At 37.3% G+C, this 60,948-nt stretch overlaps 6 protein-coding genes across 11 annotated transcripts in view; 1 reads left to right on the plus strand and 5 right to left on the minus strand.

Annotated features, from left to right (window-relative positions):
- Positions 1-2,113, minus strand: part of chd5 (chromodomain helicase DNA binding protein 5) — a 46,743-nt gene extending 44,630 nt beyond the window's left edge. For both annotated transcript variants that reach the window (XM_015033187.1, XM_015033186.1), the window contains exon 1: positions 1,549-2,113. In XM_015033187.1, the coding sequence (XP_014888673.1) occupies positions 1,549-1,615 (67 nt within the window). In that variant the 5' untranslated portion in view covers positions 1,616-2,113. The remainder of the gene's footprint in view (positions 1-1,548) is intronic.
- Positions 2,114-2,940: 827 nt separating this feature from the next.
- On the minus strand, positions 2,941-5,727 carry LOC106947888 (60S ribosomal protein L22-like). The gene is made up of 4 exons (XM_015033192.1): positions 5,623-5,727; positions 5,196-5,306; positions 4,812-4,936; positions 2,941-3,117 (listed from the first exon to the last, which is right to left on the minus strand). The coding sequence occupies exons 1-4, from the start codon at positions 5,632-5,634 to the stop codon at positions 2,976-2,978; spliced, it is 390 nt and encodes a 129-aa protein (XP_014888678.1). The 5' UTR covers positions 5,635-5,727; the 3' UTR covers positions 2,941-2,975.
- Positions 5,728-6,055: 328 nt separating this feature from the next.
- On the plus strand, positions 6,056-25,707 carry LOC106947885 (RING finger protein 207). Its single transcript, XM_015033188.1, has 18 exons — positions 6,056-6,398; positions 6,710-6,900; positions 11,260-11,392; positions 11,606-11,750; positions 12,052-12,133; positions 12,237-12,312; positions 12,534-12,659; positions 13,644-13,690; positions 14,758-14,830; positions 15,140-15,208; positions 15,635-15,703; positions 16,943-17,049; positions 19,404-19,581; positions 20,600-20,785; positions 21,320-21,371; positions 21,472-21,589; positions 21,892-21,984; positions 22,274-25,707. The coding sequence occupies exons 2-18, from the start codon at positions 6,710-6,712 to the stop codon at positions 22,422-22,424; spliced, it is 1,896 nt and encodes a 631-aa protein (XP_014888674.1). The 5' UTR covers positions 6,056-6,398; the 3' UTR covers positions 22,425-25,707.
- Positions 9,010-10,774, minus strand: zpr1 (ZPR1 zinc finger). The gene has a single exon (XM_015033189.1). It carries the CDS (start codon positions 10,596-10,598, stop codon positions 9,267-9,269), a length of 1,332 nt encoding a protein of 443 aa, XP_014888675.1. The 5' UTR covers positions 10,599-10,774; the 3' UTR covers positions 9,010-9,266.
- A 1,919-nt stretch (positions 25,708-27,626) lies between the features above and the next one.
- On the minus strand, positions 27,627-38,368 carry agtrap (angiotensin II receptor-associated protein). Of its 2 annotated transcripts, none has more exons than XM_015033190.1 (5): positions 37,888-38,364; positions 37,268-37,302; positions 36,974-37,079; positions 34,707-34,902; positions 27,627-30,216 (listed from the first exon to the last, which is right to left on the minus strand). In XM_015033190.1, the coding sequence occupies exons 1-5, from the start codon at positions 37,912-37,914 to the stop codon at positions 30,092-30,094; spliced, it is 489 nt and encodes a 162-aa protein (XP_014888676.1). In that variant the 5' UTR covers positions 37,915-38,364; the 3' UTR covers positions 27,627-30,091. The 2 variants fall into 2 exon arrangements, with proteins under 2 accessions (XP_014888676.1, XP_014888677.1); XM_015033191.1 differs by lacking the exon at positions 27,627-30,216 and adding an exon at positions 30,574-31,511 and having other exon boundaries at positions 37,888-38,368.
- A 3,736-nt stretch (positions 38,369-42,104) lies between these two features.
- Positions 42,105-60,710, minus strand: draxina (dorsal inhibitory axon guidance protein a). 4 transcript variants are annotated; one of them, XM_015033194.1, is made up of 7 exons: positions 60,482-60,710; positions 49,226-49,746; positions 48,154-48,380; positions 45,081-45,207; positions 44,171-44,263; positions 43,898-43,987; positions 42,105-43,179 (listed from the first exon to the last, which is right to left on the minus strand). In XM_015033194.1, the coding sequence occupies exons 2-7, from the start codon at positions 49,722-49,724 to the stop codon at positions 43,067-43,069; spliced, it is 1,149 nt and encodes a 382-aa protein (XP_014888680.1). In that variant the 5' UTR covers positions 49,725-49,746; positions 60,482-60,710; the 3' UTR covers positions 42,105-43,066. The 4 variants fall into 4 exon arrangements, with proteins under 4 accessions (XP_014888680.1, XP_014888682.1, XP_014888679.1 ...); XM_015033196.1 differs by having other exon boundaries at positions 45,081-45,192; positions 49,226-49,749; positions 60,482-60,708; XM_015033193.1 differs by having other exon boundaries at positions 49,226-49,749; positions 60,482-60,708.
- Positions 60,711-60,948: the final 238 nt, after the last annotated feature.

Raw genomic sequence — 60,948 nt, forward strand, 5'->3', positions numbered from 1 at the left:
TGGGCTAAATTAGGTAGTTTTATCAATTTAATCGAGAAGCAGAATTCAGCGTCTGTGCACGACAAATCTGGAACAAACTCAAAGAAAACAGCTAAACAGCTGAAACACAGTTTGTTTAAATCCACAATAACCAAAACATGGACCCACACATTTGATGTGTATTGATGATTCTAATGATGAAACTTGACAGAATAATGTCTGCTACTGTATGATGTGTTTATGATGCCTTTATGTTTTCATGATGTAAAGCACTTTGAACTGCCTTGTTGCTGAAATGTACAATACAAACAAACTTGACTGATTTTCATGGTACACAGAACATGTAAGCGTAATTGACTTGACTTAAAAATAGCAAACCAATTATTACTATTATTGCTGCTAAATAATGTTATTAAAACATAACTGTTATTCTAATTTCAATGACCCTCACTATAGCAGTCCATTTTTGCAATATCATAAAAAAATACAGAAATATCCTAAAGAAATAAAAATAAAACAAATATTTCCAAAGACCCCAATTAGATTTTGTAGTAGGTGAGGAAAAACTGTAGTGGCTTTTCAGCAAGCTGTCTGGTAGTGCACAGCAACAACAAAGAACAGTTTAAGCTTAGCACCCCCATGTACCACTACTTAGCTCTTGCCCTAAAAACTATTACAATATTTGTTTTTTAAACAAAAGACCACTGAGAAGTTGAGATTTGTTGCAAGAATAAACGCTATTATGAACCACAAAACTAAAAAAAAAAAAAAAAAAAAGTTGCATCATCATACTGCAAAGTATTAATATGGCAAAAACAGAAAATACAGCAGGAATCTGTCTTGAATGCAGCTTTGGTGCGATAGGCAGAGCTGCAGATGAAGAATTTAGGTTGGACGTAATTTAGGTTAATGCACGACCCAAAGCTAACTGTGCTGGTGACATTGTCATGAGTGCGCAACGCAACAGAACAGGCTGTTTATTGTAGCCCACACGTGGCTTTCACACCTCTGCGGCCATGCAGAGCCGAAAGAAATAAATAAAGAAATAAAGTTGGATCATAGTCGGCGGCGCATCTTCAACAAACCCGACCAGGATGGCGTCTCTGCAGCCAATGTCTATTCGAAGGCACTGATGACAAAATCAGCACAAATAAAACTGACACTGCAGCGACAATAAGCCGCTCCCAGGACACAACTTGTGTGTGTGTTTTCTAATTATTTTATAGAGCGGAAAGCTTTTTTTTTTTTTTTTTACTTCTGAACGCATGTAGCCTGTGAAAGCTTCAACAGCTCGGGAAAAACACAAAGCTGGATTTCCATGATACCCCCAAAGCAAGCTGGATGTTTAGGGACAGCCGGAGGCAAATCCAAAAACACCACCTTCAACACACCGGGTCGTAGAAGAGGAAGGAAAAAAAAGGAATGACTCTGCTTATTGCACCGCTCCACTCTTCCTCCTCCTCCTCCTCTTTGGTCTCAGGAACGCAGGACAAGCCCTTTTCCCCGCATTCAAGGCGTAGCGGCGCAAAAATAATGTGAAGGACACCCCGCCTCCCCTCGTTCCCTCACCTGGCATATCGTCTTCAAAATCCATGTCGTCCTGTCCCTCGTCTTCATTACTCAGCGACCCCGGCATCTTTATCTCATAGCCCCCAAACCCCTTTTAGGCTGGGAATACTGAAAGTTAACCCTCCAGACGCCGCAGCACAGTCTCTTTCTTCACCCAAAAAGAACTCGCTCAGTGGATTTTTTTTTTTTTTTTTTTTTTTTCCACTAAAAAAAGGTTTTTTTTTCCCCGGCTAAAAAAAGAAACAAAAATGAACATTTATATTCTTTTCCCTACAGATCTATATCCAGGTCTTGCAGTCTGAAAAATAAGAAAGACAAAAATGGAACACACATGCCCAGATTGTGACGTCTGGTCTGTTGCCATGACGATGCATCCCATAGTTTCTCCACAACTAGTTAGTCATACTCTCCTAGTTACTACTTTAACTAGTACTGTGGGGGGAAAAACACCACGGAGCATCTCCTTGTGCGGCTAATAGAAGAATGCATGCCAGCGCCTGTCTGCTGAACGCTTCTGCTTGCAAGTCCGGGAAATTCAGAGCCAAACTTCTGCAGCTTTCTGCCACAGCTGCTTCGCACATCACTCGCAGCCGTAGCTTTAAATGCACAAACAGAGGCAAGTAGAAAATTGTAGACGTTGATGAACGGTTGTCTTTTAGCACATCAAGACTGAAAAAAAAAAATATTCGACTCTAAAATGCTTTTGTAGCAAATAAAATCAAAGCTGTTTTATGTCCTGATTTCCGGTCGTTCGTTGTCAATCGCTACCGCAGGTGCACAGCGGTACATCCCACTATGGGAGCCTGTAAGTTTCAGGTTTACCAGGTTTATCAAACTACAATAAATAAATAAATAAAAAAACAATAAGTGGAGACATTTTTCAGTGATATTAGTTTCTATTATTAAGCCCTAATAGCACAGCTTTTGCAAAGCTTTGCTTCTGTTTTTTTTTTTTTTTTTTGGCCTTATGCAGCCAAATAAGTAATCAAAAAGATTTAACTCTGACAAGTACATTTATATGCAAACTGTAAAACAATGACAGATGTTTTAGTTATCAGATTCGTGAACTTTCCCAGTAGCTTTTTTTCTGAATATTTCCAAGGTTCAGACAGATTGGCAAGAGCATGTTCCTACTATTCATCACAGTCATGGAACAACCTATAAAAATTCTTAAACTAAAACCCCGTAAATTCATGAAGTTGAAATGCAGCTGCTTTTCTTGAGATCCCTTTGTTTGAATTTCTGTCATTTTTGTTGTAATGCTTATTACACATGTTTTACATAGTTTGGACTTCTGTGGTTGCTAACATCTTACAGAGATTTCTAATCTTGAAGGGACTTTGTGAAATAAAAAGAAACGATACAATATGAAAAATATTCTGGACACATTTCTTTAGTCTGGTGACATTTTATTAGAGACATCTGGTTTAATCTTCTTCCTCCTCTTCCTCGTCCTGGTTGATCTGGAAGTAGCGCAGCTCGTAACTCTCCTTGGTGTTCGCCACAACCCGCAACCAGTCCCTGAGGTTGTTCTTTTTTAGATACTTCTTGGTGAGATATTTCAAGTACCTAAAAGACAGAAACACATGACTGAGTTTGAGTTCAATTTAATGCATAACATAAACTCAATGCAGCATTATTCTATTTATTGCAATCATGTTTTAACAGTACAAGATCTGAATGAATCACAAAAGCAATTTATTGTCCCTCATAGTTGGATCAATAAGTTGTGTTATTCACTTCAGGTTCAGGTCATTTAGTTTACATCAAGGTTAGATGCAACATTTCTGATTGATTGCTTTCAGGAACAATGTAGAACGCTCCATTTAAGGATTGACGCCACAGTCGCCCTCTGGTGGCAATGTTGTGAAAGCTTTGTGCATCTCGTTCCTTTTGAAAAAAGAAACAATATATACCAAAAAAAGCAATTCAAACGTTTGTTTTAAGTAATTGTACATTAATACAAGTTTGACAAATGTAAAAACTTTCAGGTTCAACTGTAAAAACTATAAGTATTTAGATAGAAGAATAGCTGGCGATAGCAAAGGTGCTTTTAAAAACTTGATGCCTATATTTTGTGCCAATTTAAAAAGCGCTTCTCAATGCGTGTTAACTGTGGAGATGTATTAAGTGGTTTACCATAAGCCACCACCCTCCCATAACCTGCTTGTTCCTCAGCTTGTTCTGAACACCAATGAAAAGCTGATTTGTAGCAAACACAGTACAGCAACAAATCTCATGCTCATTTTTTTAAAACCATTTACAGGAGTGAAATATAACAAAAGACCAATCCTTAAGTTATTTCCTCTCCTGTGGAACCAACCCCAAGGTTCTGTCAATAAAGAAGACACCTCATTTAGTCAAAGAATAGGCTAAAACTTTCCTTCTTAATGAAGTTTATATTTAAAGTGTAGTAGGATCCGCTGAGCTATTTCTGTAGTTATGGTTGAGGCTGATTGAAGACACTTGTCACCTTTTCTAACTCTGCTACTTTCTCGTGCTACTTTCCACTGATGCTTCTCCTGTAGTTCTTGTCAGTAACTTAGTTCTCGCTCTGTTTTTCTCTTCAAAGAAATTACACTCAAGGTAGTTATTCTGTTTAGCTGTGACACTGTTCTTGAGTGAAATCGGCTGAATTATTGCAGTCAATAGCTTCATGTTGTTTTTCATGGATGATAAACCTCTCTGTTTAACCTTTAACTGTTAGGATATGCATGCTAAGTATAAAGTAAAGTTATAATCAATGTAGTCCAGCAACAACTACCTGCATTTCCTTTACAAACGTGAGAAAATTTTTAGTCTATATTTGATTAATTTAAAAAAAAAGAAAAAAAAAATCACAATCGCGGCGCTTCCATTAATTGAAAAACGCAATTAAAAACACACATGACTAAGTTTGTTCATGGAAAAAGTCATTAAAAAGCATTCCAAGCCTTCATCCTCCAAATACTTCCTGTCTTCTTCTTCGCAGTTTGCATGTTGACCATGTGACTCATGTTATGTGAAAAATGTGTTTCCATTCCACTAAGCAATTAATCAAAAATATTTGCAACCATATACTAACTGCAAAAGACAAAGGTTTAGGCAAAGCATTCAACATGGCATATCTTTGGTGTTATAGACAACTATTTATCTTCAGTTGTCAAATATTTCATATCCTTCCACCACCCAAGTACAACAACCGTCTCAACTGTGATGGTAAAGCACTGCTGTGTTTGTGTGTTCACTTCTGCAGCACGACAGTATTTTGATGCATTTTATACCTCTTTGAGAAGGGAACCTCTGAGTTCACTGCAATTTTACTCTTGCTCCTCTCAATGGAGACCACTCCTCCACCAAGATTTCCAGCTTTGCCGTTCACCTTAATACGCTCCTGCAAAAACTGCTCCTGCATGCAATGAGGACAAAGGGAAATAGAAAGGATCAGAAGTCAGTAAAATGAAAACCTTTATGGGATATAAATAATAATAAAAAAACAAAACTTTTTTTCCCCCATTGCCCCTGAGAGGAGGTGTGTTTTTCCCTTCAGTGAAAACACAAGGATATAGTTAATATCACATTGGCTTTGACCCAAATTAAGTGGGCATATACCATCCAGCACACCGGTGTTACAAACATGTTATTGGATTGTAAGTGAAGGTACTCACAAAGTTGGCAGCATCCATGATGCCGTCCTCCACGGGATGAGTGCAGTCCAGAGTGAACTTCAGGGTCTGCTTCTTCCTCTTTCCACCCGGTTTCCTGGCCACCAGCTTCTTCTACAATACAAACACAAACGCATATGTTTGTTTTAAACTCATATACCTTATACCGGCAAATGGTATAGTGAAAGTGTTTTGTTTTTTTTTCCTTTGGACACATTCTTATCGACTTGTTACGCTAACAACTGCTAACATTAGCTGTACCTCTCATTGCAACGTGCCCTCAAGTTTATACATTAATTAAAGCTAATACAAAGACTCAAACAGTCAAAAGGTCTGCAGCATGTTAGTCCGACTACAAAGACATATATGGATTACAAAGAGAGTAAAAGACATGTTCTCTCTGTCCACTTTTTACGGGACTATTACTCACTATTGGAGCCATGGCTGACACGCTCAGCTAAAAGGAAGGAGCTGCGGCTGCACAGGAAGTAAAGTACGTCCCTGCTAAATCGATCGAATCACGTTATCTGAAGTTGATTAAGTAAACTTCTCACACGATGAAATAATGTTTTCAAATGAAATTGCAAGTTTCGAATTTGCTGCTGGCTCACATTTTTATTTGTCAACAAGATACAGAAGTGTTTATTGTGTTTGAGTGCATTCTTTTGAATATAAGATAATATATGAGTAATAGAAGAAAGACAGCACGTTTTTATCTGATATTTTGTCGAACATTATTGATTTTGGAATACATGCAGATTAGTGTGGTTGTGCTGATGTATAGCATGCTGGCTTTGTATAACACATAAACCATTAAAATATGCTTCAGAAGAACAAAAGAGAAAAGTAAAACTAAAACAATTTGTAAATTACATAATTTATAGTTACTGGTAATGTAAAAAAAAATTGTTTAGTCTCATTTCACTTCTCTGCAGCACGAGGTGCAATGTCAGAATAGCTTTGTAATCTGGACAACTGCACTCACAGACAGCAGCAAGAATATTAAATGTCCCTGGTGAACTTTGGCAACATTGGGGGGCTGGCATGAGGTGTGAGGTGTCAGCTGCCTGGTGGACAGACCCCATCAGCCGACTATTGAAGAGTTTCTGCATTGCTGTCATTCCTGCTGGGGGTAGCTGATAGCACCACTGAAAGGTAGGACAGTGGCTCTCTGTTCTTTCTGCAGACAAGCCTGCTACATTTACAGTAAGTCTTGCCTTCATGTTGTCGACAGTGAATCTGGTGTTGTGTATATTTTATGTAGTTACCAAATCTCTGTTCACTTAACACATGGTTGAATGGTAAGACAAAAGAGTTCTGCATGTTTACTTTAACTGATTTCCAGCTTGTTGCACCTATGTGCTTGCTATGTCTGTCAGCTTAGCCTCTCTTAAAATGACTGAAATATTCGAACTGTTATGTAACACCACGGCACATATTGTTTTATTTCAAGTGATGAAGTGATTTAAGCCGACCTATCCTCTTTGTTTGTCATTATTCACCTGTTCTGTCTTCAGATGGCAGGAGGGATCTTCTCCAACGTGGGCAACCTGTTTGAGGTGGACTGTGCTATCGTCCACCCCCTGGTGTGTCACTTGTGCCATGAGCAGTACAAGTCCCCATGTTTACTGGACTGCTACCATATCTTCTGCGCCCGCTGCCTACGAGGTCGGACCAATGACTGCCGCCTCAGCTGCCCCCTCTGTGGGTAAGAGATGAAACTTTGCAGTTGGTCGTGCTCAGTTTAGATTATGAGGCTTGCACTGGATACCTGATCCGCAACGTGACATATGATGGCAAACCACAAATCCTTAAATAAAGTGAAAACATTGAGTCCAAGGTGAAGAAGAGATGCTTTTGGTAGTCTATAGACACATTTCTTTGGCATTACAACCTCTGACAAATTGCATTGGACCTTAAATCAATAGGCACATACCTATTGATTTAAGTTGTCTAGTTTTACCTTCAAGCATAAAGAGCCTCCCAACAAATTATTTTATTATTTAGAGACTATTGTGACCTAAATCATGTCCAGGTTTGCGTAGGTCAGAGTGGCTGAAGCAGCTGCAGGGTCACCCCACTCTCTTATTTAGGTTTTGGCTCCAACACTGAAAGGGGCTAAAAGTTCCATTAAGCCTGGTCACATAGCTAACAAAGCATACTGGTATTTGGCAGCAGTGCCATCAGCTTAGGATAATCAAAAGCAGTCACATGATACCACAGCAACTTGTTTCATTCCTTTTATAGGGACAAATTGTGGCACACAGTCACCTTCAGGTCAGTCGTATCAGTTTTCTCTGATAGAAGCTATTGTCAATATTAGATCAGACTGGCAAGATTGTTTTATATTGAAAAAAATGGAATCACAGTTCAAAATAGCAGATATAGATCTGAACAAAAACCAATTTTAGTCTAAAAAAAATTCAACCTGTGAAAGTTTGACATCAAACTCTTATTCAAATAGCCTTTCTGGGGAAACTGTAGATGGATAGTTCCACTTTTTTTCCCCCACCTATGTGATGTTATATTCCAGGACAACACATTTCATTGTGGTGGATTTGTTGTGAATTTTCACCTGTGTAGAATTAGTCAGCACAAGTCTAAGTAATATCAATAGAAGATACGTTGTCCACAGAACATAGAAGTATAAGTATGCTAGGAACAACAAGCCCACAGGCATCAAATCAGTGTGCACTGTTGTTTGTTCTTAGAATATGGAATGCCAGCGTCTATTTTCATCTTTTTCCTGCCACAACAGCTGCTCACTCAAGAGCCATGTAATCTAGCAATTCACTCCTCTATTAGTGGAAGCCCAGTAATGAAAATGAGATAAAACATGTTCAGCAGAGTGTTGGGAACAATTGCACTAGTGTAACTGAATCAAAACGAAGCAGATTTTGGACTATTTCAATGTAATAAGAGTGGTTAATGTGGCAAAAAATAGATACATTAGCTGGTAAATCCAATTTTAACATGATGTTAGCTCTTTTGGTGCTTACGGGTCTTGCTTTGAACAAGGCTTTTGATTCACCAGTTTTTCAGATATAAGTATGTAATTACATTTTCAGGTAGCGCTGCATTATCTAAGAAAAATATAACAAATACTATGATAATGACTGCAATTACGCTTAATTTTCTAAACTATTCTTTTCCGTTTTTGCCTCTATCACCTTCCTGAGTCACTCAGGTGGACATTGAACAGTAAAGTCCCTCTGCCTGGCCTAAGACCTTAGAAGGCGACCATTTTTAATAAAATGAGGCAACCAAATTTTACATCTAATCATGCTTTGGCAATAGCAAACATATGTATTGTGATGCATCTTGCACCGCTCTATTTTTATGCACAAATTCTTGCTCTAGAAAAAAATTAAAAACTTGCTCTGTAGCAGCAAAAGCTTCTTTTTTTCATACTTCCAATATTTTACATTTATGAATGGCAGCAAGAAATTATAAGGTTAAAAAAACACTGCCAGGTATTCCATAAACCTTCCCAAATAACCCACACTTAAAGTATTTAAACATAAAAAAGCGCATTCAGTTCATTGTACATGCTGGCTATCAGAAGCAAATATTTCAAGAAAATGGGCATTTCAATTTATTTCTAGGTGTAAACCTTTATATTAACCATAACTGTCTGCCAAACATGAACAGAGCCCGCATCACATCAATTTATGTAATGTTATTTAGATTAAGGCACACTCTGGGGCGCATAAAAAGATTAATTTGTCTCGCAGTGTGCGGTCTTCTGAAAGCTAAATCTTCTTTGAATTCACAGTAAAACAGCGCCATCTTCTGGAATGCCACAGGAATGCACAGCTTTGAGTTGACATTTATCTTTATTAAACACAAGCGTTTGTGTTTTTACAAATCAGGTTTTCTTTATATGAACTCTTTAATTACTACACATTTCAACAACTTAGAATTGTTTAAGTTTAAGATAAGGCTTTTTGAAAGCAATAATTCACCCAGGTTTTAAAATAAAACATGAAAATGAGAGAAAATATGGATGCAATGCAACACTGGGTCTCTGCAGACATTTCCAATTATCAGTTCATTCCAGCGTTTGAGTTCAGTTCAGTTTTCTTCTTGATAATTTTCAGTCTTCATGTCGTTTAGGCCCAACTCTTCATTCTGATCGAATGTGCGAGTGTACTTCTCCACGGTCATCTCAGGGTCCGCCTCCGGAGCGTACACATTCTGCATGTAGCTGTTCCCCGCTGCATCGTCCAGGACGACGTGCACTTTCATTTCTCCTGCCAAAATCTTATCTATCTTCTCCGCAAACTCCTTTAGCTTCTCCACCCGGTCAGTGGAGCTGCTGTCGCCACAGATGAAGGGGTTTTTGGAGACAGTCAGGTCCTTAATGTCTTGCAGCAGCCCCTCCAGCGTGGTGAACTTCCCACCCAGAGCTGCCATTCCCAGCTCAAACTCCAGCTCGGGGATGAGGACAGAGCAGGTCTCTGACTTGAGCACGTCTCTGGTCATGTCTGAAGCGTCAGTGACATGCAGCGTGATCCTGGTGCCAAGCGGCTCCGTAGCTCCACCGGATTTGACCTCGTTGGTCCGGTGGCCACAGCTGTCACAGTTGGTGGCCATGATGATGACCTCCTTGAAGTGGGGGATCTGGACCAGCTTCATATTGGTGGAGGCGGGCGCGTTGCACTCTGGGCAGTTTGTGGGGAACACCAGGACTTCTCCTCTCATAGCTTCCAGGTCGTTCCCTGCAAGCTCCTCCGCCTGGTCAACATCAGGCCGTATTCCCAGCTGCTCGTCCTGCTGGGCGGTCCTCTTGAACCGGGTCACTGTCAGAGCCTCGTCCTTTTGAGGCGCCAGAGGATTTTCCACAAAACTGTTCCCCGATGGATCCTCAATCACCAGCGTGAATTCGCGTTCAACATCTTTGAGCTTCTTCAGCTTCTGGATGAATTCCTCTATTTTCTCCGCCACCTGCGGTTCGGCAGCCCGCCTGGCAGGCTGGTCCTGCTCCAGCCCGGCTACCGCTCGGTCCAACAACCCCTCGATGGTAGAAAGCGAACCTTTCTGGGTAAAAGGAGGTATTTCGAAATCCAGCTCAGGGATCCTGGTGATCGCACAGTCCGCCTTCACAACCTCCCGGTTCAAGTCCTGCTTTGTTTTGACTCTAACCGTGTAACAGACCCCCTGGTCCTGGATTCGGCCCGCAGACTGGATCTCGGTGTTGGACCAGCTGCAGTGAGCGCAGCTGAAGGAGCTGACGATGATTTCTTTGAAGAAGGGGATTTTAGTGAGGAGCATGCGGGTCGTGCCGTTTTGGTAGCAGTTCATACACAAGCTCTCTATCTCGGTGGGCTGCCACTCTTCGTCGTCTGCACTAAGGTCCCTAAAAACGTTTCCACCGCGAACATTTTCCTCGGAAATAAGAGACATCTTAAACGCCGGATAAAATCCTATCACAGTGAAAACTTACACGCTGTTATTTACTGGTAGAAAATTTCACTTGCCAGAACTTTCTAGACGACACACCGTTGAGAACACGCTTGATTCGTTTGACACGAACCGACTTCCGGATTTTCTTATTCGGTGAACATCTCATTTCGGAAGTCTCTGCTGCCCCCACAAGTATTGTTTTGAAACTGCTTCACAATGAACAACATTTTTTATTTTTTGTAAAACTGACTCAGCTTTATACATTTTCATCTTTATTTGATTTTTATAGAGTATCCATTTTCTTTTCATTTATTTATTTTTCATATTAAAGAGGGTTTTCTTGCTTTTGACATACAACACACATTCCCTAAATTATTGTTTTTAATTTGACTTTTCAATTTTCAAATATATAAAAACTTACAAAAATAAATAGCAAAAGATTAATATAATTTCTGAATTGTCTCGATGAACATTCATCCAATGAGAATTATTAGATTTTTTTACTCCAATGGTTTTGCATTTAAATTAACTGTGCTGTCAGAAAAACATTCAAAATAAATTGTTATATACATAAAATGAATAATGGAAGTAAATAATAACTTTCCAATTATTTCTTTTTCTCCTAAGACTAATAAGATGTATGACTATTTGCTTTCTCTAGATACCACTCAATGATTAAAGGAAATAATGCCCTCCCACCAGAGGATCGTCTGCTGAAGTTCCTTGTGGACAACAACGCAGATGTTGAGGAGACGGTGCTTTGTGCCAACTGTGACCAAGAAAGTAACAAAAAGGTACAGCCCTTCGTTCGCATCTTAAGACAAAAACACAAAAAGTTAATTTGCATTTTTGCTGTAATTGAAAAAGTATGTTCTAAATTATTACAGCTAGTTCTTAGATATTTTATTTGTAACATTTAGTCATGTTCTCCTAATCAGATTTGAACTTTGCTCTCTTAATATTAATAATTATTTGTCTCCATTTTTTGCCTTCTCATGTGTATATAGGACACAGGGCTGATGTACTACTGTAACACTTGCAGCCAGCCACTTTGTACCACCTGCCGAGAGCTGACACACAAGGCCAGAATGTTTTCCCACCACGAGATTGTGTCGTTGGCCAAACGCACCAAAGCCAAACACAGAAAATGCTGTGAGTGCCACCTGTAATTTACTCCACAGTAATTATAGACTAACAAGCTAGAGAGCTGTGCACCCTCCTGGGCTCTGGATAGATTTCCTGCTCCATGTTAATCATATTCTCAGGCAAAATGGTTGGTTATTTTTTAAAGTGGCCCCAAACTTGTTGTTTAAATGTGTTACAACAAACGTCTGTGAGTTTAAGAGTAAATTAAGAGTTTTATTCACTTTAACATTTTTCTTGAGAGCCCTGCAGTTTCTTACAAATCTTGACCTTTGTCCATGCAGTAGTTAAAACAGATTTCTCTCTGCAGCTCTCCATGAGGAGCCCTACATCCTTTTCTCAACAGAGAATAAATCAATGCTTTGCATCAAATGTTTCAGAGACATGCAAGTGTGAGTAAATTCATATTATGTTAAGATTGTTATACTTTTGTTCCTCTATTGTGAATTGGTGCAGGCAGTTTTGCTGTGTTTTGAACTGACTACCTTTTTGCAGGGAGAGTCGAACTCACTGCATTGACATTGAAACAGCTTATGCACAGGGGTGTGAGATGTTGGACCAGGCTGTGCTGGTGAGCAGCTCATGTCTGTTCTTTTACAAATTTATGATGCAGACAGCAACATGTTGTATTGTGAAATATACAACTTCCAACAGTGTGGAGCTGGTGTGTTTTCTAATTTTCATTAAGTTTTTTTTTTTTGTTGTTTGTTTGTTTTTCCTATACAAGTGATTTTTATGAAGATCAGATTGCCTTCATTAGCTGTTCACAGTGACCTTGTATTTTAACTGCAGGTGGTGAAGGAGCTGCAGACCTCAACCGGAGAAGCAATCCATCTGCTGAGGGCAATGATCGGGGAAGTGCGTCTGAATGTGGAGGAAGAAGAAAGTGCAATCTGTAGTCTGTTCAACAGCTTGCAGGTCTATTTCTTTATATTGTTCTTCCCTTTATTGTTCTCCTCTTTGTTTCCTGAAACTATCAGTATAAACTCTATTTATGTATCTCCTGATCAGTTATATTAATGGTATCCTGGCATACATATTTGGGGGTGGGGAGGTTTATGTGTTTATAGAAATCACAAAATATTTGTTTTAATATTGCAAAACCTGAAATCAGCTGAGTTGAGAAAAAGACGTAAATAAAAAATTATGACACAAAACTGTTTTGAAGCAGCTGAACAACTTTTTTTGTAAATAAAACCACAAAAGATTAAATAACATGATAAACTGATGGAAGTTCTCAAGTAACTTTGGGAAAATTAATACCATGAATAATTCTATACTGTACATTTTCTCTTCTATATAAGTATTTTAAAGTATTATTTTTGAAGTAACCTGACTCGAGTACAGTTTCTAGCTTTGCTACCCTCTTGTTAAAAACAATGTTTCTTTAGCCATTTTATTTTTTAAAACTATGAAGTTGAGTGAACATCCTCTTAAAATACACGTCCTACTTGAACCTTCCCATCATGATAACTACCCATGGTCCAAAGGTAATAAGAGGTAAAACTGCTCCCTCTCTTCAGATGTAAATCCTATTCCAGTTTTTTTTTTTTTCTGTGGATATAATAACCTAATAAATATGAGAAATAACCTTATATTTCTCATTTTTCTTCAAAACACAAGATTCAAATATGCCATCATTTTAGTCATTTACAGTTGCCATGTCCTCCATCTGGCTCCATTAGCGCTACTTGGCCACTGGATGTCTCTATTAATCTAAATGTTAGAAAACACAGCTTTTTTTTTTTTTTTGAACAATCCAAGGGAGCAGGGAACTGCACTGTACAATTTAAGCCATTTCTTTTCACAATCTTGAGAATGTATTAAGTATTGCAGAGCTCAAGGCCATTTTCACATCATTGTGGGGATAATGGGGGATTTTTTTCTCTTCTCATTTGACAGGAAAGGCTAGCAGAGAGGAAAAAGACTCTGCTGAAAGCAGCTCAGAGGTAAAATAAATATCTGTAAAGATGAGCATTGTCTAGATATACGTCTATTTTTTGCCACAATTGTGCATCATGATGTTATTGTATTACTCTTTTGAGTTGAGTTGAATTTATGTTTTTTTTATTATAAACACTTTGTTGTAATGACTTCAAAGGTGATGAGTAGCACCTTGTTTTCCCCAGAATAATCTGCTCAGCATCAAACACATTTTCCTGGATAATTTCCATGTTTAATAAGAGGAACGCTGAGTTATAAACACTTCTGTAGAAATGTGCTGCAATTCTAAAAATAATATTTAAAACTTGTGCGATGATAATAACTGAAAGTGAAGCTACATTAAGAGCATTTTTACTTACAAAATGCAAAAGATTAAGAAACCAACAGTGGCAGGAAACCTGAAGCAGCCTGCAGGCATTATAGTCTGTTTGTGTTTCCTCATTTCGGGCAATTTGGTAAAAAATATTGCCTACGTTATGCCAGACAGTGTTAGGCATTACATTATGAAATGTGACTTCTAAACTGCAATAAAGACTCACTTAAAGTTTGAATAAATATTCTTTAAAGTTTAAATCTGACTAGTCCATTAGGTTAGATTACTTTTTAAGATATAATTGGATTTATTACTCAAACATACTGATATCAGGTGCTTTATGTATCCTGGCCAATCCTTAAAAAACCTGCAAATTGTCATCTCTAATGAGTGAATCCAAAGCATAATCTTAAAAGTAACACCACCAGGAATTTGCTGTTTATTGAATGCCTTGTGGGTAAGTGTGTGTGACTGAATGAAAACAATTTTGAGATCCGGCAAAGTGCATCTCTGTCTAAATCCATCTTGTGCTGCCTGGAAACCTTCCAGTGGTTTGTGTTCCCAGAAGGACGTTGAAGGCTATTTATGTCATGCTTTGTGTGTCTGCAACTGTGTGTTTGTTACAGGAGAAGACAGATAGATTAACTCCTGGAAATACTGAGTGTGTTGTTTGTGGTTGCACCTCCTGAGCTGTGTACTGTGGCATCCACAAGTTTAAAGGTGTTGTCTTACATACTCGTGTGTGTGGCGTGTTTGCAGTCAGCATGAGGAGAAGGAGAAAGCATTAAAGGAGCAACTGTCTCACCTCACTGCTCTACTTCCAACACTTCAGGTGAGGACAAGATCACAACTTCATACCAATGATGATGCCAAACATTTTACCACTATTGGAAAGACAACTCATCATTTACTTTGGATGGGGAATCAATACAGAAATATGACACAAATCAGAATTTAGTAAAAGTAAGCAAACACTTGTTAGACTGACTTTTAATAACTCAAACAGATAATGACTCTGGAAACCTGAGTTAGATGTCCAAGGCCCTGAGATATTATTTATGGAAATGTTCTCTTTTTTTGCAATGGTCCTTTAATTTCTGTAGACTTTAATACTTTTTCTTCCTTCTTCTGATGTTTGTAGGTCCATCTGGTCACCTGCTCAGCCTTTCTCAGCTCAGCCAACAAATATGAGTTTCTGGATATGGGATATGTAAGTATTGATTAACAACTGAAGTGGTCATTATTGCACTTCATCAGAATGGTGCAAAATGTAAAAATGTAGCAACACACCAATACAAGATATAATGACGTATAATTATGTAAAATTTAAAAATCATACAGAAAACAGAGAAGTTCAAAACAACGATGACTTGGAGAAACAGAGAACAGACTAATAAGAAAATGAGAAAAGACAAAAAGATAGATACAGTGCTTTGTTTTAATAAATGACCTTTGTTTTCTCAGCAAACAACTCTGAAAACAAAAAGTTAACAGTTTTTTGAAAGAAGTTTTATTGGCAAGAGAAAGGTTACTGTATTTGTTGGATTGGATTGGCTTTTAAATTGAGGCTGTCCACAACTCCTCAGTGAGGTGAAGCAGGTCACTGAATCAAACCCGAATGTTCTTGCTTGCACAGCAACTCATGGAGAGGCTGAAGAGGATTGCGAAACTCCCTCATCGACTGCGGCCAGTGCAAAGCAGCAAAGTGAGTACAAGGCACCCATCTAGAGCTAAAATGCATTGAAAATGCTGGCACACTGACTTTTTAAACAATTAGATATTTGTCTCCTTAACAATGCAGTTTGACCTTTTTTTCTATTTAGCTCAGCACCGCTGAAATGCCAACCAACTAGTATAAGGTGTAGATCTGTGTGTGCTAAATGTGTGTGCAAATTCAGGTTTGCAAACTTAAATTAGACATTTTTAATGACGGGTTTTGCTTAGTGCCAAAATGCAGACAGGATTAAGATGGTGGGGAGGACCAAAACACAAACAGCTGGAACTTATGCCAGCATTATGCATGCATTTAGAGGAAGTCCATACACACATATAGATAATAAATTACAGCCAGAAGGGATAGCTGCACATCCTCAAAGACGATTTTCAAAGATGAAAGCATTTTGTAAAGTGTAGATTGTGCGGGAAAATACTGACAGCTGAAATCCTGTGTCATGTGGCACGTGTGCACACAGCCAGAGCGCTAAAAAGAAATCAAAGAACATTTTGTATAAACTGAGCAAAATTAAAACAGCGTGATGGTCCAGAAGTGTTTCTTTTTTAGTTTCATACATTTTAAATGTAACCAATGTTTTTTTTTTTTTTATCTGTCAAAGGGTTGCATTATTCCACACATTCTCAAAATCTAAGGCATTAGTTACTGATTGAAAATCACCTTCTTGGTGGAATTCCACCTTTCAGACGTTGTTCTGAAAGTTTTGACCTCATCAGGTCGGAACCTGGAGTTATGAAAATGAAAAAGTTCAATTGTTTTCTCATTCGACTTCTATCTATGTTCGACTATGAAGCAAGGTCAACTGTGACTTTGTGCAAAAATAAAGCTTGTAATTGGTGCAAGTTGTGAATCCAGTGCAAAAAAACCAACAGAAAAACAAAGCTGAAAGAAAAAAAAAAAGAACACTTCCACAAACAAATTATGGAAAATATAGCAATTTTGTTTTGCCAAACTGAATTTCAAACTGTGAAAAACACAATGTTCCCTGTTACATTACACAAAAAATATGTGCCCCGAGCTGTGAGGTGTTGTTTTCTGTGAATAATAGACATTGTTTCTAAACAATAGCATTTTATAAAACCTTTCATGCTTCCCACATTGCTCTACAATTGAAATACTTCCATTTCTTGTTAAGTGTTAATTTTTGGTGTTTCCCTGTACTTTTGGAAGTATTTGTTGTGGCTAACTTATTTTGACTTTGTGCTCATTTAGATCAATACTGAGTATAGGAGTGAGTTTGCTCGATGTCTGGAGCCTCTGCTGCAGATAGTATCCCGTCGTCCTCCTTCTGTTGCTGGTTCCACAAGTGTCGTAACAAGGTAATATTGTCTCCCTTTAATCTCTTTGCAGTGTTTTCTTCTGCCAATTGTCTGCATAGCAGTTTGTGTCATTGGCATCCTCCGGATTCTTTCGAGAAAGACAATAATCTGGGCAGAAAATTCACACATGTAAAGCTTCCAAGTCTACAATCCCCAAATGGTTTGCAAGTGCAGATGCAGCGGAAAGGAGGCGCCATGCTGAATCCCGCTATGCCAGTTATTTTGTCTGCCTCTCTGTAAGCTTTGTACTCTGATATGTTTACGCAATTCACCTTGTTAAATGGGGGGCCTTGATTGGGAGAGCATTCCAAAATTAGAAAGCTGTGGACTTGTTGTGACCAGACAACGTTCAGGTGATGAATGGATGTATGGTTGCATGTATGGATCATGGATGGGGATTGTTTAAAAAAAAACATACTGATACTTTCCAGCTCAGATGTTCATTTAAAAAAAAATTCTTGAAATCAAAAGTAGGTATAACCTGTTCCTCGTTTTTGTGCCCATCACAGACAAACACAAATACTTTTTCCACATCAGTGTCTCTTAACTATTCACAGGTCCTTAAGCCTATCCTCTAATGCCAGCATACTGACAACGTTTCTTTCCAACATGTTTAACACCCCGCAAGTGCAAGACCCAAACTTGACAGGGATTGGTGTCCGGCCGCCTGAGACTATTTTTATCATAATTTCACAGAACTGTCTAGGATTCAGCTGCAGGTTGGCACTCAGGAGCGGTTGGACTTGGACTGTTGATGTCACAGCTTTAACACAGGAAAGGTTTTAAATTGGCGTCACCGCTGTGAGGACATAGTCTGGGTGTGTGGGGGATGACTTGTGTGACAGTGAGAGGAGGACATATGTTTTAAACAGGTCTGTCACTGCATTAGTTCCGGACAGGGAAACCGGAGGCACAGGAGCATAATGGACTGGAGGTAAATACTTGTTTATTTGATCACTTTTTGATTATTTGAACTAATGATGTGCATGACAAGCGACACATACAACGAGCTTTAAACATCTCCTCAATACGCATTTGGCAAGATGATAGTTAAAGAATGAAGCAGAGATTTGTTTGAGTTTGTTTTGAGCGCATAATCTCATCTTAGATCAAATCTTTCCTTTCCACTCACCACGTTTTTGATTAACTCGCAAATGCAATGAATTGACAGATGATAGGGGGAATGGATTTTCCTTAGTATGTGGCAGTTTAACTACTACACCGCAGCCTTCTGCCTTCTCATAAATACTTTTTTGAAGGGTTTTGCCTCTGTCCTTTATGCATTTAAAATTCACATCTTAAAGCATCTTCCCCACAGACGGCAATGCTCGATGCGAACCAGGCAGGGGCTGATGATGGAAAGCCTGCTTGCTGATTGTATTTTCGTCATAATTTCCCTCTAAAGATCAAGGAAGTGCTGCAAGCTGATTCATTTTACTAACTGATGTCGCTTTACTGCTGTTATAATTTTCATCTGTAATAAAACCCGGATCCTCTGTGGATATTAAATATAAAACAGAAGCACTTACGTCTAGCTACTGCAGATCCGCTTCTTTCAACGTTAATAGTCACTGTGACAGTGCTGAAGCCAGACCTGAATTTGTCATTCTTATAGCTGTAAGTTGTTTGGAATCTGGGTGATATTGACTTTTTATTACAAAATTGAAATATTGCAAACCTGTTTATGAAAATGAGATGCCAACTATTGCTTGCATTTTGATGGTCTGCTGCACATAAATGGCCAGCAAGTCAGCTGACATGGAGCCCAAGAAAAGTTTCCACTTCAGATCTTAGAATCTGTTTAGCCGCCTATTTACTCTGATCTCTGCGTTTCTGGTGAAATCAGTAGTGATACTGCATATTTAGCACCAGGTAGCTATTTCATTTGTTTTAGTTTTGCTGTACTTTAATATATTTTTTACCCTCCATTTGGACTGTATGATTATCTTTTTTAGAATTGTAGATTCACTGTTTTTGGAAGATATACTTGGATTCTCAAAATCTTATGTCAGATTGTGGTGTTATATTAACACCACAATCTTACAAATATTAGTATAACTAGTATTCATCGCAATGCCTGAGACAACCCACTGTTACCTTTCAGCCTAACTTTAAAGCTGCCTATCAAGACAAGACTGAAAATGTAAAAATGTAACAAAGCTTTGTGACTTATTGACTAAACAAGATGATATGATATTGCTTCGCTGATGTTGACAGAATGAGAGAGGTTTGGTATCATAGATCAAATTGCACTTATATTTAAATAAGAGGAGCTTGGTTGCACATTACAGGACCAAAGTAAATGTTTCAATAAGAAGCGAGGGCCTGTACTGGGTGTTATGTGCTCTCTGCAGGCTCCAGTCCCCTCTCTCGTTACCCTGCCACTCTCCGTCTCTCAGTGAGATGCCGGTGGGCTCTGTGTTTGGGCGAAAGCCGACATCTCACAGGAATATTTGCACTAAAGTCCTCCTGGCTGAGGGCAGGGAAACCCCCTTCACTGAGCACTGCCGCAACTACGAGAATGCCTACAGGGTGAGTGAAGAGTGTGAACGCAAATCTCAAAAGAAAATAAACTAAAGCTGGTTTTAAAAGAAAAAATGTCCTGCTTCAAGACTTGGTCAACTTACACCAAGACTGCACCATGAATTCTGCTCTAATCCCAAAAATCTTGCAAGAGAATATCCAGCTACCAGTTTACAGCTGTAAGCTGTAGTAAGTTTGGCTTGTGCAGCAGAACAGTGATCGGAAGCACACCGGCAAATCCACCTCTGAATGGACTGAAAACAACAAAAAGAAGATTTTAGGGCTCAAACATTCATTCGGAGGGAAATTTTGTTTCCAAAAGAAAGTTTTTAAGTCCCTTAAAATGAAGGGGAATTACTCACATTTAGAGAACGTGATCAAAAAACTAGCAAATTGCATTCTGGATATTAAAATGTGACATGGTTTGAATCAGATTCCCTTTAATAAAACAATATATTGTTTCCGTGTGTGTTTCTAAATAAGGAATTGTGTGTTTCTGATTTGTTATTTTTAGACTAAAGTAACATTCTGAAGATTAATTCTCAGTTTGTTTTCCCGAAGTCAATTCTGTATTGTGAGACAAGAAATTTAAGCATAATGTCTCTTAAGAATGTCCTGTTCTGCAAGTAAATTCAATATTTAGGCAATATTGTCAGTGGTGTTGTCAAAGACTTGTGTCGCAAGCAGAGAGAAAAATGTTTTGATTGTGACAGCTGTTATTGTGGTCTGAGAACTCTTATGTAATAAAAATTATTTGGAAAATCCAACACTGCACTTCATTTCCAAAATACTTTAGTTTTCTTAAAAGCTAAAAGCTAAATGAACACATTAATAAAAAAAATGCTGACTTTTAAAAACAATCTGGGATCAAATGAGAGTCAATATAAAATCAGCAACTTTAATTCCTTAAGATTGACCTTAAACGTTTGAAACAGTAACACAGTTTTCATATTCAGATGCACCAAAGCAGAAAGTTTTGCATTCATCGTGTTAAGGGAATGTTTTGTTCCTGTGTCTGTGTTTCTAGACTCTGCAGACAGAGATTCAGAATCTGAAGGACCAGGTCCAGGAGATGCACAGAGACCTGACCAAACACCATTCCATCATCAACACAGATAAAATGGGAGAGATCTTGGACAGATCCCTGAATATTGACAATCAGATTGCTGCTCAGTACTCCACCGTGGAAACCATGAGAGTTATGTTTGAAGAGGTGAGTATGGAAAGGCCGGCGCTTTAATGGAGTTTGAACTTTGTGCTTATGGCACTGACATTTCAAAAATGTTAAATACACACACTTTGCTGAATTCCTATTGGAGTCCCGGAAATAATATGGAGTATTTTTTTATTTTAATATTAAATTAAATTGTAAGGAAACCCACACAACAGAAACATGAAAAAGATTCCCATTTGCACAGGCTCTATCTACTTAATGAATAATGAAACTGAAAAAAAATATTATATTGTCAGAACTCATGTTTCTGTAAAAAAAAAAAAAAAAAAAAGGTTTGTTAAATAAATTGTTTAAATTGACAATAAAATCAATTATTAAAATAACAGATTCCAGGCATGGTCAAGGCATAAACTTTTAGATTATTACTGCAAAGTTGTGTAAATTATTTCTATTTAAAATATAAACGGTATAACTTTATTGTGTTTCTTTCCTTCACATTATATTTGCCAAGCATGCCAGTTGTTTCCAATACACAATGAATCCATTAATGTAAATTTGTCCTTTTCTTCACAGATCTGGGATGAAACTTTGCAGATGGTGAACAACGAGCAGGAGATCTATGAAGGTTTTTGTCCAGCAGTGACAACACAAATTCACATTTGTCCCTAATTACTTCTCTTTCTTTTGTTGTGTAAAACCTGCCGCAATTCTTCTCTGAACTGTAGCTCAGCTTCATGACCTGATGCAGCTGAAACAGGAGAACTCTTACTTAACCACGATCGCCAGACAGATCAGCCCTTACATCCTGTCAATCGCTAAAGTCAAAGAGAGGCTTGAGCCTAGGTGCGGTAAACGTTGTCACTATGCTCATTATGTCACCATGACTAGATGTTTTTACCAGCATTTATTTTGCTGGGGGAAAAAAAGTAGATAAATAAATAATGTAAGTTAGTTACTTTTTATATTTACTTTATCTCTAATATTTGCGTTGCACTTGCAGGTGTCTGCTTCTGGTTTATAGTAAAACCAACAAATTATGTTTGTTTCTGCATGTTGCATTGATTTAAGCTTTCAACGGTGTTAGATTATTTTGCAGTTTTGCTGTTGTTCTAATGGCTTGTACAAATGTATTGATTCATTTTTAGGTTTCAGGAGCCTAAGGAGCATCTTGATGATCGCACCGAAACGATGCTGAAAATCTATGAGGACAGCACAGTGCCAAAGGACAGTCAAGACAGGTTCTGACCCAAACTTGTTGGAGATGAAGTTTTTCAATTTGTAGATAAAATTCACAGAGGCAAAAATTTTTCTACTTTGTAAAGTGATTTCCTTCAAATAAGAAGATAAAGTAGATATATTGAAAGAAAAGTTCTTCGAACCAATTATTTGGACTGGACTTGTTTTATTTTTATATTTGGCATTTAGCTTTTAAATAATTATTTTAAAATATGGATTATTGAGAATATTCTACATGTTGGGATTTTAAGTAAATATTTATAATATGGTTTTTGTTGTTGTTGTTGTCAGCGACAATCAGAGTTATGTCTCAGATCAAGACAGAAACAAGAACAGCCGCAACCTGATGCTGGAGCCAGCGGAGATTTCTGTGAAGAGCAGTCGAGCCAGCAGGCAGCGGGGCCCTGTGGAGACGTCCAGCAAAAATGACATTCCTTCGTAAACACCATGTCATTTCTTTTCTGAACCGGGCCCCTTCTCCAGTGGAACAGCATGCCTTAACAAGCCCAGGATGGTATATGATGTCCTCACCTGCTGACATATAGTGCAGTACATGGCATTTCCTCTGCAGCGAGCTGTCAACGGCTCCAAGGTGAGCTCTCGGATTGACACTAACTGGATGTACGTGAAGGCCGGAAACTCACAGTTGTTTGAGTCCGATGTTGACAGTCTTCTTTCTTCATAGAGAGCAAAGATGACAGCGCTGCAGAAAATTACTTTATTTAGATTAATGAGCCACCTTATTGAAAGAGAGAGAGATAGAGACTAAAATCTGACCTCTCAGGATTATTTTTTCATGTTGTGTTTCTAAAATGTTAATGTGAAGTGTAGAGTTGTATGGGTTTGCTTTTTGCACAATGTATTCATTGCATAAGTCACTTTCATGATGGGTTGTGGTGAATCACGGATGACAGGTCAGTTTAATTTCCTCAAAGACTGTTGGAAAACCTGTGACTGCACATTATTGCAAATGAAGTTGTATGTTGATTGTGGCATATTAGACGTGTCATTTGAATCTTGCCCTGCGACCTATAAAATAAAGCAACATGTTGACACTTTTTGGCATGCAGTTGCTACATGGAAAAGGTTAATAGTGCGACTGAAAACGTTACACACAGAACAAGATTCTTTACCAGTTTTATTTCTCCCCCCCACTCCCCCCCGAACATATTTTTTATCTTCTATCATCCTGCTGATCAAGATATCACAATATTCTGTGTGAAATCTATTTGATCTCCCTCTCAAGTGTTTCACACATCTCGGTGTTCGGATGATTCATCAGCAGTCTTAAATAAAATGTAGCCCCACTTCACTGTGCATGTTTTAGATTTCTGCTTGCTCAACACAACTGGATTCAAATGATGCCTCTTTAAAAGCTACTGCAGAACTAGCACTGTTTTCAGACTCACACGTCAAACACTATATTTTGCAATATGCTATATAGTGAGCTCTCTTTTTGTTCCGGTGTCTAAAATCTCAATTTTGACATCTTACCAACTTTATAGTGTGCCAGACATTTGGTATATAGTCCAGCAATTGTTTCATTCAGTGGGTTTTGTTTCATTAATCAATTGTGTTCCACAGATAACCACAACAAATCTAAGAGCGAACCCCAGACATCTCTCTCCCCAATCACATCATCGCCCTGGGTGATCCGAGGGCGTTCCTAAACTACACACCCTCCAGCTTGACAGTGCTAATTTGGTTCCATGTCAAATGACTTCTATGCTAATTTGACCCTGATTTCAGCCCTGTATATTGCCAGATAGTCAAAAACAAACATGCTAAAATCATTTAAAGGTTTTTGAGAATTAAAGAGATAAATAATAAATTCATCAAATTATCTTATCTCCATTCTAATTTCTGGAAACAACATTTTCCCACCTTGCTCCACCGATTGCGGTGGCGGTATATCTGGCTAATAGATCTGCAACTTAGCACAAAACAGTAATTCAAGGTGAAATTTCTCCACAGCTGCCAGGGGCACAGAAAGCCAGGGTGGCCCCTATTCTCGGTGCAGGTATGTATGGATAATAATGAGGAAGTAGACTGATGGCCTCAGCAAACAGGAGGAGAATGCTATTTACATTGCACAGCCAGCGTAAAAGTGGGCTTGTTCACTTCCCTGGAAATATTGGGGTCACACTGGCCTTAAGGAACAGCAGTGCTCTGCAGAGGAGCCAGAGGTGCAGATTCATTAAAAATACATTTGTGACACCGGAGTAACAAATGGCTGTGCTTGTGCTCTGGTCCTTTACTCCCTCCCCATGGTCATTCATCATGTGCACTCATCGAACTACCAGCCTCATGTTGGCGGTTCATTATTCTCCCCTTCTCCAAGTCTCTGCTTCCTCACCCACTGTGTGCAGGGGCGGAAACAAAAACCATGAAAGCTGCTTCACTCCTCAGAAAGATTTATTTTGAAAGGCATTTGCAGTGCATGGCTCTCATTTCTGTAACAGCTGGACAAAAACTGCCCAATTCTCTCTGAAAAGCAGGTAGTGGAAGAGACGCTGCCCGGCCATCGTGATGAGAAAGAAAGAGGAAAAAAAGAAACAAAAGTAGTAGAGAATAATAAGAATATGATGGGAAAATAAAAGTTTAATGAGCTGCATGCAAAAAATGGGTCACTGAAAGCATAAAAGTAAAGCTCTGAAAGGAATACAATTAAAATAAATACAGCAAATTAAGAAAAAACTGCAACTGTTATATAACTATAATGGCAATATAAATATGCTGCATACAGAACTCTAATTATCCTTAAGCTTTTCTGGCTGGTGATAGATGTATTTTTAGATCTTTTTATATTTTTATCAGTTAAATGAATCTTTTATATACTATAAAATAATAAGATCCATTCCAGAAAGGGTTGTTCTGGGTCCTGAATCACATTTATTAAACCTGTGTTTCGTGTTTTGTGGGTCGTTAAAAAAGGCATCTCAGAGTACAAACAGTATGATGTCTTTAAAAATCAGTTTGCATAAATTGTTAAATTAGGAGAAAACGTCCAGTTCCCTACCGGTGTAATAAAACTGTTTTCTCAGCAGAAGCTCGTTTCCCTGCATGGGGCCAGGTAACTTCCTATTGGCTCTTTTTCTAAAATTAAAAAGCGAGGCCAATACATTCATGAGTTGTTGGTACATTTTCAAAGAGCAATTTCTTGTTTGCGTGTTAAAAATACCATCACTGGCCAATTCATTAGGCACACCTCAATAGCATCCGGCTGGACCCTCTTTTCCCAATTGCCGAAAAATCTTTGCAATTTAAATTCGACAAGATGTTGGAAACATTTCTCAGAGATTTTTGTCTATGATTGTGTCACAGTTCAAGCTGTTGTTTTTGCTACATGTCCATCATATCCAACATGGACTCTGAGATGAGCGTGGAAACCAATACAGTACAATAAGCTCAGTGTTGTGTTCAAGAAACTAGTTTGAGATGCTCCAATGGTTCATGTTATTCAAGTTTGTGCATTTTTTTTTAATAAGAATTAAAAGCTAACTTTTCTCAGAAGTAAAATAAATAGGACATTATGAAGCAGCTGGTTGAATTTACCAATACACAGTATCTGTTACAGGTTTCAAACAGCTAAATTCGGGATGACACAAGGGTCTTCAAATCCAAATTATACAAAGGCATGTTTTGTGTTGAGAAAATTTAACTATTCGGAATGACGGATAGCCCACTAATTTATATTTTAAAGCCATTTTCTCTCTGCCTCAACTGATAGACTAAAAGTCTGTTTCTTTTTATTTACTTAGTTTCTTCTTGTTTGCTGACAAATAAAACCAATCTGTTCCTTCCAAATAGTGGGAGAGCTGTTGACCTCCCTCTCCACTGGAAATTGAAAACTGAAGAGTTAGTTTGAATCAATATCGATGCCATTATTGCTGATGGCAGATGACCAAGGGTTTGGTGTGAAAAAGGTCAAGGTTGGATGTGTCCTGTTTGGGAAGTCAAGACGCTTGAGGCATAAAAATGTCATCAACAAATCAATTTCACATGTGAATAGTTTTTCACCCATCTTTGTGAGTTCTAAGCATGATTACTTCTTGTAATAAACCATGCAAACGAAGACACTTTGTCACATGCTGGATCAAAATCTTACAATCTGCCTGAAATATTCTTCTTTGTTTGACCTTGAAACAATTTCCAAACATTTAAAAAGAAAAATGACAGCCATGTTGTATAAACCTTGGAGCTGCTCTTAGTGTCACATTTTCACAATAACAATTTCTGGCTACACTTTCAAATATTCCTAAAAATCTTTTGTCATATTTGGATTCACGAGGCGCATGAATCTATTTATAATATTTAAATATGCAGCAGTATCTTGGGAGCTTCATGCTTTTCTTTTTTTTTTTTTTTACCAAGTTCTTGTTATTTTAGAATCAAAAACAGCTGCAGATAAAACTGCTGACGGGACAACGGGGGCCATAAATTGTGAATTAGACTGAGATCCTGATTGTTGTTCCGATCAGTTTGAAAAGAATGTGACAAGCAACTTGGGGAAAACTGTCTATAAGGTGAACAATTATTTACTATTATTTTAAAATGCCACAGTCAAGCCTCTTGGCTCATATGTGGTGGATTTTCTTTGCGGACACCGAAAATATAATGAAATTTAGGGATAAATAAAAATTACATTAGGAGACGCACTTATGAATATGTGCGTCCTAGATGTGTGTAGAAAGTTGGCACACCTGAAGCCAACTCCATCATTCGCTCAACCCTCTCCAGAGATCATCATCGCTAATGCAATAACAAAGCTGACAAATTGAGTTCCTATTGCTGCACTGAGTGAACGTGTCCTTGACTCAGAGGAATCACAGGTGCGAGCCTGAGGAGGTGTCAGAGTTGTGCACATATGCATGCATGCTCAGGAGAGGCAGCCCAGCAGCTCCTTATTAATCAACAGCTTGTTGAGCTGCCGCCTGTACCTCCCCTCCTCCCGTTCCCTCGCTGCTCCTGTCCACCTTCAACCTCCGTCTTCTCTCTTCAGCGCCGCTTCAGAGCCACGGCATCGATCTTTGCACAAATGAGTCATTAACATTGGCTGCCTATTAATTACACAATGGAAAAGAGAGGAACTCAAATGGCCTCCTGCATTTTAGTTTCAAGAGTAAGATGGTAATAATTGTTTTACAGGTAATTGTAATCGTGGAGCTTCTGATGGCATCAGAATAAACATCCAGTAAAAGCTGTGCCGTCAACTGTTATATTTATTGATGCTTGTGGAATATTCTGGCTATGATGGGAATATTAGTTACGTCTTGATAAAATAGATAATGAAAAAATGTCTGTTTTTCAACAATCTAGTTTCACCTCACCCGATTCAAACCACAAAATCTGTGGACTACAATGAAGAGGAACATAATAGATACCAGAGTCAATTTTAGATGAAGACTGAAGGCTGTTATTAAAGCAACTAAGCTAAACAAGACTAAACTCCTATTTTTCTTTCGCGCATTTTTGACATCTGAGGAAGTTTTGTAGGTTTACTCTTATGCAGGCGAGTTAGTAAGAGTAAAACAGAAGGAGAGCAAAGAGTGTGTTTGTTACTTATAGAGCTGTTGAGGACTGGCACCCAGTACTTTGTCCTCTATCCATGCTTCCCCAGGAGGCCCACAAGCAAGGAGCAATTTACAAACAGGCGACAAGATTCTTACCCATAAACCCAGAGAGTTTCCAAACCTAATACAGAAAATCAGGCAAACAAAAAAATCTTTAGGGTAACGTTACAGTCGACGGACACTGAATCTTGTAATCAATTGAGGAATTCTTACTTCTTTTTTAGAGGTGTAATGAATGTGAAGCTACATCATTGGTCAAATTTCCACATTCAAATTCTGTGAACAATAAATCCATGCTTCTTATAATTCCCTTCAGTATTGCCATTATTTCTATGCCAGCTGTGTGAGCTTCAGAATAGCTTTGAAAAGAAAATTACTTCAGAGTGAAGGTGTTCTAGTTCTCATAGGAGACAATAGAGTGTGAAAAGCATTTACCACAACAAAAACACACCGATAAATGTGCTTGCTGTCTGGCAGTATAAATAAAAAGGCAAACAACAAAAAGGTTTCTGAGAGCAGCAGGGTGAGGGGGAAACAGAAATGCGACAAAGGAAAAAAAAAAAATGAGTCAAGCATTTGCCAAGATGCAACTCGCTTCAGTCAGAAAATGCCAACTGTGACTAAACTCCAAACAGAGATCTAAATCACAGCAGCTGAAAATTCATTTGAGATGATATACATTGTACTTTGTTATTTACGTTTTAAATGAAAATGGCTAAATTGTTTTATTTTGAGAAATCAAAATAAACTAACAAAACCAATGTGATCAATTTTAGGCAAAATATTCAGTCAGAGCACAGATACAGAGAAAAATAATCATGGTGCAATAAATTAACAGTGTGTTACAAAACAAAATGTTAAGGAATCCAGCAGGTACATTTTGTTCTGTAAATTGCAGACTAAACATTGCCATGTTGTAAAAAGAACTAGGTCTTTAAAGATTTTCTCTGTTTTTCTCTCAATGTCACACTTAAATATTTTATAATTTCATTTAAAGAAAATGGTATCCAAATAAACTTGGTTCAAATTGTATAAAAACCTGAAGCAGACCAAAAGATTTCAAACAATATTACCAACATCCATCTGTCTGGTAATAAAACCATTTTTAAGGTTTCACAAAGCAAACCACATCAAAAGCAATGATCCACAAATTGAGAAAACAGGAACAAGTGCTGAGCTTTTCCCTCATGGCTGCTCTACTAAAGTTACTCCAAGGGTTCATCAGTTACTCACCCATGCAGCATAAAAATAACCAAGAATGTTTAAAGCGCTGCCGTCATCTGCCTCAGTTGAGGTCATCGTCTATCATTATAATACTTTATCTCACATGTTTCATGATTTAAAACATGTAGGTGTGACAGGTAAAACAGAAGAAGTTAACATTTTTTCACAGCACTGCATCGGGTAAAACTGGATATAGAAGTAAACAAGTGAGCTAAATATTTGTGTGTTTAGATATGGTTGAAATGTTGTGATGAAGTATGTTCACACAGATACGGCACTTACTGTATACAAACATGTTAAGAAGGTTTGACCCAGTTTAGCTGAGGACTGACAGTTTCACACACCAGAAACGTGATCAGCAGAGTTACAACGTCCCCATTCTGAGGCAGATGTAAGGTCTACAACAGGAAAACCTCTGACAGACATGAAAACTGAAAAAAATATATAAATAAATGCAATCCACAGTGCATAAAACATTTTCAATGAGGGGAAAAAAAAATAATTTCTTGAGCATGAGTCTATATGACTATATTTGTGGGGAAATTCACATAACCCTTCAGCATTTATGAGATACTTCACAGTAGGAGGTCTGCGAGTAATTGGTATTCTAAGATGAAGTGCCGTTTCATGACGGCATTTTTGAAAGCAGGTTAGAAACTCTTCACTTTTAAGGGAATAAGTGAAAGATCAATGAGACTATTATTAAGTCGGCTCGGTGTTTAAAATGAACGCGTTAGAACCATCATACAGACGATATTTGGTCATTTTCACAATAGACATAGTGGTGATTTTCTTGGTAACATACACAAACAAAACTGTACCAATCTGTGAAGAAATTAATATCCGACTCATCTATATGAAAACTTATTTCAATTCAGTATTGGTATCAAGTCTTGAATGTACATTAAAAAAAATATATAGACACTTTTTTTAAAAGTGTCTATATAATCCTATATATTTTTTGTTTTTGACATGTTTTCAAGCTTCAGAAAACTTGACTGCAAGTCAAAAAGTTACTTATTTATCCAACAGTGTTCTGCTAAAAGAATCAGAGACCAGCTTCAAAGGATTACTGTAAACCATGGCGTGTCGTCTGATTATTTTCTTCAGTGGCACTGAAGCAGAAATCTTTCAGAACCTCAGCTAAAATGTAATGGGCATATTTTACTATAAAACCCAAACAGATTATTTCAATTGGCTTAGCTCAGTGACCCCGCAATACTATTTTAAATTGATCTTAAAGGCCTTTATAACTCTGCATATAAAAAGTGAGAAACAAAAAACAGACTGCATTTTCAATCATGTACTTTTCTCAATAAGTGCGGACTCCTGGTTTGGTGTCTGGGGCCTGGTTGAAGGGATTTGTTGGACCTGAAGATTCATCCTGCTGGTCGATGGACTGATACGTGTCTCTATTTCGAGATACAGTTGGGAAACCTGCAGAGAAACATCAGAAACATTAAACACCAACTTGCATTGTGAAATGCAGCATTTTTAAACACTTTGAAGCCATACAGCTTTGTGAACGCCATGCACATTTATTTTACAGATTTTTTTTTTCCTCATCTGAGGCGTCTCGACTATTACCCTGAAAAACCAGCCTGTCGCAGGAATGTTAGTCAGGCGCAGATTCATCCCATATTCTCAAGTTATCCCTCCTTTCAGAACCGTTTGATAAAATGTGTGTACTGCGGTTATTTTGAGAAAGGCAACCACTTCAGTAAGCTGTGGCCTGAGATTTTGTATTGTAGTGGTGTGTCGCTAGCAAGTCAAATAATTTGGTTTTCAGCGGAAACAGCTTCACAGGTTCTTTATATCAGATGTTAACATGCTTTACAGTGACTTCTGGAAAGGCACACAATTTTATGCGACGCTTTGCAACCGAAAGCATTGGCTCCACCATGGCCAGAATACCAATGATGTTTCCATGGAAGTTCAAAATTCTGTATAACCGTATGCAAGCAAGACTAACCGTGACAAACTTGCACATTTAAATACTAATTCAATGAGAAGTTATTTTATTTCAGAGGGTTAGTATAAAATAAGAAGACTGGAAAAGCATCTCATGTAAATAAAATATTTTATGTATAAATTAGACCTTTGCTGTCTTTAATTCTGTCCCATTTTGGAAAGTGCAACATCATTGTGCACCGATTTAAATACACAAAGAGATAAATTAGGTATCTGGAGACTGCAGTTTCAGATAAAAGATGCATAACATGCAAACTTGAATACACAATGAACAACAACAATAAAAAAATAAATAAATAAAACATGCAGCATGCAAACCACAAGGCATCCAAGTATGGGATGTTAATGAGGAGCTACTGATGAAAATTTACCAAACTAGACTCACAGAAATACATGACTGCATAGTTAAGCATAAAGAGTCCAAGTAGCAGTACTAAAATTCAAAAGAAATGCAACCAAAAGGAAAACCCTGCACTTTTCTTTTGTGTCCTTGATCAGGTGAGAAAAAAAATTTACATGTATTGCAAAGAGTCTCACAAAATTGTTGTGAAAAAATATAAAACAATTTTTGGAAATATAAAGTCTCTTGTGTCCTGTCAGTCTATTAGTTATCTTACTTCTTGGGTGAAAGGGTAGGGAATAGGATGATTTGGAAAGAGAAATGGTAATAAAGGAAGAAGCCAGGTCTCAGTAGCGGCGGCCAAAAAAGGCACTGTCTGCACTGTCCGTAGTGCACCGACTGTCCACAGAGGTCTCAAAGTCTGAGAGAGAAGAAATCAGCGGTAAAAAGATGAGGAGAGAAGACATAAATGATAAAAACAAACTGGTGTAACAGAAACAAATAACATGCAACAAAACAGATTCAAGCTGACAAACTACAAAATACATCTGAAGGAATTACATTTACAAAGCTAGATGCAAGATTTTACTGATTTCCCCCCTTTTGTTAGCCACTGATGTTTGAAAGAGAATGCATGTTTCAACAAAAAGGTTATTTTCCTCTATGCTTGACTTTTTTCTAAAGATAAAAAAAAACAAAAAAAACAAACAAACAAAACAAAACACATTTGAGTGTGATAGCCAGTCAGAAATACTGGTAAAAATAAAAATCTGAGCTTCAATGTGCTGCAAAGACAATATGCATGAGAAGGACAGCATAGAAGATTAGGCTAATTTATAATAAATGGATCCTTGGAAGTAGATGCACATAAAGCTTCTCTGTATTTCAGTTGATTAAAAATAAATTGACTTAAAGTGGAGGTCTGTCTTGAAGTGCGAGTTAATAAATCTTCAAATTCCTTTCGGGAAAAAAAATAAATAAAGCAAGGACGATGTCCCCTCCCGCTTAATATAAGGATGCATTTATAATGTTGGTGTATGTGAGAAAATGCCACCAGTTTTACATTTTATTTCATAGCGAGTTTCTGACTAAAGAATCAAAGCAGGACACTAAATGCACTTTCAAAGCAAACAAGTCATTGGTTCTTAAACTCTTATAGACAGAAGTATCTCAGACAACATAACATCACAAAATGTTTTTCTAGAGAATTCAAAACCTAGAAAATCCATCCTAATCTGTCTGGAGCCGACCTGCTGTTTCTAGTGCCTTAAATGCCACACAACAAGTGCCTCTACTAAAACCATGATGGCTACAGAATGATCAAGGAACATCAGGCTCATTCTCACATCAAAACTCTATAACAGGAGACAACTTCAGTAAGAGAAAAAATATATATCAAAACATCCATCTCCAGTAGCTTCTCTAGACATTTAATCCTGGGAGGGTCGCAGGAGGTCTGGTGCCCATCTCCAGTGGTTATTGGTTCAGAGGTGGGGCATAAACACTGTACAGGTCACCAGTCCATCGGAGGGCAACGTAGAGCTATGCAGGGCAGACATCACACAGACACACATCTACCAACTAGAGACAGAGAATTAACATATTACTGGGAGAAAACCCAATGTACCTGCAGGGAGAACATACAAACTCCACAGAAAAAAAAAAAAATCCAGCTGAGATCTTAACTCAGGCCCTTCATTCTCCACAGGTAACAGAACCTGGCAGTGTCGGCACCTGATAGATCCCCACATTTCAAAGGGAAGACCTCTCACAGCAGTACAATCCAAAGACAAATTAAGACATGTAATACTACCGCAGCTCCCCAGTAAATATAAGGGTACTGAACTGAGTGATGTGAAGTCCAGACACATGCCTTGTGTAATAAAACACAGCCCTCAGTAGGCAAGTTCATGCTGAATGCTATTGTAGTGATGATACAACTCTATAGTCTTATATTGTTGATACATTTAGCAGCACATCATATTATTAATAATGGTCACAATAACAATAAGCAATTGTTATTGTGAGCTAAAATCCATGACTCAACAAAATGTGTTCTTGAGAATACCCTTTTAATCTTATTTATGCAAAAATAAAGAATAAAACAGAAACCTAAAAACTTCTAAAAGATTCTCACTTTCAAAAGTTTAACAATATTGTTTTGTTAAGGGGACTTTTTAAACCATTCGAAGCATTTTACCCCATGAGTCACTGTAATCCCATCTTGCAGCCCTTTTAGGCTGTAAATACAGAGATAATTTTCGCTCATAAAAACATTCACACACTAACGACACATTCATTATCGTGCTGAAATGCACTTTAGCACTGAACGGATAAAGCTGCTTTATACCTTCCTCATAAACTGCCACCCCGCTTGCCTACAGTCAGTCCTTACGACTGAGCAGAAAATGGACACTTTTATTGGTCCGTCAGTTTGAGACCAAATTACTGACAGTTCAGATTTTTTTTTTATTTATTAAGAAATAAAAAGATGAACTTAATGGGCAATCAAAATTCAGAGATCGTCAACAGCCCAATTCAGCAATCCATTTCCTGTCACCCCCATTGTCTGGTTTCCATCACGGTCAGTAGTGTAAAGCCCGCAATGCAATCAGACAGCAATTAAACTGCTCACAGTCAGAGAGTAACATTAGCTGCTTTCATCAGTCACAACAAAGTCTAATGAGTGCTCCCTGCTGTGCAAAGTAAAACCATAAAAAGACCAGATTCATCAATATTCAATTATCTCTCCCAGAGCAAAGAGATACGTTTCATCAACTGCCGTTTTGAGTTGCATTGAAAAACAATTAGTGCCACAACCCCGACCTCCTGGTTTGTTCTTTTATTACCATTTTTTCTCTTCTCATAACGGAAAGCATGAAAGCACTCCAGTCATGAAAGATTAGATATTTTTACCAATAAATAAATAAAAACTACTAGAGACATGTGAAAAGATAAGTATTTTTAAGGATTTCCATACCCATCATGACTTGCTGAGTTTTAAAATGAAACAGCTCATAGCTGAACGGTTTAGGCCAACAAATCAATGGCACCAACTAATGGATTAGAAAAATGTGTCTTCCATCTCACCAGCAGTTACTCATCTGTTTCTTTGTCAGAAAAAAAGAAATTAACTCGACACTCATAATGACACAAATCCTTTTTGGTGAATCAGGACTGAGCCATTTCTGTTCAGAATATAGATAGTTAATTTCACCCTCTGTGATGGCCTTATGTTTGTTCATGAAGTACAATCCCATTTTCAAAGTGACTCAGATTTATGAGCAACTCGAAGGGAAGGTGCTTTTGGCCGAGTAGAGCTGCAGCTCGGCCATCTCAGCGCAAAGAAAAAATGTCATGCGGTTGTAACTAATAAGCAAGATGTGGACTTTACTGGTTGTTTGAAGCAAAGTTTTCCCACAAAGAGCAGTTTTCAGTTGAACGGAGCAAAAGTAAAAAAAAAAAGAAAGAAAAAAAAGGTAAGAAGAGTTGGAGTTGTTTAAAATTTGAACCAATACAAAAACTGCAAATATGTTTAGAAGCATTTAAAATTTAGTTATTGTCAAATGGTTTCTCATTTTTCCATTCTATCAGCATATTTAACTTTGGTTCTTACCGAAGTTGACGTTGTAATCTCCTCCTCGTTCACGGTACATTTGGTAGACAAAGAAACAGGAAACGGGTTTAAGCAGCAGGCTGAGGATGGCCATGCCAGCAGAAAAGCCAGATACAGCCACAAGTAGCTGCGGTGGATAAAAGATCCCAAAATGGATAATGTCGGTCAGTATCGTGACAGCCAGTCCCATAAGAAACTGTAACAGGATAAAAAAAAAAACAGGTTAATGGAGTAGCTCTTCAAAAGTTGAAAACTGAAAACACAAAGCCAGGAGTGCCATGTTCTGATCAGTCAAGCCAAGATACAGGAGTGAGGGAACAACATGAGCAGTCCAGCTGATTATGAATAAAAATAGAGTTACATTTTGGACAACAGTAAGCTGCTCAATTGCTTTTTATGGCAAGCCTGGTGTTTAAAGCTGATGGAGCCATTTGGTTCTGAACTTGCAAATTTATCCCAACTTTTTTCCTCCCAGAATAACAGAGATTAGAATCAAAATTAGGCCACAAAACTAATTACAACAGGATCCTCAGAAATAATATTTACAGATTTGAATCAGTTTAGAAAACAAAAATTTTAAGAAATTGCTTTTCTAAAAATGTTTTGAAAAAAAAAGTGTTGCTTCTCTTCCAAGTGTAGTAGTTGAGTCACATTGGTATAATATATTTTCAAACTGTTATTTGTGTTCATTTGTTTGTGTTTTTTTATTAAAAACTAATATATATATATATCTTCAGTTAAGCACATCTCAGCAACAAATCAGTTCGAAATGCTTTAAACCATAATACAAACCAATTATGAAACAAGCAATAAACATTAAATTTCATACAAAAATACATCAAATTTGATGATCAATGTTCAAGTTATTATGAATCAAAAGCAGATCTAAACAGCTGGGGTTTGATTTAAAGGTACTTGTGTTTCGACTGGTTTTCAGTTTCCAGATTAGTGGAACTGAATGCGACTTCTCCATGTTTGGTTTTGTTCTGAGGATGCAGAGCAGAACCAGAAAACCCGAGTGGTCTGGAAGGTTGATACTACAACAGATCTTTAATGTGTTTTGGTGCCAGGCAGTTCAGTAATTTGTAAACTAACAGAAGCATCTTAACATCCATTCTCTGAGCTACAGAGTCAGTGTAAGAACTTTAAAACTGGGGTGGTGTGCTCTACTTTCCAAGTCAAAATAGTTTAATTCTTGATTAAATAAATAATGGCCTACCAGTTTTTGTTGACTCTGAATGAAATCAGCTAAAACGGGGGAACCATTTGATGAACTATTAGCCTTCAACCACTATAAAGAATGTTTTCACTTTTCTACAAACTCAGCAATCCTCACTTTAAATAAAGAAACCCCTTAAAGTAGCATTTTAAAAGACATAATTAATAACTGGCTGTCTGATTAAATAAATGACCTTGACTTTGCAGAATGAGGGCTTGGGTTAAAAGTTTCTTGCTCATCAGTTTTCCTTCTTAAAGATGCATTCAGGGTACAACTCTCCCATGGTTCCATCTCACTTAAAAAAAAAAAGTTTCAAAAGTTCTGCTAAGAGTTTACAGAAATGAAAACTTTGCCACATCCAGAGGTTAGAAAGTCTTTTCTTGGCTTTAGTAACCTAAACCCCAGAATGTTGCTTTGATCAATGAGATTGTCACATTTCAGTATTTATTTCTGATTCATTCACAGAGAAAGTCATTTTTGCCTTGAACAGCTTAGGTAAAATAATGGGAAAAATATTCCCTTTGTCAGAAAAGAAATATCTACTGCATGAATTTTTAATTAAACTAATGCAGCTAAGTTTGGGGAATAAATGTGGCATTTGTTCTAATTCTCCAGAGAGCAGAGGATAATTTTGTTTGGGACAAGGGAACATCTAATTAAGTCCTCATTGCTTTCAGTTAAAAATCTATGAATTCTTTGTTAAATAATTTTCAACAAAAAACATCAGAGAAAGCATGTACTTTGAAGAGGCAACATAAGGTATGAGGACAGAGATACGGCTCATTAGTCTAAAAAGAAAACCTAAATCAAAAGTTCAACATCAGAACATTAGAAGAAAAGTATTTCCTCCCCGTGATGTACTGAATTGGAAATGATCAGACATTCAATGAGAAGGGAAGGACATTCTTTCAAAGAGATATTCATAGAACCCCTCAGCATCCAAACTGGTTAGTTTGGATATGCAGGGTCTATTGTTAGACTTCTGCATGTGTCACATGATAGCAAGACAACTTTTAGAAGAAGAAGAGAAAAAAAAAAAGTAAGTCACCATGAGAACAGCATCAATGGAGTCCCTCTGCGCAATCGCCCACACTCCAACTGCTAAAACACTGAAGTTACTCCATGCATAAGATGAGAGAAGGCCCATGCTGCCCCTGAAACAATAGACTATTTTTAAAATATATAATTCACAAAATATTCTCATTTGACATACTCTCCAGGAGTTTATACACAAGTGTGGTATGTGTAAGAGTTAGGCTAAGACAAGAGAGAAAGTGTGTATGTGTGCTCAGATGAGAGAAATTCCTCAGATGTATGAAAAAAAACAAGAGCTCACACTCACCACACAGTAAGCAGCCAGTGTGCCAGCACTATCGCCTGGAACAGAGAAGAACATCCTAAAGATTTTCCCCTTTTATAGGCATTCAGGTAATTAAAAAAATATTTAATAAGGAAGAAAACACCTCAATAATTGAGAATAAAAGAAAAATTACATGCATGCTGTTTTCAGCTACAATAAGCAGGGAATTCCAGGACTAAATTTGAAATGTGTGATCAGTTGTATCTGACTGGGTTCAAAGATATCGTTTTCACATGTTTAATCATCTCGGACAGAATAAGAAAAAAAAAAAGATGAGATTAGAATTTCTGATCTTGAAAGCTTTAATTTTGTCATAGTCTTTTTCTGTTATGACTTGTGCTGATGCTAAACACAAGGAAGTGTCAAAATTGACTACATATTTGCCAGCTGTGAGAATCTACAATGCATTTATTCTCAACATGATTCTTTTCCGTCTTAACAAAATCCCTGGCTGTTTCTTAATCAGGGGAAGTTGGTTGCCACACAGTGGAATTACCTATGAGAACTGTGACACATGAAATTTAACGCTAGCCGTTGCTTAAAACTAGTCAAAACACAACATTTTTATAATATAAGCCATTGACAACAATTGAAAAACTCACCTTTAAGTTTATTGCAGGGATTTCCATAATAATGTTGAGTTTTTTGATCAAAAGCAGCACCTCCACACTTTATGGTTCAGTGTTTCAACTTGTTGAAAGGCCACATGAAAAATGCTGCAGTTGTTCCTCTTTCTCAAACTTCTGTGCAAACTCCTCCTCCGCTTTAACTGAACTTGCAAACACAAACCATGTGACAGCAGCCTGACTGCTTCCCATGTGATGCCCTCCCCTCCTCCTTTTCCTGCTGCTTCCACTACAGATCCCAGGAGAATCCGCTTCAGTCACAGCTTCACTTCTGTCTCTTAAAGAGGTTCGCCATGATTGATCAGGAATCTAGCATGTCTGCTTCCCAATTAAAATGGCAAATAGGAACATTTATGTTTCTTTGCTATGCAATTCTTAGGAATACAATTCTTGGCAGCTCCTATAATACCTCAGAACATGATAATATTCAAACTAAATATTGGTTAAATTTTTATAGATACATTTATTTTATATATATATATATATATATATATATATATATATATATATATATATATGTGTGTGTGTGTATTTAAATCTTTTTTTTCTTTAGAAAGTCTGGTATAACCTTGCTGTTTAACTGCAGACTTGAAGGACATTAAATGCAGAAAGCAAAACGCTAGAGGGGTGTTTATGCCAAGGACTATAATCGCTGATGTGGTTCAGGTTTGCTAATTAGGTGACGAAACCTGGCGTGAAAACAAAACAGGAACCAACTCAGCTGAATGTACCGCTGTTGACATCTGCAAAATGCAACAGGAAACAAAACTGCTTTAATGGCTTAAGCCAAACTGTCTTCTAAAATGCAGATAAATAATTTGAACCTATTTGTAATGCAAAAAAAAAAAAAAAAAAAAAAAAGTAAACCAACCAAATGCTTTTTATTGAAATTTAAAATTATACATCAACACCAAGTGGCACATACGTGGGAAAGGAAAGGAAAAGATGCATGGTTTTAAACATTCCCCAAGGTCTAACACATATTTCTAATATCTGTCTTCAAAATTTTGATATAACAAATTACATTTTGGAATGCCATAATTGCAAATTAATATATATTCCTAGTGTCATGAGTTGACACTTTGCATGCCATGTGTAGCTTGTTGGATCATGCCTCTTTGCAGCATACGCTGTCATCTGACAGAAATTAAAGCACAAAATATGCTAAAGGTCACAGAGAGTAATTGAAGAACAGATGAGAAAGACAGAAAGGAAACATGGATTTATTGCAACTGCTATTGCCATTTCAACATTTACAACATACCCTTGAATAATAATGTAACATTTGTAACCCTGGAAAGTACTTTAGTCTAAATCATTCCATTGTGACTCTGTCTATAAGTTTAGTGTCGTGTTCAGATGGAAATTGAACTTTCTCTCTGGTCTCAACTAAATTTCTGCCTCTTCAAGCTTTTCTGATAGCATTACCCGGTGCTAAACTGCATCCATCTTCCATCAAATCTGTCCCTGCTAAAGAAAAGCATCTTCAAAGAATCTCCAAAACATGATGGTCCCAGTTATAGGAGTGGTAAACAAATAGCTATCCTGTCAGCAAAATCTCCCACCTGATTGGTGGATCTCTTCAACTCATCCAGAGTTATGTAGAGTCTTGTGGCTGCTGGTTAATTGCTTAGATTAACAACTATGTGTTGGTAGGCTTCTAGGTTTTCCATATTCTTCCCATTTTTGTATGATAAAATGATCAATATTTGTGAGTTATATAAATCTTGGGAAATTGGTTTTCCAACATAACTATGCTTTAAGTTTCAACACACCTGACCTTTCTGGTGTCTTTTGATCTTCATGCTGTTTGTTCTTTCATAAACGTTAATACATTAACATGCCACACTTTTCAGATGTACTGTATATTTAAAGAAATAAAAAACATGCATTATCCCCTCCTTTGTTTTTTTTTTTTACAATTACCGAAGGGATGATTAATGATAGATGAACAGTCAAATAATCATCTCCGTCTCTCAAATTGACAAATGAGTGATCCAAAAGTCCATTGTTCAGTCTAGAAAAAACAAACAAACAAACAAACAAACAAAAAAAAACGGTTTCAAACAAAACGATAAAGTCAAAGTTTAAAATCCCAACATTAACCTAATAGCAATCCTTAGATGGTAGAGTATTCTAGTTTGAAGTTACTGGCAAAATATTGTTGGACAAAAAGTCACATGTATGAACATGAAGTCCTAAATTACATTAAAATAATTCAATGTTCAATTTTTTGTTTGTTTTGTTTCCTTAGGAGTAAAAGTCTGCAGTGACAATAGAAATAGTTTCTTCCATTATGAAAAAGTTAAGATTAAATTAAATTGGTTTTGTAAAGCCAAACACACCATAGTTGATTTTTGTTTCCAGATTTTTAATTTTCCTGTGAGGTAAAGACTAGCCATGAATATTCAAAGGGTTTTCATCTCTTGAAGGAAAGCTATAATACTTCATTCTGTGAGCTAAATCACATTGTGGCTGTTTTATCTCTGATGAAAGTCAGCAATGTATAGTGGTTTAAACTTTAACATTCTCTAAAACTGCACTACCAAAAAATGTACGCATCTGTGTAAACTGTCATATTTTAAAGTAATATGCAAACTGTAACATTTTCCATTTGCTAATTGATGGAAAGGATCAACCCTGAACCTCAACATGAATTATGTGGGCATCAGCAGCAGACCTTTAAAATGGTAATGTAATATGCACTTCTGCTGACCTTTTTCTGTAGTTTTAATCAGGCCCAGTCCTGTCGCCTCTGCCCTGTTTACCTAAATAGAGTTGATCTTTTGTGTGCAGCAGTCAAGGCAGATGGTCTATGCACCATCCTTTGTGACCCCGGGGCCCAGGTCACCTCTGAAACCATATGACAGCTCATGACTCTGTTGTTGCTGACCACATAAATATTCTTGTAAAATTAACTTGCATGTAAAATTACGTTTAATATTTAACTCGTTGTGCTGAATGAGTGACGCCTATTTTGAGTTTTAAAGCGTAATGTTGCAACAGAGGATATTTTACTCAGGTAAAACCTTTAATGTTAGTCATACTTATTACTTGATTTGTTGAAAAAAATGTAGGTTAAGATGAACAGTTTTATGTAAAATACTTTTTTACTACTTCACCTCAGTATGTTTTCACCTTGAGCTGGGAAACTACGGTTTAAAGTAAAGGCTGTTCAAATAAGTACATTTCAAATATGATTAAATGTTTTTCTACTGCAGAAATCTCTTTACATCTTGAATTTACTCCAATAATTTGATTGTTATGTTTGAGGTGACTATACCCTTCAAAGTCTATAGTTTTCTGACTCATAATTTTTCAACAGTATAGTGCCCAACAGAAGTATGACTCCTAAGTGAACAATTTTTACATTTTGTCAGAATATTAAAGTATTCTGCTGTGATTTTATTTTTCTTTTCATTGATCAATTCAAAGTAACATAATTCTGGAATGTGGAAATGAAATGATATAAGACCATCAAGAATTTTGAACATTCTTTTCTCTGATACCCCTAAATAAATACCTATGAAAACCAACTGGCTTCAAAAGGTAGATAAACTCGTTAACATATTTGCAATCCACAATTCTCCCCTGTATGAGGATTTTGCAAGACATAGGAATAGCCAATAAGTTCTTTTTGCTACAGGCCATGCATGAGGTTACACAAATGTGTTAAAGAAAGTGTCCTAGTTAAAGTCAAAAGTTAGTCAGTTGCATATTTTGAACCCAGAAGAGCAATAGTTCTTGCGTTAAATTGCTAATATTTGCAATAATCTCAAGTAACTCAGATTTCCATGGAAGACTTGTGGAAGGGAACACGATTAGTAGTTGAACCAAATGAACCAGATCACTTTTAAAGGGCCATTTTGTTGAACAAAGACATAAAAGATATAACAGTTATATTCTTCTAATAAAACAGTGACATTTTTAAATCCACTTTGTGACTGACATACATAATATTACAGTGAGGGAGCATCAGAAATAAAATGATAATTTTGTGAGCCTCAATTTGATGTACAGTCTTAGCAGTAGCACTTCAGTTCAGTTCAATTATGTAACAAGAACTTTTTAAATATGAAAATCCAGATTTGTTTTTTCCAATTTGCATATGCAGCTGATACTGAAGAAATTCTGTTCGTGAGCAATTTTTAAAAAAAATCCATTGTCACTACATAGGAAAAGATACATTACACACAGTTTCTTAGCAACTGTTTAATCATGAAAAGTGAAAAACAGAAATTATTGACAAATATATGCAAATACAGAATAAATACAAAAGAAATATTAGGACATGGATGACATTAGACTGAAAAGTAAAACAGTATCATTGTTTATTCAAGTACCATTAGGAAACTTTGAGCTGTGGCATAATTTTTAGAACGTCCTTGGCATTTAGATCAGCCTTATATTCATTTATCAGACCAATTGAAAAATAGTATTTATGACTAACATGGTAAACCTGCTCAACATGTTGGCCACAAACTAAAAAAAAAAAAAAAAAAAAACATTCCAGGTTTTTAAAACGTACTCCAGTGAGTGATTGTTTATTGGGTTTAAAGTAATCCAACTTGCAGACGTTGAACTCTAAAGAAATGAAACCAGTATTGTAAAGGTATTTCAAGAGGTAAGTCAATTGGATCCAGTATAGGATTGTTGCTAAAATTAAAAACAAACTCAAATTTTGCATGACAGACAACACCAAAGTCAATCAACATCTAAAAACTGTGACAATTACTAATTTAACTTGGTGAATCGGATTGAATTTGATCAATCAAATGACATGAAAACAGCAAGACATTTTCAAACAACCAGTGGGCTTGGTACATTTTGTAAAGAGTCTTGTTGTAGAAATCTTTTTAAAATAAATTTTTAGAGTAAAACCAGGTGCTTAAAGATGCTGACTTGCTGGGACAGGACACACAGATTATCCCATAATGAAACATTAAAGGATTTTTAATTAGCTGCTACTTTGATATAAAGGCCCAGATGTTTTTGTCCAATCAGCTAACATTTGCAGATTGATTTGATTTAAAAAAAAAAAAAAAAGACAGCAAGGGATCATCTTTAAGCACTTAGTTTTTTAGAAATGTCATGGTTGTACTGTTGTATTGACATAGTCACATGTTTCTTCTCCATGCTTATTCCTCTCTCATCTTCATATGGTGATGAAGCCTCCTTGGTCATTGCTGACTGACTCTGGGACGACACACCGGCCCCTTCTCCTGGTCACGCGTCTCTTCCGATGAAATTTAGCATAACATCGGAATCCTGAAAGATATATTCATAAAGCACCTTTGCTCAAATCTAAATGTAAGATTACAGAAACATTGTGAGGAAACTTTCAGTATTCATTCATGAGAGTTGAGGAACACTCCAGATAGGTTCTCTGTCTAGCCCAAGAAAACACAGAGAAACACAGGATGGTGGACAAGCAATGATGCATGCACACACTGCACTTTGCAATATAACGTAACTACTCAACCAAACATGCATGTTTTGTACTGTGAGAGGAAGCAGGGGTGTCGGCAAAGAACCAATGCATACATATGGAGAACAATCAAACTCCGTGCAGTAAGACCCCTGGCTGGGACTCAAACCCCAAGACCTTGGATGAAGTTGGATAAAATATCTAAAAACCCACATATTGTGCCCAAATCTACAGAAATTCAAGAACTGATAGAAGCTGTATTTTGACATCGCTCAATCAGGAAAGGGTTACACAGCAGGCTTTGAGAGTCTAGGAAATCACAGTGACAGGTCTCATTCACAAATGGAGAAAAGACGGAACAGTAATTGACTCATGTTTATTTTAAAAGTAAACCATTCTATTCAGCAGCTGTAATTCTGTTTCACAGAATAATTTAGCATGTTTGAGGTAACTTTAGTCTAATTCTTTTGGAATTATTCATAACGAAATTGAGATGGTGATTTAAGTCAACAATTAAAAACAATCAAAATCACATCTACTATGACTGGATCTACTTACCTTCCTCACACATGCAATCATCGTAACATTTGTTGTTCAGGCCCCTGTTGTGAGGTTTGCACTCATGTTGTCTCAGGTCACAACAGGAACCTGATGCACAAGAAACACAGAAATTACAACATGAAAATGAATACACAGACAGTTTGGATTGCTACAAGGGTGATCTAAAAGATGTTTATTTTGGAGTGATGAAATAATTTGTTGAGTTAAGTGATGTGTGAATTCTATAATCAAATTCTATCTAATTAAGGAGTTATTTATGTTCACACTGACCTGGAAGACAGTCCAGATGGTGGTCACATGGCTCAATTGCATCCACATCTGCTGTCAAATTTCCACTGCTGAGGTTTTTACTCCGTCTCTTGTCTGCAGCAGGAAAATCATTTCAACACAACAGATTTATTTTAAACAAAACTGATCAAAGAGGTTGTAACTATGGCAATTATCTTTTTCTTCACAGTTTTTAAAATTTATTTCCATGGTTTTAAGAAGACATAATTAATCTGTCTTCTAATCTCAGGGTACAACTTCAGTGACCCCAGACACTTACCAACCTAAAAAGTGCCTTTATTTTGTAATAAGATATCATAATTGTTTATCTAAAATCTGTAATAGAAGTTTTTCATAAGCTATTTCAGCTCTTTAACTGAATTAGCTTAAGAAGAATTTGTCTTTCTTCTTAAGAGGGCATGTTTCTTTAAAAGCCAGATAATTGTTTTCATGGCATGCTATTCATGCTGCATGTTCTGTTTTAAAACACTGGGTGGAATTCAATGGTTTAGATTTTAAAAACTTCTCTTTCGACTATTCTTAGAGTTCTGGCACCCCATAAATCTATCTCAAATTAGATTCTTCATTTTAAGTGACTTTTCCAAAATTGGACTGTAAAGCTTTGATTTCACAGGTGATAACAAAACTGCACTACAAACCATGACCAAAGATTTAAACTCTGTGCTTATATCAGAAACTAATGTGACAATTATGTTCAAATAATTGATTATTTGAGTTGTAAAATTAATGCCTATTGTAAAACCCATGTGTGTTTTAGCCCTACTATGATATCTAAAATTAAATAATTGTATTACAAATCTGTTAGAAAAATTGTCCAGGAGGTTGGCTTTTTAATCAGACAGACCATGTGCTTAACAAAATTTCCCCCGTCAATTAAAAATCTTTAATAAACCTTTCTTTCTGGAAGATGGCCAGGAATCCACAGGCTTCATATCTTCATAATCCGTCCAGTCAAAGAGTGTCATGTCCAACGTGGGCATCACCTCTCCTTGACCTTGTCCAGACTTCTGAAAGTCAAACTTAAATTGAAACTGCAAAGTCACAGTATTTCAGAGAAATCATTACCATTAAGTCTCACACGGATTTTGTGCAAAGAAACAAATAACATGCAGATGAACAAGTAACTGAATCTTCTTTTCGATTAAAAGCTGGAACCACAATATAAAGTTCATACAGTGAGTGGTGTAAGTAACACACTAGAGACAGTTTCTCCAGTCTTTACCCGGCAGCAATAAGTTAAAAGAGTTTGCAGGTAAATGCATTAATGCTGTTCTTATTGCAACATTTTTGTTGTGACCAGCAGCAGTGATGCATCAGTGATTCATAAACTACCCTGAAAGGACAACAGAGACAGCAGCTAAGCTTCAGAAAACAATCGATTGGTAGCAGAGAAAACGTCTGCCCACAGACCAGCATACAAATAAACTTTGCACTGCTTATGTGTTTTAAATGCACTGCTTAGAGACTGAACCTTATAGATCATTAACCACAACTGCATACTTCATCTGTTTTTATTATACAACAGCAGAGACTAAGTCTGGCATGAAGTGTTTCAGGAGCAGAGCTTGTGTGCTTTGTAACATTTACAAAGCACTAGATGATAGTGAAGGATTAAACAATACAATACAATATGCCCCCATTAGGTCTCCAGTTTTAAAAGCAATATCTCAGATTAAAAATTAACGATCTCTCTTTCACCTTGCTGTTTGAATTTTTTTTTAATCTTTGGCGTGAGTCATGTTTTTATTTAAGTGGAAGTGCTTTCAAATTTAAATGTTCTTCCTTTAGTGAAATAAAAATATTCAGATGAGAAATGTGTGTCATTTCAGCAAAACAAATCCCCACAGTCATTTCCTGAGCTGTTCTATTTTGCAATAAAAGCCATGAAAAAGATTTCCAGATTCAATTCCCTCGTGGAAAACAAATGCCTCACAGTGTAATTCAGTCAGCAGGACTTTGAGATGTTTCAGATGAAATACTTTAAACAGTAAACCCCCCTGGTGAAACAAGATCCATACTTTTCTTCAGCCTCTGTAAATATCAATTAGCAGGAGGTACCTGCTTCTGTACAGCTGCTCTTTAAACCTTGAATAAAAAGTGGATTAAGTGCTAATTAAAAATATCTTGCTTCTTGCTCACACCTGTGAACACTGGTCTTCCTAGGGTTTTTTAGTCTTTCATCGTACGAAAATATTTAATGACTCATTTTTTAAATTTTTTTTAGAAAAAGTTATCTTCTTGGATGTCAGTGCACAGCACCTGTTTCAAGACATTAAACCCTGTGAATTCTTTATGTGGTGTACTGGATTTTCAAAAGTTTAGAAATGTGCCTGTAATCTTTTCCAGCCTAATAGATTTTTTATTTTGTTATTTTGGTTCTTGTCTGCTCTTGGTTTTTCTATAACTTGAGAAATGATGGGTTTTTTGCCAATCTTGTACCCTTCTTGTAGCACTCTACAAATGGCCTTTCTGCAAGAAGACAGAAATTGTTGAAAGAATCTCACAGTTATAAATTCTCCAACAAACAGTGTAGGGGACACAGGAGACATTTGGTCAGATGAGATTATACTGCAAATTCAACTATGTGGCCATATAAAATAATCTATGTTGAGAGAAACTAACAAACACACCATTTCCATGATGAAACATGGTAGTGGCAGCATCATGAATGCAGCAGGGACTGGGAGATTGGTTGATATGAAAGCTGATAAAGTTGAATACAGAGCAATATTCAAAGAAATTACAAAATTCTCTAACGTTATCAATTCTCCTCCAGACATACAACTGGTGGGAACTGTTCACCTTCTCTGAACGTACCATCAGGGCTACAATGCAAAGCACAGCAAGACATTAAAATTGCCAAGGATGTAAATACAAATTAGAACTTCTACCAAAACTTGAAACGCACTACCTATTTAATCTCATTGAGCTTGAACTAATTAGTGAGGAAAAACTGACATACATTTTTGGATCCTGGATGTGCAAAGTTATGGAGACATATTGCAAAAGACTTGCAGCTGCGCTTTCAAGAAGCCACATTGTAGAACCACAATGTGGTTCTACAATGCGGAACCACATTGTGGTACTTACTTGTGGACACAAGTAAGGAAATGTGTCTTACTGCATTTCCTGCAGAAATGCAGTAAGACACTTTACATTTTTTTACACAACTCTACACATTACTGTGTGTGTGTGTGTGTGTGTGTGTGTGTGTGTGTGTGTATTCCTCACATAAAATTCAAATAAAGTAGGCTGAAGTTTGTGTTTGTACAGTTAAGGGTGAGAAAAATAATTTTGCAAAGCACTATGAAAAAAAAAATTGAATAGTTGGATTTCTACAGAGATCTGAAGGAGAAATGGGGCTTATCAAGTGGCTCTTTGTGTTATGTTGTCTGTCATCGCTTCCAAGACTTATACTGCATAGTTGATGCAGTATAAGTCTTAGTTTTATAATTTAATTGGTTCTAAGAAATCAATTTTCTCTTTTACACTTCAGCCAAAGATGGGCGCATAATTAGCTTCATGCCCAGAAATGGACAGATCTTATTGAAAAGATGTACGTCTCATTCTGGGTGGATGTGACAGGTGGTCAATGTCGGCCTCTGCACCCTGCAGTTTCTCCAGAGCACAAGCCCATAATAGAAGTAAAAAGCCGGAATGGTGGTGACACAAGGACATGCTCTTGAACTCAGAGACCCAGCAGTCCGGTACTATTACAATGAATATGGTCATACCTCTCAAACACACTACAACTAAGAGCCGAGAGAGGTTGGATTGCTGGAGGACATTTTTCACCAGCAGCGTTCAGCTTCACAATTTCTTTTCTAAGATGAGCTAAGAGGTTTGGAGCAGCATAACTGCAGCAATGGGGCCCCATTTTCATTCCATTTCCCTGGCACACTGGAGTCACACTGAGGTACAGGAGACACAGCCTTTAATAAGCACTCCAGTTCTGTTGAGGTTACCTGGGGTTTGACAGAGCCAGGGGGAAGCGTTGGGGGATGCTCGTTCGTCGCCGTGGTAACCATGGAAGAGTCAGAGTCAAAGAGGCTGTCAATGGGGGAGGGGGGTTCACTGGGTGGGGTCACGCCAAGGAAGGGGGAGGTAGATGGTGAGGATGAAGAAGGGGGAGGATCCTCGAATTGATCTCTGTCCTTGAACGCAGAGCTGGCCTCAGGCCCTGAGGGAAACCCTGACAAGATGGAAAAACCGTTGCTTTGTTTTGAATCTGAACAAAATCTACAAGAGCATACTCGGATCGCTTTTGTATTTTTTCATAACAATTCCTATTTTACTTTGCAATGCTTTTTTCATACAGATGTTGTTTTCAAAAATGTTTCCTCGTGAACATTATTATTGCCGATCATCCCAAAGTCATGCACACATTTAATCCCCAAATTATTCATACGCTAGGCAGATTTAGGTTTAATGAAAACCTCTCCTGTTTCTTTAGGTTGGAAATAATCTTAATGTTTTATAAAAGCCACTCCTGACTTGAATTTGATAGCGAATCTGTGGTGGAAGATATATACATGCTGCACGACAAACAAATTAAAGTTTCAGAATTCTGAGTTAACTAAACAATTTTCTTTAAAATTAAAAATCCAAAATTTCACTAAATGAAATGTTTTTCTGTCTCTTTAATCTGTCATGACATCACAAACTTATATTATGCACATTTGATAATAAACTCCATGGACTTATTGGTTTCCTTTAGAGCTTAAGCTCCACACAGCTCTTTTGTTTGAGTAAACGTGAATTAAATGATAATGAGGGCAAATACCTTTTGTGCGGTAGATTATTAGACCTTTAATTATAATAGAGTTTACCTTTTCTGTGACATTTTAGGCTATAAAGAACCTGCAGCTTGTAATGCAGGTTCTTTATAGCCTGTTTTATGTAACATTAAACATATTTTATTTGAGAATTACAGCAACATTTAACATCAATGTTAAGTTTTGCTGTTGGTCCAGAACTGAAAATGGTTCAACTCAAAGTTCTGTTTAAACACTTGACCTGAACTTGTGCAAATCTCACCTTTTTTGTGTCGCACCTTGTCTCGTCGACTCCCTTGCTTCTTGTTCTCAAAAAGGTGCCTGTGTCCACTCCCATGGCCTCTTCCCTTGCGTGTTCCTACGAGCTGGTTTTCCTGGTTCTTGCTTTCCTGGTTTTGGGATGAGCTCTTTGCACCCTGTCGAGCTCTGTCCCTGCTTGGGCCCATTTCAACTCTCACTGGGTTCAGGCCCTCCAGGCCCGTCTCCTCATCATCAAGCCTGGGCAGAGGATGCAGGCCCCTGTGAGAGAGGATTCCAGCTTCGCCTTTAGCGTAGCGGCTCCTCTGGCTGCCGTGCCCCCTGCGATCTCTGCCATAGCTTTGGCTCTGCAGAACTTGACCAGGGTACTGTAGGGCATTACTGCTACCTGCTGAGATTTGTGCCTTTCTCCTCTTGCCATGTGGAGCAGCAGGATCAGCACCTTGTGACACAGCCAGGATGGTAAACAGGAACACCAGCAGCAGACTCCAGTAGAATGCCATTTTCTCTCCAACACGGCGCCACCTGCTGAGAGATGAAAACACATCTAAGTACTGCTCATTTTCTATTTTTTTTATGAAATGTAAATTACCTAGAAGTTCTTAAGCACAAGCAGACTCCATCATGTTAACATTTTTACTGAGGTTTCAACGGTACCTTTGCTTTTAGTAATTTGTTTTCACCTTTACATAGAGTCTGGTCATTCTTAGCCTTAAAAACATACTTAGATATGGTTAGACAACCATAATTTTATTTTTCACTTCAAGAACATAGATGAATCAAAATTTTTCGTTAAGCTTTTGTGCTTCATGTTCAGCATCTTGTCCTTTTTTCGGAACACATGGAGCATCTACAGCCGGGTATTTTGTACTGCCAGTTCATCGGTTTGCACTGGTTATTAAGAGGTTTTGCATTTGCTTTGACAACCAACAATTTTGGCTTTTTTTTTTTTTTTTTACAGAAAAGAAAATTTGTTTTATGACATCAATATGAGTTGGAGGTGGTCTAAAGTTGACTTGGTTTGCTCAAAGGTGCTAATGTGTCAAACTGAATAAGAAACAACTAGACCAAACAGCAATCAGGTTTAAAATAAATGGAAATAGGGTGTAATTCAAAGCCTAAGAATATTATATAATTAAATATGTGGAAAAAACAAACAGACATAATTAAAAAAAATAGAATAAAGAAAATAGACTTATATGCAATGCTTTGAGTGCTCACTATTTGTTTAAGGATACAAAACTGAGAAAGGAACAGCATTGGTAGTATTAGTAGCTTGCAAGGATTAACTTTTATTTACATTTTAAGTGTTTCACAGAAAGACTGAAAATCAACTGAATTTATTTCATTGAGCTCATTCAGTCCAGACTAACAGTTATAGAGATTATGTTTTTTAATTGTGACCATTTTAAAAAACATATTTGTTTGGCATTTTAATCGTGTAGCCCAATTTTAATTCTTGTGTAACTTTCGCTCTCTCTTGGTCAGGACTCCCCTGAATTAATCTCAACGGGACTTTACTGGTTGAACAATAAAAAAGCTCTTCCTCTTTTTCACAATGCTTCTTACATTTTCACTCCTGTGCCTTCATACATAACTCAAAATAAGACACTGCACTGCGCACATCTTTCATCACTGTCTATTCAGTGGTCTCAGGAGCCCTCCAGCTGCACCTTTCATTATGAAAGTCAACATATCTGCGAGATGTGACTGAATTGAAAGATGAGGCTCAGTATATCTACATTATTGGTGTGTCACTGCAACCAAATGTGAATAAAATGTGTGAAGAACAAAGCAGTGGAGCGGAACATTTATTCTTTTTTATCACTGCCTTGAGACCCACTACCTTATAGGACAATACGGTTAAACATTTTTTAGCTTACATTCTGATTTAACGTCAGAAGGCAGTTACTTGCATCTTGAGTGGCATATTTAAATTTAATCTAGCTTATTGAACTGTGATCGTGTTAATGCAAAGCATAACTACGTTAAATAGAATACAATACAAAAGGTACAATATAAAAATGAAATATAATGTGTACCTAACTCTTTGCCTTCATGATTTAATGTGCTAAAAATTACATGTTTAAGATGGAGGAAGAACCGTGCATAGTAGGAAAGTTACAAAGAATTCAAATGCGACCCTGTAAGATTTAGAGTAATACACGAAAAAAAATAATAAAGCATGTTTAACTCTAGTATGTATTTTGCACTGACCGACTGTATAGCGTTCCGTTTATAGAGATAGTTTGTAACAGTTTATACAATCATCTCTATAACCTATTTTTAAAACAATAGGTTTTAAGGTTTAAAGCACGATCTCAATTGCTTTAAACTGATCCCTGCGTGCATTCAAAGCTCCACAATAACACTCACTCCACAGATAACAAGTGAACCATAAGTTATTATTATTTCCTGATTACAGTGAATGAAAACATTTCAGATTACAATATTAAATCAGACCAACACAAAATATTTTTAATACATTAATGTGGGCTTAATGAAATAATGTTTAATAACTGCTTAAAGACTATTAAAATAAAAATTTAAAAGAAATAATCTGAAACGCGAGCCTCAACTGAATGCATTTTATAATTTGTTTAACATGACTGTAAATAAGAAATAACTGCATAGCTTCCTAATGGGACTTCTTTTAATATGGCATATAGATTATTGCCTCCTCAGATTATTGTATTTGTCAGTGGCGCTGCCGTGTGTTCTCGTTATTATTCCCAGCACCGCACAACAGGCGCAGAGGTGGTTTTCCTCCTTAGTAAAACTCAAGATGACATAGTTAAAAATTGTTTGTTTTGTCCTCTTCTTAAACTGATTCAATCCATCGCTGCAGACAGTGCACACAGCTGTTATGGTGTTGCAGCAGGCGGGTCTCTTGTGTTAAAAGACAAACTGCGGTGCAGGCTATACAGAAAATCAATGAGCAAGAAATATTGAGCTGTTAGTGATGGTGAGTGTGTGCTCTCTCTGAGCCTGTAAGGCTGACTTGTGAGGGGGGCTGGGGCCTGATGAGGTCTTTGGTCTTTCATCACACTAAGTTGAGAAAGGCATACCATTGGTACACACAGGACATTTAAGGGTTTCTAGAAATAACAAAAAAGAATAGTCTGCTTTGTGTGAGGTGTGTGTGCGTGTGTGTTCGTAAATTGGGCAGAGGATAGTGCTGATGTCAGGGGAAATTTGCAGTGCGAGTGCAAGTATCACTCATGGGATTTAGAGCTGGAATATGTCAATGGACCTCTGGGAGTTCAACCAGCTGGGCTCTTTGAAAACTAGTGCATGTGGCTCTTCACTGGGGTGAGATCTTTATCTCTAAGTAGGCCTTTGGGGTGTCAAAGGTGAGGGTTATCAGCTGTGTGACATAGTCGGAGCTTAGCCAGAACGGGAATCTGTTTGTTTGACATACGAAGTGTTGCTGATGTTGAGTGCTTAACCCTGTAAGACCAAAAGAGGGATACAGTGGACAAGTAAACTAACAAATGGACAGAAAATGGCTTAAACATGTATATTATCATGCATCTGTTTGACTTTTTAAGCACATTTAAGTGAGACTGGTCTAGAACTGGATGATTATTTTCATGGCTGTTTGAAAAAATGTTGACCAATTTTAAAATAATTTAAAATTTCTTTTTCATCAACTTCTCTAGTAAAAATATCACCTTTTATACTTTTTTCTAAATTTTGGTCCCACAATAGTATTAGATGACTAATGTTGAAGACGAAATCCATTGGCAATTTCTTTAAAATTTTTATTACAGTGTCTTTTTTTCTGTCCAGCATCTTTATGTAGATATATTTACTCCAAAGTTATGTCCTAATAATTTTATTTCAGATGCTAGTAACAAACCAGCTGAATTGTAAAATAATCCAAAAAATTAGCCAAGTGAGAGCATGTTTGATCGCAGCAGTTCTGGATAGGAGGGATGTGGCGCCACTATCCGTGGACGGGGAACCAACAAAATTAATAAAAAAAAACAAATATGACTAGAAAACTTGAAGTGAGTATTTACAAACAGCGTATTATTTTTTTGAATGTTAGTATTCTGGAACAATTAGCAGTAAAGGAAAATAATGCAGCAGCAAAGTCAATACAGTTGGAAGCAAAACACGAGCAAGTAAAGTACATTTTTACACAAATTAATGAGATTTTTGGATCTAAATGATTCAGTGAAATTATGAAATGTTTCTGTTTTGTTGCAAAAATGTTCAATTTATTCTAAATTAAGGCAAAACTGCCATTTACCTGTAACACGTATTGTAAAGAATCATCCTAACAAGGCAGAGACAGTCACTGTGGAAAAGCTGAGAGGTTCAAATGCCGTTCTCTGCATGCATACATGATTTCTTTACAATATGATCTCTGATTCTTTGTCTGCGTCTCCACAGGAGGCAGAAACAGCTGCAGGAGAAAGTCTGAATCCAAGTATAATTTTTACCTCGAGAACCTAATCTTCTTTTCTTGTTTGTCTGTTTTAGTCTCTTTTGATTGCTTCATCACAACTCACAGTTTAATTGTTTTTAGATAGCAAACAAATTTTAAGTGGTTATGGTTGAAAAATGAAAGCGCAAATCTAGCCTTGCACTGTCTTGCATGCTAATGACCAAATGCCAAAGTGATTAGTTAGGGCTGACGCATATCCAATAGCTAAAACAGATCGATACTTTATCCTGAACTGTGTGTCTGCTGCCTGTACATTATCATTGACAGCTCAGTGGTAAACCCAGCTGTAATTATATTCATAGAGGGAACAAAATCAGGCCAGTGTCACACGAATACAGGAAGGCTGATGATCACCGTTAGCAAAACCTCGCAATGTATGTGACAATGTTTAGTACATTTTTAAAGAGTGTCCTGCTGGTGTCATACTGTAGTAATTTGGGCTACAAACATTATTTTGACAAGTCACAAAAACTTCAAAATGCATTTCCTAAAACTTTTCTGGGAACAGCAAAAAATGCAAGCTGTTTTAAAATAATTCAAGGTTCAGAACAACCATAAATGTTAGAAAACAACATTCCAATTTATATTAAATATTAAATTGGAATAATAGAGGTGTTTGAATATAAATGAAATAAGCACATAATGGCAGATATTACAGCAGTATTAGTTGTCATGTGACTCCTTTTTTGTATGGCATCGTAATATCAAAATCCCACTTTTTACTGGTACTAAAAAGGCAGATGTGCATGCAGACAAACGTTAAGGAAATTAAATATTCAACACCAATGAAATTCATGTATTGAATCCTTATTTTCACTCAAGGAAAAGTACTGTGGAAAAACCGCCAGTGTTTTGCCTATTTTTCAAAAGAAAAATCCTCGATAGGATGTCTGAAAATCTATTAAAAGCAAGATTTCATGACTTGAAACACAGCCTTGCAAAGAAATTGGGGCTTTCAGCCCACAGTTAACATGTTTTACACCAACTGTTCCTTTAGATAAGAAAAATAAATAAATAAATAAAAATCTTATAGTGGAACCAGATAGTGGGAGCATTTCTTATTTTTTTTCTGCTATGCAAGACTCACTGGCTCCATTTTCACAAAGAGCAAAAATCGTCTTTTCAGAAGTATTTATTCTCAACCTGACAAAGATTGTTCTTCTTTTTTCCCCTTCTTTTGAGTGGAAGAGTCAAAGGATAAATGCTCTGTTTGCAGAAACAAGCGCAAATCATAATCACCTGCACAGCAGATAAAAGCAGAAGCTTCACAACAACATGACCCTTCAAAGAAACCAGTTTTCTCAACAAAAAAAGAGGAGAGAAAAATGTGACGCTTACGTAGGAACAGAAGGCCTCCCCATCAAATCTGAGGCCTGAATAGAGCTGTCAACTGAAAGGGAAAGCGACTGACTATCTCAGCGCAGCAGCGCCCCGTTTCCCTCTCGCAGACTTTCATGTGCTACTAAACAGGTGGCCCTTTGACGAGGCGCGGGGTGAGGGTGATAATGGAGCACTCTGGGTGGCATTCTGGGTTTCAAGCGCGGCATCTAGTGTGTAATAAACAACCACAGCCGCCTGCTGGTGCTGTGTATTAAAACAAGCCTGTGTGCTGTTAGTGAAGCACAGCAGGACGAGCATCTGCACCGAGGTGATGGGACGCCACAAACTGGTGGCCTGACAGGTTTCTTTATCAACTTTCCTACAGGGGATAATCTACCACTCGAATGGCAACCTTTAAATACCAAAAGGAGCTGTCAATAAAGTGTTTAAAGAATCACCTCGGACTTAAGGATATTAGGAGATCTTATCAAAAGAACTTAATATTCTGTCTAAATCATACTCTATATAGAGGGATTCAAAATGATGTTTGCCAGATTTTATTTAATGCAGGTACCCTTTCAATGAATGTTAGCTGTTTAAATCAAATACTTCTCAAAGTGCTGCAAAAAGGTAAATTTAATCTCTGTATGACACAATATAATCTTTATTTTTTCTTTGAAAAAGACAAACGATGATGCACTGCTGGATTTCATTACAAACAACGGGAAGTTTCTACAAGATGCACCAATATGTTTTATTGGTGACTTTAACTAAATTGCAGTCATGCTTTGTTTCCATGCATAGAAATATTAGTGATAAAACTGAGCTATGTTTCAATACATTTGCATTAGGGGAGCACCGATTGTAGTTTTCTGACCGATCTCAGATTATCGATCTTTAAAAAGGCAATTCCGATTTTGTCTGATACCAATTTTTCGGAAATGTCACGCAAGAAAGTTGCTAAGTTGACTGAGTGGGCTTAGTGTTATTATCTGCAAACGTGCAGACATGACCTGGTGGGCTATCAGTCAAACCTCACTCACTGGAGAGCAGAAGAGGACATTCGTTGATTTTTAGATGTTTGCTGCAGGTAGATAAGGTCAGGGGATAAGATTGGCTCCACATGCAAGCATCGACCAATTGCCAAGCTCCCAAAATTAAAGAAATCGGCACCGATAAATCGTCTGGGTGACAAATCGGTGCACCCCTAATTTGCATGCAAGTCTCCCTTGACAACAATCACATCTACATCGAAGAGTTACACAATTTTAACCTTCACTAAAGGTTTCAAAAACATTCAATATCAGACTTTCAAAGAATGCACTCACTCAAGAACATGTCTATCTAAGCTGGTCTTTAATTTCTTACTTACTTAAATCTATTTGCCATATCTTCCTTTCATGCATACATGTCATCATTTTAAAAAAAATACAGTTAAACATCAAGACATCGCAGGCAGAGCTATATTACTTATAAAAAATAGATTAAAAGCCCAATTTAAAAAAAGCACACAACAAATTTTTAAATTGAACAATGAAGATGGTATCTTAGATTTTTATAAAATATTTATGTCTAACATTCACTCCAAAATGTGCCGATTTAATCATTTGACAAACTGTTTCATGGCTCTTGTTTGACACATTTTACATTAGATGGCAAAACCTGGCTCGATTTTTCTTCCGGCTCAATGAAACAACAAAATCCTCACAAAGTAACAGCAAGTCTGCCCTCCTGCTGCTGCTTTTAAACAATGTAAATTGAATATATGGAAATACAAAAGGTGCTGTTTGGTGGACAATATGCACCCCGCATGAAATGTACCTTAAGGCATCATGCAATATAAGGCCAGCTCTGGATTTTGTGTATTTAACAAAAAAAAAAATCATAGCTGCGGTTAATAATCAAATAATTCTTTTTGGGAGGTTTTCACAAATACATGGATTATTTCCTGTACCAATAAGCAGTACAAATGGATACTTTTATAAAATTAAACATAATTTAATTTTACTTTAAAAGATTACTTTTTCCACCCATCATTTTGTCATGAAAACATTACATTTTTTAAAATGAAAAACAAAAAACATGAGTGTAGAAACGTTTTTGTGATGCTCATATGATCCAAAATTTATATTAAAATTTCAACATCAATTAGCTTGCTCTGAACAATTCAGTTGTTGTTGAATCAGTGTATCTTCTGTGAAGGTGAGATTATACCTGTGATTTTTTACAGCGTGGGAGTGATAACTATTTACATTTTGACAGATGAAAAAAAAATAAAATTCCTAAAATAAACATGACACAATTCACACAGATTTGATCTCTCTTAGACTCAGACTGAATTCTTGATCTGAATCTCTGCTTCTAACCGTCTGATACTGAATGTTTAAACTCGGCACTAGACTGAAGGGAAAAATGCAATATAAAATGCAATAAAATAAATAAAAATAAAAAATGCAATATAAAATGCAATAAAATCTTAAAATCAATTCTATATTTTTCGGAAGCCAGGGCAGGGAGGCCGAAATTGAGCTGTAATAGTTTACATTTGTACAAAACACAATTTATATGTATGAGCGTGTGTGGTGGGAGCTTTCATAAGCATGGCGCGAGATGGCCACCCGGGAGACATGAATCAAAGTAGAGTGTGTAAGTGTAAAATGATTGGTAATCTTGCAACAAATTGCAAAGCGGGCCCTATTGGAGTGCTGGATGATTAAGCTCTGATGAGATCAGAGACCTCTCTCCAGTCTGTGATCAACTGGTCAGTCCCTTAAGCAACGCTGTGCTCCAGTGACAGACTCGTTATAAAAATATACTTAACAGAGCCTGAACCCGGATCCGTGGCAGAGACAGAGAAGGTTGGAAAAAGAGAAGCGACGGGGCGGAACGGGAGGCGACCCTGGTATTAAACTGCTGCATGTGTGCATCTTTCAGCTTCACCTGCTGTGACACCAAACCTCGAGGAGCCATCTGCTCCCGTTGTTTTATCTCTCGGAGGAACCAGCAGGGCCATAAGGATCCAGCAAACAAAGACTCCAGAAACAGGCTGTTCAAGGAGAGCCGTCATGTTGCACAGAGACACCTTTACACCGTTTTGTTTCTGTATATGTGCAAGAAACAAAATTTGTGAATTTAAGATTAAGTATACTTTCAAGATAAAATATGATCAACTCAAAAGCCAGCTCTTTTCCAGTCTTTTGAGCTATGCATAACGTGCTAATTTAAAGCAGTCTGTCAAAAAGAAACCACAGGTCACAACGTGGGTGTGTGGCTTCAAGCTAACAAAAAAAATCCCCTTCGAGCTGCGTGGATCACTGAACTGTACACTTAAAACAGACTTAACATATAATGAGAGGGAAAATCTAAAATTAACTGCAGTAATCACAAGGAAAAATTTATGCTGAAAACACAAACAGACTTTGCTCTGCATAATGCAATATGCAATTAAGTAATAATGAAGCATGTTTGATTCATAAACACTTACCTCTATATGTCTTTGCTTGGCTATAATATGTCTATTTGGTGCAGCATGGGTGATCAGAAATATCACCTCAATAAAACTGGAGCAAAATACTGAGATAGTTAATGGCACTGCTCAGTAAACACATCTGCCAAGCTGCAGCTAACGCCATAAAACTTCATTTCCTCAGGGACCAATTCCACTGACTTCAGCACAATAAAACTGCTTTGTCTGTCAAATCCTCCACAGTCTTTGGTGGGATTCACACATTGACTGGAGGGGATTTCTGTAGCTCATAGGTGTGGAAAGCGAAGGCCGTTGGAAGCAGTGATTTAAAAAAAAAAAAAGAGCCATAAGGAAGGTCCATCTGTCAGCAACAGAAGATGAGCAGAGAGCAGGGAAGACACAAAACAATTAGGTGGTAATTTGGTTGCAGGTAGAACAGATGCAGGATGAGACCAGAACATTGTCTCCGAAGCGGCGCAACAGCAACAACATCTTGTGAAAACTCGTGCCAGTGCAGCAACACTTTAACTCTGCTTAAATCACTGCATGCACACAACTCACAGCAGGGAGTCCTCCTCTGACACCCACACAGAGGCATGTTCCAGAAATGTTGCAAGACACAAGCAGCACCAAGAAGCGAAACAAGAGACGACCCACCGAGAGAAGTGAGAACGAGAGAGACAAATGGAAGGGGGAGGAGGAAGAGAGGGTGAGAAACTGGGAGGAAAATGAGAAAATGAGATGCAACACAGAAAGAGTAGAAGTGGCAAAGAAATAGAAATTGAGGGTTTATCTCATTTAAGTAAAGTGTCTAAGACACCAATTTATTTATAGCAGCAAGGAACACCAACTGAGTCTACTCAAACACAACAAAGCTGTGGCTGCTTCAACCACCAACAAAACTTGTTTCTTCTGCTGACCCCTGAAATGTGGACACCTGTGTCTGTATGTGGACATAACACGTGGGAACAGTTTGACCCACCAGCAGGGGGGAAACGCTCCTGTTTGGACATTATGAAGTGAAGCATGCAAACTAATTATATGAACCCCAAATTTTCTCTCCCCCTCGGCTTCACCTCCTCCTCCTTTTCACGGAGCGAGCAGCACTCGCTGGCCTGCCAGTGTTGAGTGATCAGACGGATGCAGCCACATTTGGCAGCACTCAGCACAAGTTGTGAAGCATTGGTGCACGAGAAGAATGGACAATCAACAATATCGCTCAGGATGAAACGTAGCAGGGGTACAGCTTGTGCTGAGACCAAATGCAAAATTTCATAACAATTTGTGAGATGGAGACAGTTTGAAATCACTGAAGTACGAAGGATAGAAACAATATTTTTTTAAATCCTTGATAATACTTTGCAGAAACATTTTTTTTATTGAGCCTAAAAAAAAGATTTTAGTGACAAACTTCTTAATTTTCAGAAAAATAACACAGAAAAAGGACACAGCTTGAAACATAATGTGAGAGTGTCCTTGGGTGATTTTACATTTTCATCTTTCTAAACTGATAATCAGAGTTTCTGTTCACTCAGCATTTAAACAGGATTTTTTTGTTTGTTTTTGCTTTTTTCTGCTGACTGAATTCCTACAAACTCAGTCAATTTTTGCAATGAACTGGTCACAATTGTTCCATCTCTCACTCACACTGTGAAGAAGAGATAAGCTTTTCAATTTTTCATTATTTTTCATTAAATTCCTGCCACAATTCTTTGTTTTTTGGAAAAGCTACTACTTGAGCCACTTAAGCTTCGTAGTGTGAATCTAAATCGGATGCGTTTGCAAATTTTGATTAAGTTACTCTCTTCAAGTCAAACAGTTTTGCGATGTAATCGGGGGGAACTCAGTGGACAAATTTCCGTGAATAAAGTTACATGCCAATGTAAACTCGCTCGAGCGTCTAAAAAACGCTTCAAAGCGTGAAAAAAGCGGCTCATTTACATTATAACATGGAGGGTAAAAAAAAAAAACATTAACATAGCATCTAAACGCAACAACTGTGTTGAGATTGTTCTTACTTTACGTTGGTTTGTCGTTTTCCTTTGATTTCGTCTCGGATTTAAGCGGCAGTTGGGTCATAAGGCGTCAGGTGGGACAGAAACGCAGCGCAGCAGCAGCAGCAGAAACAGAAGCAACACCCCGGTGGTCCGCTCTCCAAGATGATGTGCCGAGCATCCGGACACTCTCCTCCCACTTATGGAAGAGAAAAGACGCCAGATCGGGGTGCGCGCTCACGTTTGCGCGTCCGCGGAAGAACTGAATGTGTCTCTGAGATTGCAGTGACCACAATGGCGTTATTATAGAAATAAGAAGGGAAAGGTTAAATTACAAAGTCACAAAAATATGGACACATAAAAAAAATATATATATATATATATATATATATATATATATATATATATATATATATATATATCAAATTTCAACTACTGCAGCTCTATTTCCAGCTCTATTTCATATTATGTTAAGTTTTTTATTATTATTT

This window comes from Poecilia latipinna, unplaced genomic scaffold (genome assembly GCF_001443285.1).
Source record: "Poecilia latipinna isolate Pla-1442-1.1 unplaced genomic scaffold, P_latipinna-1.0 Scaffold260, whole genome shotgun sequence".
Classification (NCBI taxonomy): domain Eukaryota; kingdom Metazoa; phylum Chordata; class Actinopteri; order Cyprinodontiformes; family Poeciliidae; genus Poecilia; species Poecilia latipinna.

Coding starts and splice junctions, on each gene's coding strand:
- LOC106947888 (XM_015033192.1), bottom strand. Junction 4,937..5,195: donor TCATGGATGCTGCCAACTTT/GTGAGTACCTTC, acceptor CATTGCATGCAG/GAGCAGTTTTTGCAGGAGCG. Junction 3,118..4,811: donor GAGGTTCCCTTCTCAAAGAG/GTATAAAATGCA, acceptor TCTGTCTTTTAG/GTACTTGAAATATCTCACCA.
- LOC106947885 (XM_015033188.1), top strand. CDS start 6,710: ATGGCAGGAGGGATCTTCTCCAACGTGGGCAACCTGTTTGAGGTGGAC. Junction 12,660..13,643: donor GTCTGTTCAACAGCTTGCAG/GTCTATTTCTTT, acceptor CTCATTTGACAG/GAAAGGCTAGCAGAGAGGAA. Junction 19,582..20,599: donor ACTACGAGAATGCCTACAGG/GTGAGTGAAGAG, acceptor CTGTGTTTCTAG/ACTCTGCAGACAGAGATTCA.
- agtrap (XM_015033190.1), bottom strand. CDS start 37,914: ATGGAAATCCCTGCAATAAACTTAAAG. Junction 37,080..37,267: donor CACTGGCTGCTTACTGTGTG/GTGAGTGTGAGC, acceptor CTATTGTTTCAG/GGGCAGCATGGGCCTTCTCT. Junction 34,903..36,973: donor CCATTGATGCTGTTCTCATG/GTGACTTACTTT, acceptor ATCCTGTTACAG/TTTCTTATGGGACTGGCTGT.
- draxina (XM_015033194.1), bottom strand. CDS start 49,724: ATGGCATTCTACTGGAGTCTGCTGCTGGTGTTCCTGTTTACCATCCTG. Junction 48,381..49,225: donor CAAGGTGCGACACAAAAAAG/GTGAGATTTGCA, acceptor CCATCTTGTCAG/GGTTTCCCTCAGGGCCTGAG. Junction 43,180..43,897: donor TGATTGCATGTGTGAGGAAG/GTAAGTAGATCC, acceptor TATATCTTTCAG/GATTCCGATGTTATGCTAAA.
- zpr1 (XM_015033189.1), bottom strand. CDS start 10,598: ATGTCTCTTATTTCCGAGGAAAATGTTCGCGGTGGAAACGTTTTTAGG.